A 72,089-nucleotide genomic window follows, 5' to 3' on the forward strand; every position below is an offset into this window, starting at 1 on the left:
ATTAATGAAAATACACCGAATCTAAAATTTTCAAAAATAAAAATTACATATAAATTTCCACCCTTGCTGTGCTTGATGATTCACTTCTTATTGTTCTGAACTATAGCTATACTTACACAAACAATCAATGTTAATCAAAACATACCTCACATCAAATCTAAACTAGTAAGTGCTATTAAAAACCAAGTCTTCAAATTGCAAAATATTCCGAAAACAATTTGATGGCTTCATCATTGAGCATAAAGGCTTTGAAGAGTCCCAAAATAAACACTCTCCTCGCATAGTCCCAAAATAAACACTCTCATCGCATAGTCCTCCTAAGACTAAAAAGCCTTCCTTGGCTTAGTCAATTGACTCCTTCCTTGGCTTAGTCAATTGACTAAGCCTTTCTTGGGTTAGTCAATTGTCTAGTGGGAAAAGGCTCCAAGTAGCTAAGTAGCTGGGGCATTTCTGTGCATTTGGTTATGTCAAATTTCAGTATATTTTGTGGGTCCTCTGTGGACTCTTGACTCTCCAAGTTGTCAACTTAATTTGTGAACACAATGTTCAAGTTCTCAACTTAATTTATGAACACAATTTTCGAAACTTGATTTTATGAAACATTTAGCTAAAATTTATCATGGAGGGGAAAAAATAAATAAATAAAAAAAGATAGTGCCAGCCTTAGGTAGTGGGATCGAATCTCCTGGGAGACATTTCAAGAAAAAGAAATAATGATCTCGAAAGCCCCCCCCCCCCCCCCCCCCCCCCCCCCCCCCCCCCTCTCTCTCTCTCTCTCTCGTTCTCGATAGGGTTTGCGCTGTGTGTGGTGGGTTTTGCATTTCATTTGCGAAGAGGGGTTCTTTTTCTGCTCTTCTTCGCCTCGGAACTGTAGAAAAAGAGGAGAAAAATCTGCTACAGTTCATCACACGCAAGAAGATCGCACTCCAAGAGTCCGAGCCTCGAGGCAAGGTAGAAAGAGGCAACATCAGCATATTCTGCAGGAGGTGCTGCGCTGCTCGGTCTGTCAGGTGCGTTTCAACTTTCACTTTTCTTTTTCTTTCCCTTCCTGTTCTGAGAGATCTGCCATAGCCATCGTCGTCGAGGGACCGTCTCTGAAAACGAGCGCTGGATCTTTGAAATTGAAGGTGAGACTGTTGATTTTCCAGCGAATTCTGTGTGGGGTTTCTGTTGGTGGTGGGCACGGGCACACAACGTGGCCTCGACTCTCGCTCACGTTTTGGAAAAATTCTCTACATTTTGTGCTCTCTCTCTCTCTCTCTCTCTCTCTCTCTCTCTTTTCTTTATCGATTTGTCTTTGTGTTCAACAGTACCTCAACTTCTACTATATAGTACTACCTACCAGGGCTCCATCTCAGCCCGCCCTCTTGCAGGAGGAAGCAGCACACCCTGTGAGTTGTGACTTCTTTTTCATCTTCTGTCTCGAGCTCATAATCCGAGGTATTCGTTTACTGCATCCTGCCTGGCTGCAAGCCAGCGCCCAGCTGGCTGCCGTCTCAGCTCTGAATGCTGATTTTTCCCCTCTTTGCTTGCAACAGATCAACATCCAATTCTTTTTTATTTCTTTGTATATTAGTGTGTGCGCGCGCTCGCCATGCCTGCCTGTCTTTTTGACTTGTTTGGCTCTAGATTTCATGGATTTTCAATGCATTTTTTCCATAGATTCTTAATTCTACCTTAACTAGATATGTATCTCGTCCCTCTGCAGTGAAATGCTTAGCTAGTTTTTTTCCCTGCACTACAACTAGACAAGGTCTGGTAGGAGTTGCGCAGAGCAAAGCTTTTCAATAATCGTGGAGTAAATAGCAATGTCGAGCTTTTGACTGTAGACTTAGCAGGGAAGCAATAGCACGCCGTTCATTGCAGACTTAGCACTGAAGGAATGGCAACCTTTTGCATAAATTCGACAGAATGTTTCGTTTCTTTACAGAGTCCTTTCTCACTTTCTTTTAAGGCTACTGTTTGCCCCTAATGTGACTACATTAGCCCTTTAATTAAGTACAGCACCTTAATCTGTCGTAATTCTTTGGCGCTTCTTTCTTTGCACAACCACCTTCGCCATGACCTTTTTTTTTTCCTTGAGGCTTGAGAACCCTTCTTCTTTCTATCACAAGAGACCTCTCTCTCATTAATCTTTTGTATTACAAGGCACCTGCCTGCTTTCTGCTAAGATCTACTCTCAAGGCTGCCGTTTTTGCTGGCTACTTAAACCCAGGTTTGGCTACTTTCCAACAGTTTTTTTAACTTCCAAAGCACTGGTTGAGTGCTCTGAATCTCTCAGTTTGGAATTCTTATGGTAGGGTGAGAGCCGTGGATTGCTATCTGCTTGCGTCTTGGAACCATGCTTTACCTCTAGTTTTGCTAATTCAAAGCTCGCCTAGGAGGTTTAGAGTCCATCATTAATTAATTTCTAATCTACCACAGATAAGACTGGTCCGGACTGCTTTTATATCTTCAGGGTAAGTGAACCGTGTTCCTATTTTGATCGACCTGTCTGTCATTAGGACCGGTTTAGGTTCCCTATGCCACTGAAGCTTTGTCAGCTGGATGCTATTTTCGATTTTGTTTCTACTCATTGTGTCAGTTTAGTGTATCAAAATCAGATGAAAGATTACAATTTGGACTCCCGAGGGGATGCGCAAATCCTTACTTTAACCTATTTTTTCGTGCTTATAATCTTCATGTCTCCAATCTCATATTGTTTATGCTCCTGAGAGAAAGGAGATAAAGTTGTTTGCGTTTTCGGTCTGGAAGGTCTTGCAAGTTGCAACGCTTTCTCTGCCAAAAGATCTGTTTTTAATCAGAATGCCTCTTTGTCAGAAGCCTTTCATCGTTTTCTGAAACTGAAAGTCCATTTTCTTGTTTTTTTTTTTCTAGAAACAAATCGGGCACTGTGAGCAGAGCTTGTGTTGAAGGAGAGGGCGTTTGCTACCATTTGCGAACATGAACACAGAGAACGGCATGAGCCTGGTTACAGAAGAGAGCAAGCCCTCCGGGTCTGCTACTGGGGCACCGAATAAATCTTCACGCATCCCTCACCCTCCCCTCAATGAGCGGATCCTTTCCTCCATGACTCGCCGCTCTGTGGCTGCACACCCATGGCACGATCTGGAGATCGGTGAAGCTTGTCTATACTCAACTTTACATACAGATTGCTCTCTTTGCTTTCCATGGTCTCCTCTCTACCATCTTGCCTCCTCTTCTTACTGCTTTTCTGCCTTGTTTTGGCCCTCGCAGGACCTGGAGCTCCCACTGTCTTCAACTGTGTAAGTTTTGAATCTGATATCCTACCTTTTCTTCCTCTCTGTCTGACCACCTCTCCATTGTTAAGCTTTTTTGATTTTCAGCCTAGGAATACTGCTTTGCAAAATCTAATTACTATAGCGTACGCATCATTTGCTTCTGTTACAAAAGAAAAGAGCTGGAAAGGCTTTTTATGAATCCCCGTGGTGTATCAGAAAGCTTTTCAAAGTTGAGTGTTTCAAGAGGAAATAAAATATCTGCATTTTAGGATATTGTTAAGGTATTCGGTTTAGAACAAAAAATTAACAAAAAGTTAAGTGGTTTGAGTTCTCCAAGACAGTACACAAAGGGTACAAGGACCCTCATTAGCAACCTTTGCAGATTGTTTTTTACTTTTGGTGCTTACATTGCCATAGGCACGGCCTTCGTTTTCAAAGCAAAGAAGTGAAGCGAAGGATTGTGCTGTTCTGGCTATGAGTTTGTGCCTCAGGAGCTTTTTTAATGGAAAGATTAGATTATACAAATTGAGCGATGAAGAGATGATGTATCCTATTTTTAGTTGTAAACCTTTACGACAATTCACTCGTGGTGTAAGAATTGCATCCTTATGCATGCATATAGTAAGAAGGATTATTTTTGTACTTCTACATGGAAATCTGGTCCTGAAAGACCAGAATTACTCGTGGCTAAAGTTTTCCACAAGGCGATGGCCCTTGACACTCTCTAAGTTTTTCCACAAGACAGTTTTGAATAGATAGCCGCTGAAAATGCATATAGACCCGGGATTTATTTCCCACAGGTTTTTTTTTTGGGGGCCAAGTACAAGGCTCAACTGGGTCGTGGGACCGCATGTGTAAGCTCGTATTGGGCACCATATCATGGTTTAGCACCACTTAAAACACTTAAGGTCTTTATGACAGCTCAAGACATAGACGAAACTGAAAAGAAAATGCTTACTAACACCACATTGGGGCCGGAATCCTAGGCCGATCCCCCCCCTCAATGCCAAGTATATTATTGGTACAATGTTCCATGGGCTTTTAAGCCAGATTTGCCATAATGAATTATGAAAACATAAACATCAGACCAGAGTTTGTCGGAGATGGTTTCCGTAGTCGTAGCCACCCTCTAGCAGACCTCATCGGTCGTCAGTTCCTAGAGCGATGCAAGCCTTTTCCTGGTGTTCTGGATCCACACACTGGTTTGTTGGAGATGGTGTCCGTAGTCATAGCCACCCTCCAGCAGACCTTGTCGGTTCCTAGAGCACTGCAAGCCTTTCTGTGGTGTTCTGGATCCACACACTGGTCCGTGTGCCCATACTAGCACAACCTACACCCCTCCCAACGAGATCTCGGCCGAAAGCCCAATTCTTGGCACTAGAGAACATTCCCAGGCCCAATCTTCAGCAGTAGCTAGTCGTTAGACTATTCCGGCGGCACACTAGTCTCCCTGGCTGTCACGAACGCTGCCCAAGGACTCAATCCGGCACTTTGGCCGCTCGGAACAATTTCAAAACAGAATTCAACACTGTAGATGAAGTCGACCAGCAGCAATACACCTATCAGAGTGTTCACACAAGCTGTCTGGACAGCCCCTACTGGCTGGTTGCTGATGTGGAAGCCTGCACAGAACCATATTTAGGGTTTGCAGAAAACTGATGTTTGAGGCATGGAATGGGGCGCCCTCAGCCTGTAGACCCCAAATATATGCTCGGTTTCACCAGCAGATGAAAATTCAGCCCTCCACGCGCAATTAACGATGATCAGCTGAGTAGCAGTGAAAGATGATGATTTACAGCAGCAAGATGAGATTCCTTCAACCTCCTGATCACAGATATGTGCTCAGTTTTGCAAAAGGATGCCTGTAGCACTGTAGCACCTGGTAGGAGCAAAACAATGAAGAGAGAGCCTCCACAAGGATGGGCACCTGAATGATACGTGGAAGAGAGGAGGCGTGCATGAGCTTGCCAGTCCCCACACAACCTTGTGCCACATGGGTGGGCTTGGGCGACTTACCTGGTGCCCATCCCACACCCTATGGTCATTTGGGTGCCCGGTGGGTTTGGGCCCTGGGCACTTTAATAAAGTGTCTGCCCAATTTTAAATGAGTGTGAACTTGCAAAGGTTATAACATTACATAGAAAATTTAATGAAATAAACAAAGGTTTCAGGCATTCTTACCACTTGCTCACAAGCCACAAAACACGTCAGAGTACAAGGCACCTCATGGTTCACGAGTAGGTGTCCTAGGCCCGTGAACTAGACATTCATAAAAAGCAAACATACGAATACAGATCACATGAAAACAATATCATGCATGCAAACATGTGTGCATGTGCACTTGACTTATGGACAAATCTCCCGGTCATGGAACATGTACAGCACTGGCATTTCGGGGCACGAATCTGGCACATCGGAAAGTGCAGAACTAGGACTGGGACCCAAAACACTCGGATCCACACATTGGCCACATTTGGGCACGAGAAACTGGCCACATTTGGGCATGAGAAACTGGGGAAAACCATATAAATGGCCAAATGATGACATAGAGGCTTGGACCACGTTCTTCTATTAGTGCTCGTGTGTAGGTATCATGACCGACCTTCCTTTACATCAGTGGCTGTAGAATGTGACACATGCTGAGAATGAGAATTCTCTTAATCATATGGTATATTGTTGTTATTGCAGACAATGCTGGGAGCGAGATTCTTGTCTGGCTGTACAATTTAGGTTATATGCTAATTTTGATTTTCACTGTCGTTTTCAGGTAGTTGAAATTAGTAAGGGAAGCAAAGTGAAGTATGAATTGGATAAGAAGACAGGTCTGATCAAGGTCAGGGCTTTACCTTCAGTGATGGTGAAGCAGCATCATGGTTGAATTGTTTTTGGGGTATGCTTCATAGTAGTTTTCATGTTCATCAGCTTGAGAGTTTTTTATTGCAGGTTGACAGGGTCCTATACTCGTCAGTTGTCTATCCTCACAACTATGGCTTCATTCCACGAACTCTCTGCGAAGACAACGATCCCATGGATGTATTGGTCCTCATGCAGGTAAATGGTCATTCAAATGTCCAGGCTTGGCAAGTTACCAGTTAGGAGCCATTCTAAGTTTGACAGGTTACTAGAGTTGATATGTCAGGAAGAATGTGCTGCCATTTTCTCCTCCATGTTAAAAAATTTGGCCTGTTTTTATGGCTCTTTTTAGTTTGTGATTTTACAAAAACTGAAAGCGCTCTAGGGTTATGTTTGTGTTTCCTCGGTCTTCCAATGTGGGATATCTTGCCAACAGGAGCCTGTTCTTCCAGGATGCTTTCTTCGAGCTAGAGCAATTGGGCTTATGCCCATGATTGATCAGGTATTTTACATTTCATGAGTTTGTTTCAAGACTATTGGAGAGTTTGGTGTGTAGGTGAGAAGGCAAGAAGAAGTTATCTAATTTTAACAATTGATGATGCTTGTCATCATTGGCTGGTTACATAAGGAAAGTTTAAGTGTGTAATGGAACTTTCTTAGTTTTGCATTAGTGGTGAAGTCAAGGATGTCGAGACTCAAAATGTAACAAGGAATGTTTAATATCTATATAGGAAACTGCACCTTTGTGCACACAAATTTTCGCATAAGGTGGTGCACACTTCAGACTTTGATTTCTGCCCGCTTTCACGAAGTCCAAGTTCATTGCAAGGTGTGTGAGTGGCAGAGAGCAACCGGTGGCACGCGCAGAAATACGAGAGCAGGAACCCCCCCTCCCCTCCCCCCCTCTTTTCTTGTGCCGTCCTTACCTGGTTGCTACCTCCCGACCTGCTGCTGGCCATTGTACCCTTGCCTTCTGCCTCACCTCTGCGTGCTGCCAGCCACCGTACCCCCGTTTCCCGACTTTCGTTGCCTTGGTGCTCTGACTCCATGGCAGCCACTCCATCATCCCCCACTGAGTTCACCCACCCCTTGCCATTTTTCCAAAGTGGGCCTCTTGCTCTTTGCTTCTATAGTTGCCTCCCTCGTGGCCTCTTCCCTAGTTTGCAAGATTGTAGAAAGTCGCCCTGTGTGCGAATAGATTCGGAACTTGCTCTATCATCCGGCCACAAAGCGGATTTTGGTGAGTAGAGATGTTGTCTTTATTGAGAACTCAGTTTGGCCCATGCTTTTATGTAAAAAAATAGCAAAATGTATGCTCACAGAACATCTTTGATATACTCCTACCTTTGTACAATGCTGTGACAACCAGGATTTGGAGCACAGAGTGCAGATGTGGCAGTATTGGACTAGGAGAAGGACTTGAAAGGATGCTGTCGGTTGCATGAAGGGTCTGTTGGCTGAACCAAAGGTTTGTCGGCTGTACGAGAGGAAAGGCGGCTGCAGGCGCATCAGCACTTTTGAATTGTAGACCAGTCGGCAGCACTCTATTTGTCCAAGAGCCTATAAATAGGCATGTTTGCTCCTAGTTAAGATCATTCACTCCACTAGGGAGTGGGTCCAGTGTTAGGACTATTTTGGATGATCCACCTTTTTATGGAAGGCAGCCTATGGTTGTAGAACCTAGGTACCTTTTTGTATCGTATGAATATACTGAATTTCCAGCTATCTCTCTCTCTCTCTCTCTACTCTCCCTTCTGTCTGCGTTTTTGCATCATTATGTTCTAAGTGGTGTTTAGGGCTGAAAGAAGACTCTCATATCTTCCGCGTGCTACATTGGTATCAGAGCATTAGGCTTAGCAAGGCTAAACGTTGTTTTGGTCCTATATGAAGGTGTACAAGTCCAAGGTACAGGAAAGTGCACGGATACGAAGCCCAAGGCAAGGAACACAAGATCGGGAAGAGCTCCCAGGAGGTTGGTTGGTGGTGTTCCACAAAGCCCAAAGGGGATGGCAGTCCTGTGAGCCAGGAAAGGCTTTCGAGCATGGTCCAAAGGGAGGATGATCCTCCAAGGGGTGGAGTGAGAGTGCCAGACTAAGGAGTTTACGATCGTAGACTGAGTAATTTTTCTCTGCGTGTAGTAACTTACGAGACATGTAAGCTACTGGATGACCATTCTGTTGTGACACACCGCCAATTGCGATGTTACTCGCATCGGTGATCACCTGAAATGGCTTGTCCCACGAGGCAAGTCCTAAACAAGGCGCTTTTGATAAAGCCACCTTGAGGTTCTTGTTGAATGCCTCCAATGGTCGTGGAGTCATTCGAATCCATTGCCTTTGTGTCTTCACACCCTTTAGCAGATCGGTGAGATCTATCGAGAGGTCAGAAAACTTCCCAATTGACAATCTTGGCCACTTTGGCCGGATCAAGTCGAATGCCTTTAGCACTAATTATGTGTCCCAAGTAGTGCACTTGGAACAGATAAAATTTTGACTTCTTTTCATTGACGTAGAGCTCGTTGCTTTCCAGCAACTTAAGGACTTTCTCCACATCAATGTCATGCTGCCTAACCGTAGCTGAAAAAACTAGTATGTCGTCCAAAAATATGAACACACACTTTCCAATCAAATCCCGGAAAACACGCACCATCATGCGGTTGAAAGTAAAATGGCATGGCCACAAATTCATAGTGGGCCCGTTCCGCACAGAAGGCTGTCTTGGGGATGTCCCCCTCCACAAATCTCACCTTGTGGTACCCACTCTTTAAATCGATTTTCGAGAACACCGTCGCTCCATTCAGTCTCTTGAGAATATAATCTATTCGAGGCATCGGGAATCTACTCTTAATAGTCAGCTTATTGAGTGCACGATAATCGACACACAAATGGGAAGACCCATCTTTCTTCTTGACAAATAAGATCGGTGCTGCAAATGGCGATACGCTCGGACGGATGAAGCCAGATTGCAACAATTCTTGGAGTTGCGGTCCAACTCCGATTCCATTGTCTCGGAAAGGCGATACGGAAACTTGGTCGGGGGTTTCGAGCTTGGGAGGAGGTCAATCTTGTGGTCCTCCGGTCTGGACGGGGGAGCTGGGGAGGGAGACTGTCCCAAAGAAAAATCTTATGGAACTTTTCATGGAGAGCCGAGTACTTCTCGGAAGCATTGGCCACTGTCTGGGTTGTCTGGATGTATATTATTGCACAATGTGCGCCTTTCCTGACTGCTCGCTTAGCCTGCAAGTGGCTTATGAGTGGAAAGTTTGGAATTCCTAGCTCACACTTAATGGTCACTGGGGCATTTGACACATTCTGATTGATCTGGAACATGTGCTTGTCGCACTTGACATCAGGAAGAAACTTGTGAAACCACAAAATACCCAAAAAATTATCTGCTCCTACAAGAGGGGCAACCATAAAGTCACGCACAAACTCTATGCCCTGAATCACTAACTTAGCACCTAGAGCTTCATACTTGACGCTCGTTGTCATCCCTGCGCTAAAACCCTCAACCTGTTTGTCCACCGAAGTCAGCTTGAAATGGGCACGCCTAGCAGCTTGTTCCGTGACCACATCCTCTGTGCTGCCGCTGTCAAACAAGACGACGACTCTCTGGCCACCTATGTAGCCAAAGGACTTGAGCAATTTGTTGCACTCATACTCTTGGTCATGGGCACCCTTCTGCTTATCTTCGAGCTCCCGGCTAATAATTGCTCCAGCTGAAGCATTGGGATTTGAAGAACTAGGGGCAGCCACACAGGGGTCTGTGTGGGAGCTGGGCTCACCACGGAAGCTGTGGAGGCTGCGGCGGCGGTCTTTGGAGTCTTCTTAGGACACTCCCAAGAAGTATGTTCTTTTTCATGACAAAAGAAACATCTACTCTCCTTCTTGTACTGAGAAAGCTCCTCAGCACTCAACTTGCCACCTGTCTTGCCTGCCTCCGCTTTTTGGCCTGGAGTAAGCTTAGATGCATTGTTCGAATTCTTGGAGCCAGAGGCTCCCGTGCTCTGTCTTGGGAAAGACCTCGTTTGGTTTTGGCCTTTTCCCCCCGAGGCAATAGCCTTGGGAGTAGCCGATTGGGAATTCTTGGGCTTGGCACCATTATTCTTCATTTCTGCACTCTGCGCAAGCAAGAGTGCGTCTTCGAAGGTGGCTGGCCTAAACATACGCACCTCCCACTGGATTTGCGTGTCAAGGCCATACAAAAACTGTCCTTTCTTGTCCGAATCAGATAAGCCTAATTGCAAATATAAAGAAAACTGAAGGATTGGTTGCGCGTTCTGACGTGCTCCCCTGAACTCGTCTTCGAGTCGCTTAAGGTAGTGGGGCGGTAGAAACCACTGCTTAAGGTCGCGGACGAACTCGTCCCACACATAAGCTGCCATACCTAATTTGGTGTGGGCATGAGCCCATTGAGTCCACCAAGGAACGGCCTCACCTTCCAAGTACCAACTGGCTAAGATCACTCTGTCAGTATCTGTCTTTCTAACTGCGGCAAAGTAAGCTTCAAACTAATGCAAGCATGAACAAAGAGTTGTGGGATCGAGTTTACCATTATACTTACTGAAGTTCATTTTCTCGGGAAAATGATTCGAGGGCGTTGCTGGTGCAATCTGGCGTCCAACGCTGCAAGGTAACGCTCGTGTTCCACGTGTCGCATGGCTTCGTCTTCACGTTGTCGGATCTCCAATGCACACATCTGTAACTCAAGCAAAGAGCTCGGCTGCAGTCGTGACCCGGCGAGAGGGTCCCAGTGTCGAGGATCTGGAATTTGGAATACGGAAGGAGAGGGAGGCGGAGATGAAAAACGCAACGCTGGAGAACGAGTACGCTCTTCTAGAGCCAAAATCTGCGCCTTCTGCTCTTCCAACTTGGTTGTTTGGCCTGCGATTGCTCACATCATTTGCTGGAACATTTCTGTAAAGGTAGTCGGCCAGCTCAAGTCCAGGCGGCTGTCTCAATTATTGCCCCTGACTGAAATAAACAGCATTAAATGCTGAATAAAATCAATACAGTGCTGCGCATCTTTTCCTTGATGGCTGGCCACTAGGCGCCTAATTTCTAACAGGTCTGGGCATTGTATATTTGCTGTTTGGAGACTGGGCAGCCTGTATGGGCTGCCCCATACTTGCCCTACAGCCATAAAAAGGCTGGACAACCTGTATGCTACCCCTGGCCTGCCCCTAGGGCTGTCCTACAGCCGCTCCATGGCCTATTCATGGCTGGTTGGTACAGCCAAGACCTTCCTGGCCCTCATGGGGGTTGTTTTACACTGTCCCCATGCCCACACAAGTACTTGGGGTAGCCCTATGGGCTGGCCCCTTTCCTATATGCAAACCCTAACTATCTACACAATGATCTGGCATCCAGTACCATACCAGATACACAGAATCACTGACATCATTCCAGAGGGATACTCACAGCGCGGGCTGGCACTGTTTCATGTGCAGGACGATGCACACTTGACCTTGGACTCATGTGTAGGACAATGCGCACGTGACCTCGGACGACTGGGATGGAACCTTGGCTGACTCGTCTCGGGCTGGGCTCACATGGAACTAGTTTACCATCCCAGGTCCTGAACCTTCTGTACAAATATGTCTACGTGGCATCCAAGTGTGGGATGCACGTGACATGGATAGCCATATGTGAAGCAAATGAACGCTCAAAAGGTGTAGCAAATCAGCCTATACTAGTTGAAAATCTGCTTAAATTTCAGCTCATGGATCAACTTATTGACGAGGCAATTATGGAAGATGCAATGGATGAGGAAAGGGCAGCCATACAAGAGTCCAAGGGTATGCCAAAATCATAGTCACATGGGACGCGAAACAAGGACGGGGACGGAAAAGATTGAGAATGGCCATTCCTTGTGACTATAGAGTGACATGGGATGGGAATGGGAACGGGAAGATGCTGCCATTCCCAACATTCCCGAGTCTAAAAATGCCCATTCCTTTTGACTATGGCCAAAATGGCTGGTGCAGATATTGTGGAACAATAATTTAACTACTCCTTTACCTAGCAGGACAAGTGCAGGTTCTCATCATGCATCTTATTCGTTCATGCTCTTGTTGCCAGTATATGTAATGAAGAGGAACGTGTTCTCTTTGAGGAAGCATAGGAAAATGATCATTGGATGTAAGCCATGCAAGATGAGTACGACTCAATTCTCAAAAATGACACTTAGTTCTACACCCACAATTGGGCATTGATGAAGTTAGTGGGGATATCATAGTATCTTGTCCATACTATGCATGATGGAGTTATGGTTTATTGTCTTCTGGATGATTGCCATGAGGTTATAAATTGCACTTTCTTATAAGGTGAATTTGGGCATGTTTTGGGATTCATCTAGGTGTATCTTTATGTTATATTAGTGGACATGGAAATTTCACATTGTGAAATTTTTGCCAAGTTGTGGCTAGTTGATATTGTGTTAGTTCTTTTTATCTTTAGTGGTGCATATGTCCTATCAACGACCTTTTTGTTCTAATAATTCTTTCTATTTGTTATGATTCTTGTACTAGGCTTCATTATGGCCGAGTCTACCTTGTATCTCTAGAGCTTTGATAGAAACTTAATACACAAACCTTTGTATGAATGTATGCTCTTATGTGTGTGTGTGTGTGCGTACGCACGTGTGGGGTGTGTGTGTGTGAGTGGATATATTTATACCAAGTTCTATACCCACTATTGGGCACTGATGACGCTAGTGGGGATGTCGTAGTATCTAGTCCATACTATGCATGATGGAGTTTATGGTTTATTGTCTTGTGGATGACTAACATGAGGTTATAAACCGCACTTTCTTATAAGGTGAATTTGGGACATGTTTTTGGATTTATCTAGGTATATGTATTGTCTTATGGTAAAAAGGCCGTTGCTACAATGGGTTTATAAGCTAAAGCGTAAAGCTGATGGTAGTGTTGATCGCTACAAGGCAAGGCTTGTTGCAAAGGGTTATGCTCAAGAGAAGGGCATAGATTATGATGAGACCTTTGCACCCACTTATCGTACGACTATGATCGGTAGGTGTATTATTGCATTAGCAGTGCTCATGAGAAGGGCATAGATTATGATGAGACCTTTGCATTCACTTCTCGTATGACTACGATCAGCAGGTGTATTATTGCATTAGTAGTGCATCATGGTTGGAATATACATCAACTGGATATCAAGACGGCCTTCTTAAAAGGTGACTTTGCATGAGGAGGTTTATGTATCTCAGCCTCATGGTTTTATTGAGAAGGGGCAGGAATTTAAAGTATGTATGTTAAGAAAAGCTTTATATGGCCTTGAGTAGGCTCCCAAAGCATGGTATGATAAAATAAACACACACTTGGTTGAAAATGGTTTTTACAATAGTCCAAACTAAGAGTACCCTCTATGTAAAGAGGAGTAAAGATTATTTTTTGGTCATTGTTTTATACGTTGATGACATGCCACTCATAGGTCCTAGTGAGAAGAAGGTTTCAGCCTTCAAGAGTGAATTACATAAGTATTCCTATATTGGGGGCCTCTAGCAAACCACACGAGCCTCCACAAAGTCGGCTAGTTTTCCATGGTTCTTTTGATGAAAAAGTTCTCCTCGAGTGGTCTGTGGTAGCCCACTGCACTCTATGGCGGGCTATGGCATAAATGAAATTGTTATACTCGATAATCTATGTTTTGCGAAGAAGGTAGACTTCTAAATTTCTAAGCTACTCCTCCTCATCCAAACTTTCTTTGCCCTCGCTTTTCTCATGGTCTAAAAGTAGAATGTGCCATGGTATAGTGGGCTTTGGCCATGGATCTTCCTCGAGAACAATAGTTGAAAATGCCTTGGGTATCCTGAATGATCGTTGATTTGGGTAATGACGAGGCTTACGTTACTTGCTTTTGTGGGCTTGTGGGAGATGGTAGATCTGGAAAATCAAATTGGTAGTTCTTGTGTAGACTTGCCAAACTGGTGGCCTTTGCCTCCTCTTGCCTAGTGTTTTTTATCTTGCTAGCCCTAGGAGTCTTTCTCTACCTCTGGATCCGGTCTCTAATCTCCTGACCCTTGGCCATCCTCGTCTTTGTCCTGTGCTTTACCATCTTGCTTTCCATCTTGCTCCTTGTTATCCTTATCCTCGTCTTCTTCCACGTCTTCAGAGTTTACTAAATCTTTCGGGCAACCTCTTAGAGAGAGAAAGAGTGTCCCGGCTCATTATTAGCCTATGTACACACATCACTAAAATATAAATGCTATAAATTTCCCTATAGCAATGATGTGAATATGTATAGGAATCATGTGGCTGAGTAATCCCCAAACGGCAATAATCCCAAAGCGAAAAGCTTCAAATTTCTCAAGAGAGAGCCTTCATGAACATATCTACCACATTGTCGTGTGTAGACTCTAGAGACATAAGCCATGCTATTCTCTACTATAATGAGCCACTCCTTGACATAATGATAATGCACGTCAATGTGCTTTGTGCGAGCATGAAACACTAGGTTCCTCGCAAACTGCTACTGCACATTGTCTGTCAATGAAGATAGAGGTGAGAGACTATTGTCTAACACCAAGATCTGCGAAAAGGTGTCTGAGCCATACACACTCCATAGTCAATGTAAAAGCTTCCGTGTACTGAGCTTCACAGCTCGAAATAGCCACTGTTGGCTTCTTGCTAAGCCATGATATACATGAATCACCAAGGTGAAAGTAAAAGCCACCAGTGGACCCTCGCATATTATAACATCCAGCCCAACCAAAATCACAAAAAGCATGCAACTGAACATCACCCCTCTAAGCATAGAATAAGCTAGGGAACTAAGTGCCCTTCAAGTATTTAATTACTCGCTTGGCAGTCTGCTAATGGTTATTTCTAGGAGTGTGCATAAACCTACTCAATTGGGAGACCCCAAATTAAATTTCTAGCCTCGTATTACATAGATAGATAAGGCACTCAATACCGTGTTGATAAAGTGATGCATCAAATGGTACAGAGACTAAGCCTGGCACCTGCCTCTACTGGTATAGCCACAGGCTTATAGTCTTCAAGACCAAACCATATAAGCAGCCTCTATATGTACTTTGACTACAATATCATAATACCATCATCACGCTGTATAAATTGTATGTCCAAATAATAATGCAACCAATTCAAGTCTGTTATCTCAAATGACACACCGCAAGGCACCAACCCAGCAAAGAACAGATCCGCAATACATGCCCATCAAGTGGATCTATTCATGGTGGAAGTACATCGAGCGACAAGCAACAAATTTCTTTTTGATCCCAACATTGAGATGCTTGGGAAGGATGTTGACCCTGTAGACGCCATCGCCAGCCCTAATAGGAGTGCCACTAGCAAGAGCATTATGGATGCGCCTCCCCCCCCCCCCCCCGCCCCCCCCCCGCCCCCGCCCCCGCCCCCCCCCCCCCCCCCGAGGTAATGGTGCCTACTAGTAACGGTTATGAGCATTTATCTTCGGATCAAGAGGTGGTTGGCGCTCTCAATCCTCGATTTTCCTTGTGTTTCAATGCAAGTGGTCCCCCCTCTGTTACGTCCCAAGGCTAACCAAGGTTAAGACCTTCAGGTTAGGTTAACCATAGCCTAGGAGTCTGGCATCTTAAGTGGGGGTTCTTTTGGAGGGCTTTATTTGATAACATGGGCACTAAGCTTGAGTTTTCATCAGCTTATCACTCCCAAACGGATGGCCAAAGTGAAGCTGCGAATTCAGCCGTGTTGGATTTATTGAAGTGTTATGTGGCAGATCAAAAAAGTGCATGGGAGAAGTGTTTTCCACTTGTAGAGTTTGCCTACAACAACACAGTTCATGCCTCCATGGGAAAGGCCCCGTTTGAGATTATTTATGGTAGAGTGGTCTTGCCACCCATCCTTCGTACAAAGGATGAGATTTTTGCAGTTGATGAGTATGTGCGCGTGACTTGGATTTAGCCTTTGCTGAGGTGTGGACAGCCATTGCAAGGTCACAAGACAAGCATAAGAGGACTGCTGACAAGCATAGAAGGGACACGCAAGTCAAAGAAGGTGATTGGGTATTGCTGAAATTTGAGAAAGCTAGGCTTCGAAAGAGGCCAGGACGAGAGGGATCATATCCAAAGCTTTCTACTCAATATTATGGACCCTTCAAAGTGATTTGACAAGATCAATGAAGTGTCCTACAGGCTTGCTTTACCCAGTCATTGGAAGATTCATAATGCTTTTCATGTGAGTCTTTTGCAGAAGTATGTTGGGCCAGATCCAGAAGAGTCCGTCACAGAAGATCCGCTGGAGATTGATGAGCTTGAGGAGATCCTTCAGCCAGAGCAGATTGTATTTCACAAGGAGAGAAAGTTACCACATGGAAATCTTTCCAGGAGATATCTTGTGAAATTTAAAAATTATTTACCACTTGATGCAAAGTGGGTAGACGAGGATTATTTTGCTGACTATCCTCAGCTTTTGTAGGCATATCTTGAGGCTTTTCAGTTGAGGACAATTGTTTAGAAGCTTGGGGGGATGTCACCATTTGGTCCATCTCCATTTCTAGAGCCACTCCTATGGGACTGTCACTCCATAGAGCGGCCAGATTTGTGCCATGTTCACATGGGGCCAGGCTGGTGTCCCATGTGAAAGGGCAAGTCTTTTGGTGTCACATGGATGAGAGCCAGATTCGTGCCACCTTTGTGTGACTAGTACTGCGTCACATGGACGGGAACCAGTTTTGTGCCACCCGTGTGTGACCTGCTTCGTGGTGTGGACGGGAGCTTGTTCGTGCCACCCGTGTATGGCCAGGATGGCGTCTTACCTATGGGATTGTCACTCCATAGGAAGACCATGACATATATTCATATTTTTGTCGCGCCACTTTTGTGCCCAACAGGAACTTTTTGTACAAGTTTCATGAAAGGGAGATTTCGTCCATTACATGTGCACATGCATTTATGACTGCATGCATAAATTTGTTTTCGCATGATTTGTTTGCGTGTGTTTGCCTGTTTTGCCGTGCCAGTACACTGGATGGGGACACCCCGAGTGTACCGTGGAGTGCTGCTTGCTGACACATTGGTGGGGCGTGTGAACAGGTGGTACAGTTCTTGGAGTCTATGGCTATGGGGGAGCGGGCCTCTAACTCACGTCTAGTGGGATTTAGGCGAGTGGGAGTGGGAGTGGGAGTGGCAGGACCCCTTCAGCCCGGAGAGCCCAACCACACCCTTCTTTCGTTATTTGGTGAGATTGGGTTGTAGGATCCAGATTCATGAGATTGATGCCACCTCGACAGCGGCAGACCACTGGGCATGCCAAGGCATCTCTTCCCGCCTCTCGGAGATTTTTGGAAGCGGATGTGGGACAGTTTTCGGCCTAGGAAGGTCACACTCTTCCTGTGGCAGGTAGCCTCCACAGCCTCGCTGTCGACACTTGGTTGGCCATCGGAGGAGGGCCCACATAGTGCGTGCAATGCGGTCACCCCGTGGAGTCGCAGCAGCACTGCCTTTGGGATTGCCCCAAAGCGCAACAGGTTTGGCAGAGGATCCCTCGCCTATATATGTCGGTGTGGTGTGCGATGCGTACTATCACTTGGGGGGCAGTAGTCTGAGTGACTGAGGTGGGCCCCACTCTTTTCTACGATAAGGCAGATAGTGGGCAGGCCCTCCAGCTCTCTCACTGCAGGATTGATACAGTTTCGTTCCCTGACAGTTTGGTGTCAATGAAGTGTCTTCTAGAGCAAAGGTGTCTTCTAGAGAGGTCATTGAAGGTGGTGTGCTATGTGCTGTAGTCATGTCTACACTGCACAACCCTTGTACAGCTTATGTTATGGATGCAGACAGGATGTAATGCATTTGTGGAATGTACAGTTTTTTCCTTTTTTTTTGAGATGTTTTGGATGTAGATGGGATATAATGCCTCGTGTGGAATTTGGGACTTCTGGGGAATGTCGAGTGTACTTTCAGCCATTCTGTAGTAAATGTAATCAGATTTTGCATGTCTTGCAAACAAATGATTTGTAACGAGCTCAATTTATTTAGTTTGTTCAACACTTTTCCAGGGTGAGAAAGATGACAAGATTATAGCAGTGTGTGAGGATGACCCTGAATTTCGACACTGCAAAGACATTAAGGATCTGCCCCCACACCGATTGGCTGAAATCAGACGCTTCTTTGAGGACTGTATCCTGAAGACAAGTGTCTATAAAAATAAGTTTGCGGATTCTGGAAATGTTTTGGCTGTGTATGTGGCTTGTGCATGGTATGTTTTTTTCTAAATTTTTTGCTACTCCAGACAAAAAAAATGAGAACAAGGAAGTAGCAGTGAATGACTTCCTTCCATCTGGCAAAGCGTGTGAAGCAATCCAACATTCTATGTAAGAAACCTTCTTTGTTTATAGATAGCTATGCATATGTGTTTTGATGGTCATATTTATCATACTTGTTTTCAGCTGGCACCTGAAGAGCATGTGTGCAGCTTGATCTTTCTGATGTTCGTGCAGCCACCTTCTTATGCACTTTTCATGTCGTGCTGCAGGGACCTGTATGCCTCGTACATCGTGGAAAGTCTAAGAAGATGAAAGAAAAAAAGAGGGGAGATGAAAACCAATGGTTTCTTGATTTTGCCTAAATCTTGCCACAAGTAAATGTACTTTTTTTGTGCGGGTGGCTATATACTGCAGTTACATGGTTTTGTAAGTCTTAAGTAAGAAGCCTGAGAACACTGATGGAGAGAAAGGATTGCGATTTTTGATGAACTTTGAATGTTGTAATGAGAAATCACGACAACAAAGTGAAACAAATAATGATTATTTAGTACATCATCAGTTGGGCATAATGTTAGTTACGTGATCCACTCTTTAAGTTTCCATGTGGGTTGAACGAGAGAGATTTTCCAGAAGTGAAAATGCTTGTATATTTGTATATGGATGAAGTTGAAGTTGAAGTTGCATGGAAAAATTAAGTCGATTTTTAGGCTAATGAAAAACGTATTCACCTTGAGAGAGATTATGTGAATAGGTTTGGTTGCTGGTGAGGTTAGGTTTGCCAAAACAGAATGAGGACAATTGTTGTATTTGTATTTGCACCTTTCAAGGGAATCTAGGTTGGTCATACCGGGGACTAGGTTTTCTCTCAGTATTTCTTCCATCCAGAGATGTACTTGATAGACTGACGATAGTGAGGCTATGGTGCGCACATTCTTTGCATGCACTTTTTTTCCGCCAAGAGGTGCGTAGGTATTTGTTTCCACTCACAAAACAATTGCTTTAGTTGGAAAAATTATGGCAAGCTAAATAACTTACCCATTGGTAGATTGTTGATGAGAACATGATCTACTCTTGTTTGTGGGGAGACTCTTGAGACATTCTACTCTTTCTAGGAAGACGGTACTTATGGCTCTCTTACCCCCTTGCGAGCAACAAATTCTTGTGCCTACTCTCATTTATGAGAAAGTAGGTTCATGTGTCACCCTCCTTTTTGAGAGAGTTGCGTCTGTTGAAGAGCTTCTACAACTCATGGTGTTTGCTCAAAAAGCATGTTTATGCATTTGGACACATACTTGAGTAATTGTAGTGGATGTGGTAAGTGAGGATGCTAAAGGTAGGAGGTGTCGCTCTTGAAGTGTTCAATATGTAACCTCACCTATTGCTTACTATTAATCTCTTCGTAGGTTAACGTGGTTTCACCCACCCGACCTATCATAAGGTGCTTTGTCACCCTAAATTGGTACGACAAACACCCAACAGAGTGCTCTACAAAACTCTTTCGGCAAGCGAGGAGTTTTGGGATACGATGAGCCACATTTAAACACAGGTGTGTGGAGGAATAATAGAACTCCTAGAAACAGGTCACTATGGTATTCCAGGTCCTAGATTCACCAATTGGATCTAAAAAACAATGTCATAAACTTTTTAAAAAGGACATTACCTATGAGCGAAGCTCTAGTAAAGGAGTGAGAGGAAGACATGGATTCACGAGGTCCATTCCCTAAGGAAGTGCTCAAACCATGTTGAATGATGCCACAATGTTTCAAACGTTCGGTGTCAATCCTAAGTTCAGGTTGCCATGGCCAAGCAGCCCAATAACCACACTTATGGTAATTGGGACATGTCTCTTTTTCCGTATCATAGGGACAAATATTCCACAAAACACTCAATAACAAGCATAGATAGTGCAAGCATGAATCTCACTTTCTAGGATTCCACAAAAACTTCCACCAACAAGCATAGACAGTGTAAGCAAGAATCCCACTTTTTATAAAAGCGGGATTCTGCAAAATACCCAACAAAAAGTATTAGACAGTGCAAGTAGGAATCCCACTTTCTACAAAAGGCCATTATAGAAGCTTTTTCACCAACGGAACCAAGTTCCAGTTCCTTTCCATTTGAATAAGGAACAGGGGCTAATGTCCATTACCTCAAACCCATAGATCCATAAGAGCTTTCACATAACATGCCTTTAGTACCACAATCCTATAGCCTCAAAGCATGACCAATGTAGGATAAGTACCATTGGAAATCGCACAACCCAACCCCATGGGACAAGAAATTCCAAACCTTGAAATAGAGGGTTTTTGTGTAACCACTCCCTTACGTTGCACTGCCCCGTAGACATGCTTACGATGAGGTTTGAAATGAGAAGGGGGATGACCACAAAAATAGCACATATAGGCTCAAATTTGGGTAAAACAAAGCAATCTACATCTCAAGGATGATAACCAAATTCGATATAACTTGAGATTCCATTCAGTACTTAGAGTCACGTGGTTCAACAATGTGGGCTCTTAGGTTCCCATTCATCCAATCAGATAAATCTCTCCAAAGTTGAGAATTTCCTTACAAAAGAGAACTTATCAAAACTCGTACTTCAGAGAAAAGGAGGAATGTGAAACCTGCTATGTCTTGTAGGTGATATTCTCACTTGCTTGGTTGGTACTCACTCTGAGGTAGACTTGGACCTACCAATTTGTAATAAATGTGCGTTGATCGTTCCCTAGGAGGCGGTGCCCCTAAAGGGAGCAAAATGTCACCAACAATATTGGAGAAAATGTTTCGATGACTATGATGACTAATGGAAGGCCAAATTTTACCTCCCAATGAGTCCTCCTAGCAATATGGGGTTTGGGTGAATTGGCTCTAGAACTAGCTCTTTTTTAGACCTCTTGAGAATGGTTAGGTATTACATCAAGGCCTTTGATACACTCTGAGGTTCCCTCACTGGCTGTATGATTGGCTTTGGCATAAACAATGCAATATTACCCATTGTCCATTATCTTTGAGTAATGGTTTCCCTTGAAAAAGATGTGGATTTGATGGTGATTTGTGTGTGATTTGGTGTAGAATAGCTCTCTTTTTTGTTTTTGAAAAGAATGCCTTTTGCTTAATTTTTAGCTTAATTGTTGTTTTTGTTGTTGTTATTGCGGTTTTTCATATTCTTAGGGCTTGCACATAGTTTGTTTTAGGCTTAGTTTGTATCCATTTCATCAAACAATGCAATAAAGTGCAATTTTTAGTGAATGTTAGCTCTCTTTAGTGTTAAACATAGAACTAAAATTATTCATTTTAGCTTAGTTGTGTGTTGTTGAAATTATTTGCATTAGAGTGTTGGCGAGCATTAGGAGTAGCTTAATCTTTCCAAAAAAAATTTAAACCATCAAAAAATCTTTGAATTTGATTTATTTCTCTTAATGGACTGATTTTTGTCATTAAGGGTGATTAATCTTGTTCAAGTGGTAAAAATTTTAGAAAATGTGTTAATTGGGGTCTACATTTATCATATGAGTGTGAGTAGTCAAAATTGGTATTTTTTGAGTGTTTTGATAGCATTCTAGATGCATCAAAACACCTAATCACATCAATTTTTTCATTAATTGGAGAAATTTGACTCTCTTTGGTTAATTTTACCTTAAAAGAGGAGACTACAATTAAGAGTCTAATTAATCTCCTATTTTAGATTAATTTACACATTTGTTGATGCACAAAGATTAGCATTCCGTTGCTCTATCCAATGATGTGCTCAATTGTGTGAATTAATTAAGGATTAGTCGTTAATTAGAGTCTTTGATTAGTGTAAAAGAGGGAAAGATTAGTGAAAGGATTAATTCTTGATCACTTTTTTACATAACTCATTAAGGCTAATGAGCATTCAATGAGATGCTCATGAGTTGTCAAATTGTCCATTTTGGGAGTCATTTATGAAGGGTGTAAGGAGTGTCATAAACAGGTTGACTTTTTTTTATTTCCACTTACCTTTTTAGAAAATTTTTCATCTCTCCTTAATTTTAAATTCAAAAAATATCTCCCCTAAAAAGGAAAATTTATATTTTTCACTAGATTTTAATTTTTTTTTCTGAAAAATGGTTCACATCATGAATGATTTTTGCAACTTCACGACCTAAGGATTCACGCCCTAGGAGCCCACGTCGAAAAAAAAAATGAATTTAACTTTTTCATCATGAAGTCTGCTTCACGACGTGAACCGTTAAGGATTCACGGCGTGAGACCCTTCATTTATGCAACCAAAAAAAAAAATCGAATTTAACTTTTTCGTGAAGTTCGGTTCACGACGTGAGACCCTTCGTTCATGCGACCCAAAAAAAAGAATTTAACTTTTTCGTAAAGTTTGGTTCACAACGTGAACCGTTAAAGATTCACGGCGTGAGACCGTTCGTTCATGCGACTGAAATTTTTATTACTATATAAAATTCATCAATTCTGCTTCATGGCGTGAACTGCACCCTGCTAGTGCACGACGTGAAAGGGGGTCCGTCCGCCAAAAAAAAACCCTCTAGAAAACACCCTTGTTTGGAGGCCCGTATCTCCTAAACCGTGTATTGGATAAAGGTGGTCTAGGGCTCATCTCGAAAAACTGACATTGAACTCTTCAACTTTAGACTTGGTCGTCTGAAGTCATCCGAAGTCAAAATTGATCATTTTGGCCTCTGACCAACAACCTCAAAATTCGACCCGAGAATCAAGGCAAAAAACAGCCCAAAAACCACGAAAAAGCAAAAAAACAGTGCAAAAATGGCGATGAATCATATTCGGGCTACTTTTTTGAGGGTCTAAAACGACAAAATCACGGATGACTTAGGGAAACAAAGTTTTAGTACTCCAAAACTACTACAACTCCTTCATACAGAGTTTTTCAAAATTCTTTTTGGAACACCCTAAAAAACGTGCTGTGAAACATGGAAAAAATTCTCGGATTTTTTTTTGACAGTGACGGAAAATAGGTTTTAGGACCCCCTCTTCCATCTGGGAAGTTACGAGCATACGCTTTTTCTCGAAAATTATCTCTAAGGTCATTCGCGTGCTTATACCGCCTAAGTTAATTAGGGCGAACGGACACCCAACGAAGAGAACGCCAAGCCTTTTGAGACTGTAAACGAGCTGTGAGAAAATATAAAAAGCAAAAAAAAAAAACACACGTGTGCTTGCTCATTAAGGAGCAATTACGCAATCAGACATGGCAACGATGGATGGATTGCCAGGGATCACACAAAAACTGAACTCAATGGCTGACATCTACGAGCCATTGAGATCTATGTCGCAAATGCACCTCCATTGGCCATGCTGATAACAAGCATGTCATCGGGTTTTACACCCCCTGTCACTTCGATCCCACCAGGCTTTGGTCCCTTACCTAACATTCCCACAAATCCAAAGGTACTAACCCTTTCCTGGATACCCACACCTTGGACATACTGACTAATCTAGGAAGGGGGGTAGCCCAAGGACTCAATGAGTCTCTCCCAACAAGAGCACTCACATACAGCCTCAGTGACTTTTATAGAACTATGGCTGTACAAATTTCTAAAATTATGGAAAAATATGATAGAATATTCAAATGTTTGAACATAGATGTGAAGCCTTTGAAAATCCCAACTGTTCCACTAAGGTACATGTGTTGAACCTATGGTTAGAGGGAAAAGCTAGTCGATGATTCATCACAAACGTGAAGCCTTTGGAAATCCCAATTGTCCCACCAAGGTACATGCTTAGAGGGAAAATCTAGTCGATGGTTCATCACATTGATGCCTCCGATCAAGACCAAATTCAAAACCTTAAAAACAACCTTTATCCACGGTTTTTCAAGACAAGGTGATCGGTGGAGTGCAGCAAAAGAACTCTATTCAATTGAGCGTCGACCAAATGAAACCATTAGAGATTTTATCCTTCAGATAAAACTCTTCGACTCACGATGTGAGTCGTGCATTAGGGGAGGGTGGAGTCTATAGGGGCCCTTTTATTTGGCAGTTTAAGGAATTGCTTAAAATAGTAATCATGCTTTGACCAAGGCTAGAGTGGTGGGGCATCCAGCCTAGAGGTGCCTAGAAAAAAGCCTTTTTCTTTTTTCCTTTCCAAAAAGTCGAATTGAAGATTTTACTAGATTTTACAATGGTTACTCCACTTCCCTCCTTCTTGTTGGGAGTTGAATTTCAGATTCTATTCCCTTCTCTCTCTTACTTTTTTCCCTCCCAGGTTGCAGAAAAGTGCAGATCTACTTTCTCTCTCTATACTCGCTAAAACGTCCTTTTCTGATTCTCTCACATCTCTCTCACCTATATTCACTTCCCTCACCCATGTTGCCTTCCCTCCATAATCTCCCTCCTCTCTCTCTTACTTTTTTCCATTTTAGGTTGCAAAGTGACTGCAGATCTACATTCTCTCTCTAAAACGTCCTTTTCTCATTCTCTCACATCTCCCTCACCTATGTTCCCTTCCCTCACCCATGTTGCATTCCCTTCATCATTTTCCTTCTCTTTTTCATCCTAGGTTGCAGAGAGACTGTAGATCTGCATTCTCTCTCTACATCCTCTCTCTAAAACACCATTGGAGCATTATGTCTCCTCTCCCTCAACCATATCCCTTTCCAAGAGAGGCTACATATAGAACTATAGTCTTTCTTTACAATCTCTCACTAAAACTTGTTCATTCTCTCTCTTCATCATCATCTTTGCTCACGAAAATTTTGCTTGCACGTTGACCTTGATCTGGAATATGCTACGTGTAGTGCGAGAGTGACTCAGAATGCACCCTTAGCTTTGCATCAACTCCGGATGAAAGGTCACAAAGCACTTGATTCGTGGACAGATGGCTATGTCTATCCAATGGATCCCCTCTCTGGTGCTCCACCTTTGTTTCAAAACATAACAATGCTCCTCCGATTTATTGGCAATGGTTACAATGGCTTGCTTGGTTACTGCATGTGGTTGCATTCCCTCTTCTTGGATGAGGCCCGGAAAAGAATCTAAGTGGAATCTTCATTTCACTAGCTCCAATGCAAGTACACAGAGGAAATGAAGAGCCTTAATCAGAAGGTTGTTGACCTAACAAAGCAACTAGAATCGCATAGTGGAGGGAGTCCGATGAGCGGTTCAGATCATTTGTCCACGTCACCGATAACTATGTGCATCTTCAAAACTCCACATGCAATATGAGGTGTCGTATTATTGACCACCTCACTCATCTTCCTTTAGGGTTCCAAGCAAAGAGAAGTCCAAAATAAAATTAGTGCAACAAAGAAGAGCTCTATAGAGAGGTTTCAAGGCATTATGAGTTGTGATAGGACTACACCACCTAATCGTGTGCCCAGCGGGATAAGGACTGGAAATCGGTCTTAAATATTTCTCTGAGTCGTGTCCATGTTTTCTCATTGCATTCAAGGCTTCGAATCCTTGATAAGTTATTGAAGTTTCATGTAAATTACGCTTGGAATATGGAGCCTGCAGAAAGATGGGAAGAATGTGTATGGGCTTTGGAAGTGATTCTATCAAGTGTGGGATTGCATGGTGGAGTAGTGAGTCTTACAAACGACACAAAAACCTCGGGTTCAACACAAGATAATCCCAGTAAAATCTGCATGGGTGGAGCCAAGGCAAGGCATCTCCTATCCAACCATTCAGAATCGAAAAGCCACATTGAGTTTGAAATTTGGAAGAAAATTTGTGATGTAACCACGTATAAAGGGAATGATGCAACACTTGGCATGAAACGTGCACATGTTTGGGAATCATTAGACAACATGGTAAAACTATTGGAGAAGCCTAAGCTCAACAACGATAAAATGGGGGGTGCAACAAGGAGTGGCGGTGGGCCAACAAGCTAGGGGGGATCAACAGGGAGCGGCGGGGGATTAGCAAGGAGCGGCAGAGGGGCAACAAGCCGAGGGGGATAAACAGGGAGCGGCGGAGGGGCAACAAGCAAGGGGGCATGCCACACCTTTCATGGCACGACACACCCCCCTCCCCCTGACACATACCTTGCTAAAAATGTCTCACAGGAGGAGAACCGATGATGGGTGTTGGAGGAGCAGGCAAGGCTTCTCGCACTTGAGGAGGAATGTGCATGACAAGAATGTGCTATGGAGGAAGGATGAAGGGCAGAAGCGGAGAGGAAGAACCAAGATGAAACGGTAGAGCGACAATGGATTGCGGAGGGGAGAACTGCTGTACTCGAATGTCCCAAGTGCCCCATTTTTAAAACATTGAACATTTTATTCATAATCACTTTAAATTTTTTTTAAAACATGGAACAGTACACAACTGTATTCAAAATAAGCTAGAAGAGTTTTATTTCATCATCCTGAGATACAAAAGAGGAGAGGTATATATCTTTAGGGCTTGGCCATACAAGATAAGGATGTTACAAGTTCTTTAGAAGATCTTTCATAAGATCTTTCATCTTCATAAGAGCAGGGGTTCCCTTAATAGTTTTTTTCTGTAGGTTACTCGTATAACTTGTGGGAAATTGATACCCTGGGCTAGAGAGAGGCCACAACGTCCTAGCCAGCAGGCCATGGGGGTAGTTACGTTTTGCAAATGCCCACAAGTCATCTTCCCTATTCACTAGGATGCACTTATTGGCAATGTTGGCTAAGGGGTGTTCATAGATTATACCACTCAAGGCCTTGCACTTTATCAAATCCGCATGTGCCTCTTCAGAGTAATCCATATGGAATACTCTAATTGTGGAAGGGTTGACTGTAGGGAGATAGTGCCACAAGGAGCTGTCTTGGCCTTCACTGGAAACCCGAACACTGCTCCCACATGTTGCAAATCGGTCGATAGTGAATGCGGTCTGCAAAACTTAGAGATATAAGTACAAAAAGCATGATTGCACACTAGGAGACTTGTAAGAAGTAACCATACCTCTACGTTATCATCACCCGCAATTAATTTTGGCTTATTGATGCTGATTCTTCTAGAGGTATCCTCTTTTGTTGCATTCCAAAACGGAAGTGGTTCAAATACAATCTCTAGGACATCGTGGTCTACTACCGCGCTTCCTGTATGGCAACAAGTGCCACTGCCACATTCTCCTCCTGATTGCGCTTTGCATCATATGACAGGTATTCAAAAGCGACTTGGTGAGAACATGGTCTTTAAAATCTATGGCAATGGTGGGCACTGTTGCAAAGGTTTAACCTTCATCTAGCATGGTGGTTGTGTTCACAAAAGTAGAGAGTGCCTCATCCTCTCTAAGGCCCAGGGACTTGGAAATGTCGTCTAGAAAAAGAAATTCTTTTCCATCTACCAAGATGGGGTTTAGGAGGGTCACATCAAGGTCTGGGACTGCATCTTGAACCTCCTCAGGTTCAAGCATCCGGTCATCCTCATCCACCGATTCACCTGTTTTTGGAGAAGCATCAAGGCCATAGAAGCTTCGGCCTCCTCAGTAAGGGCACGAAATGCCTTGTGGTTGAGTGCAATCTCTACGACCAGTCCAATCCCCGTTGTGCATATAAGACACCTGTTTTTCTATACTATATATATTGTAAAACCTTTGACCATGATACTAAAAAGTGTCCCACTTCAGCCATAATTGACTCAAAACCTCCATCTCCCGTGCACCAAACAGAAACAATCCAAAGGATAGAAACTACTCAGGAAGTAGTTAATTGAACACTTTAGTGTTTCGATTGTCGTGGACCTCACAAGGTGACAGACTACATAGTTTGGAATACTTCCATGCCCATAATCACTAACACTTTGCGGCCCATGTGTGAACGATGTGGCATTGATCACATGTTCCAAGATTGCCCAAGACGAGTTTCTCTTCAATACAACTTGTCTCACAAAATACAACTCTTAACATCTTAAGTCTATAAAACAGGCAATTGTCCACAGTACCCTTGAATGTGCTTACACGTTTACAAGCCAAGGCATGAGAGACGGTAAAAAAGAATGCAAAAGAAAATACCTCAACATGGGTAGAAGAACATGCTTTAAAACAGAACCCAAAATAGAAAACAAAACCTTCTAAACCCAAGAAAGACAAGGGACTACAAACTATCGAAACCAAGGTTAAATTAAAAGACAGGGAAAAGGAGCCTGTAGAGGACATAAACCCAAAAGGAGACATAAACCTAAAAGAGCCAAAAGCTATACATGATGCAGAAGCATCCACCTCAAAGACCACCACACAAACCTCAAAACCCATATGTGCAACACATGGTACAAAAGCCCAAAAGAAAATTCGATCTCATCGCATGGGCAAACATAATGAAAAATCGACAATCCAAAAAATGAAACAAGTTCTAGTACGTCACTAAGTGAGGATGAAACAAGTTCTGAATCTTCACTCAGTGCGCCACATAGACCAATCAAGAAACTAGAACCCACCCAACCACCCCAAATGGATAATAATAATCACATGACATATGCAAAACACAAAAAGCAAGCTCAGGAGAGCATGCTTAGCTTGGTTGAGTGTCTTACAAGATCACCGATTGTGATTGGGCCAAGTGCGCTAGTGTACACATTTAGTACTCTTGAAAAAGCTAAGAGCCCAAATGAGGATGAAAGTGAATGGAAATATGAAACAGAAATGGGATCTGAAGTTGAAACAAAAACTGAAACATCCATGGTTCCTTTGGAAGATTCTATCATGGTATGGTTGGATTTCCCTATAGGCATTGATGTTAAGCACAAACACGCATTGATTAGCCCTCGAGCTAGTCATAACATCATGACAATAGACACTTTGGGTGTCATTGCGACAACCTAAACTCATCCCTATAGACAATAGTCTTGTAAGAGGAGCCAAGTTATGGACAACACATTGAAGTTCCAGGTCACTTTAGCTACACTACTTAAACAATCGCGGTGGCGATATGGAATTTACATTCCATGTTATCCTAGATTCCCTTGAGTATGATGTCATCCTTGGTGGAACTTGGATAATTGAATCGTTGTATTCAATAGATAAATCCATGAAAATAGTCACCTTGAACACTCCTGCACAGCAAACATTGTACAAATTTTTTTAAGGGAGAACGAGACCATAGAGGAGCTGGAACTTCCAACAATCCATACAACGAGGACTCTGGCTGGATTGGAAATTTCAAATAAAATCACCACAACTCAAGCACAGCTTCATCCAACACAAGAACACAATCTCATGACCCTTGAGCTATGAGATTTGTTAGGTCAACCAACACTCACGATACATCCTGAAAGAATTCCCTTTATACAAGACTTGAACATGCCATGTTTGGGGTACTTTGAACATACAATGTATATTGAAACTAATCCCCTTACTTGCAATTTTTTTGTGGTTATGTGTTGGAAGCAGATTTGATCTTGGGGCATAAATGGACTATTGCTACCCAAGCACCACTTTGTTAGTGATAAAGTCATCATGATGGTCAACGACAAAAAGTTGACAATACCATACTGCAAGGAAGATGATCCAGCTTTAATGGATTTCTATGATGCTGAACACAAAAAGCTACAAGCCTCTTCCACAGAAGCCCCTCTACACAATGACCTACCATTTGCGTCTACAACCGACTCCGTTAGAGATCTACTCCTTCAACCCTATCCTCACCAACGAAGTTTGATGCGAAAAACTCGTAATTAACAGCTATTCCTGAAGAAGTTTCCACAGCTTAACCATCTATCTCTAACAAGGAACTCAAAGGAAAAGCCCCGGAGCCTATGTATCTTCATTGACAAACCTCACCAAAGGAGACAACCACATGCTCGAAGGCCTCGTCTCATCGATAGCCACTCCATAAGAGAATCTAACCTTATCATCGTCAACAATGCCCATGAGTCTCAAACCTGAAGCCTCATCACCAATCAAAGTCTAGGAGGGCCCCAAACCTTCCACATCAACCCAAAAGAAAACTCCACCAAGATGACCACAATCAAGGTATCTTAATAGTATCAAGATGTGGGTGGTAAAGCAGCTACTTGTAGCTCAAGGCTACTATGAAGGTGCCAATCAAATTTTGGTGCCTCGACAGTCAAAACCTCTTCCTCAACGCAGTACTCAGAGGCCAAAGAAAAAGAAAAGTACTCCACAACACCGTCCACACAAAAGCACATGCAAGTTCCTCAAAGAACTCCACCAAGCCAACAAGTGTGGGTACCAGAAAGATTACTGCAAGAACAAGGGTACTACCAAAGTATTAACAAAGCTTAGATTCCCAAGCGTATCACAAAGTCCCATAAGTTTGCACAAAGAAGAAAACCTCAACTCCAAGCCCATCTGCCACCTATTTATAATGTTCATCAAAGATGGGTGCATGTGCATGTGCTTCAACAATAACTATAATGGTAACCTTATCATATGGTTTGCCAAAATTAAACAATGTGAAGAAAGCCTCACCCCACTAACTTCAACCCCAACACCTTCACCTAAAATTTGACAAGAATTGAGCCCCGAAGAGCAACAACAAGCAAATCACTCAACCATTTTCGTGCATTCAGAACCTACACAAGAGCTTGTGTGTTCAAACAAAGCAGTCTTACCTACTACCTTTACAACATTTGAGCAACAAATTCAAGAATCAACCCACCCCCCACCCTGTTAGGAATTCCCAATAAAACACTAATCTCTTCATTCACTAACTAGATTTTCGTATTCCTTCTCCAGAGGAACAAAGACCATTGAACGTCACTCAACATCAAAGCCATTGACAAAGCTTGTACATGCTCTCCACAAAAAGGTCTTCAACACAATCACGAGGATGCGATCACAATCAGGAAGAGGGGATGTTAACCCAATTCTAGGGTTAACAAGATCTACCGCCATTATCTTACATCAAGGAGTCATGATAGATACACCAAAGGGTCATACATTCAAGATATGAAAACACTGTTTGCGGGCAAAATAGGTAACTAATGAGGGTTACCTAAAAAGATTCCCTCCAAAAATGCATGAAAGCTTTAAAATAGCTTAAAAACACACTTTTTAAAAAAAGCACATCTAGAATTCCATGTGTAGATTGAAAAACTACATGAATTTTGACACTTTTTTCAAGAGAGAACATGTGGTGACCTCCATAGATTTATAAACTAATAATGCTTTTGACATAAAAACAACTTGACTTTTAAATGGGATAGAAGAAGTCCCCACAACTTAAAGAAATACCAAATTTTTTAAATTAAAAATTATTTTATAAATTTCATGAATGAAATAGACCTTTTTTAATGAACTTTCTTGGAACAAAGTTTACCACTATACATAAATATACACATTATTTGACAAGGGATAAAAAAGGATTAGAATAGATAACATAATAAGCTCTATAGTTTATAAAAAACCTTACAATCAGGCTTGAATGTATTTTTAAACCCAAATAGCAAAGCCAATACAAATAATATGAAATAAAAGTTCATACAAAGATGAGATGAAACTTCTTGAAGGTTTATAGAGCAATAAACTAAAGCATGTAAAGTAGGAGAGTCATGGATAAACTAAATTATGTAAAGTAGTAGACTCAAAAATCTAAACATCTAGGACTTGATCTGGATATTCCTCTGCTTCTTTATTGGATTGGTGATCATTTTCTTCTCCTTGGGGACCAGGGAGCATCAAAGTAAGATTTTCATTTTCTATTAGAGATGCTAATTCCCCAGGCTTATCAGAGAGGGGAGGCATAGGTTCTTTTGATGCTGATTGGAACTTCTCATTAGTGTTAATGGATACTGCTCCCACCTCTTGATCTTCATTTGGCAGTTCCATAGCACCCTTTACATGCATAGGAATAAAGGCTGCTTGGATCTCATCCGACTGCAATGCAGTTTCTCTTTCTCTTAATTGCACATGTCATAGTTATACCTGAAATTTTTAAAAAATGAATATAAGGACTAACATACAATCAATAATAAGAAATTATATATTTAAATATGATTTTTTAAAGCAAAAATAAGTGTATACTAGTTCCAGAAAACAAGTCAAGTATCCAATCATCTGGCGTAGAAAATAGGTCGATCAAATGATTAATCAAGCGTTGAGGCTTTTGGTAGGGATTCACCAAGGCTTTGGACTCAGTCACATGCCTTAGTTTTCTAGTTACTATGGGAAAAGAAAGCACATTGGAGCATCTAGACTCATTGACATGTGCTTTAACACGTCTTTGCTAAATGTCATCCCAATAGCCAACCGTGATCATTTCAAAGGAACTTTTGAAACGAAAACAGGAACATGATCTACAATCAAATTTAGTGAAACATAAATTTAAAGTGTTTGAATAATAATGAAAAGAAACTAAAAACATAAGCTTTTGAAACCATACCAAACAAGAGACTCCAGACCATGTGCTTCTTTTCTTAGAGCTGCAGTTACTGATGTGCAGCTTGGCTAGTGCTATGAAAGATCATAAATCTCCACATTTTCGATGTAGTTACTACTTTAAATTTTGTAACATCTTTTGAATTTCTTGATAGGTATATGCTCTCTCATCATTCGTAGAACCACTCACATTAAAACCATATGGGATATCAGCACAATAGCAAGACTATAATCTTTCTTTGGAATGATATTATGAAGATTACTTACATCCCCACAAATCACTTTATAGGATGGTGCTTTACTTTCGTGTCTAGGAAGAAAAAACTGTTCTAGTTCATCTCCTTTAGTTGGAGTAGCATTTCATAGAGGGAATCTTGCTTTCTCTTGATGAGCTCTTTCAAGGTGCACAAGAAAGTTTTGTGGACACTCTGATTCTTCTTGAAAGAATGACTTTTTGCCTTTTTTAGTTGGAGGCTTTTGTTGTTAGTAGAAAGTTAATATACAAGAATATAATATTTAGTGGCTGGTTTCTTAAGACATAACAATAATACTAGCATACCATCACATTTGAATCTTTAATACAAAAACAAAAGAATATTACCCAATCTCTGAAGGACAAAACTGCCTGAGAGCTAGACTAGGGATACTCTGCACGTACGTTCGTCCTCCCAAGTGGTGCAATTTAATTTTTTTATCATGACCTCTTGCATCTTCATATAAACTTTATGGCTATAAGACACAAATAAAGACAATATAAATACTTCATTTACATCAAGAAGATAAAAAATGAATAACTAAAAACTTTACTTATTTTTGTAGCTCCAAAGACATTTCATCAAGTGATAACTCCTTTGAAATGACACATGATAAGATAGAAACTAGCAGTGTGATCCTTCACTCCTTGAAGTGCTCGCCATGGATTAAGCTTCATATCTTTTGCAAGGTCTTCAATTGATGTGTCCACCTTCTTACCATGACTTTTACAAGGCACTAGATTCATTTAACCCTTTAGGGGTCTTCTGCCCTTTCAAAGCTTTATTCTCCCACATTGAAAAGATTTTATTCTGAAGATCCCAAATCTGTCCTATACGAAAAGCAAGCTGAAATATAGGATCATACTTTTTGAATCCATAAGAGAGCTCCTCTTTCTCCACAAGAATCCCAACCTCCAAAAGACACTGTCTTCGTAATATTCCATCAACCTTTTGGTGTCATGCCACATACTCCTCAAACTCATGGTGAAAAAACCTGATTTTCTCAATCTGGGACATCTTTGCACGGTAGTCATTATCATTATTATGATCCCATGCAAGAAGTTTTTCCTCTTCAACTATGAGAGCAGCATAGATTTTGCAATCTACAGTGCTGTAGTAAGGACTATTTGGATTTTCCTATAATAGTTCCCTCCTAGCTTCAGCAGAGTGTGAGTCCCCACCAATTACATCACCAATGACATAATAGTTATAATTCTGACATTCTGGCATTTTAAAGCTATTGTTATTGGGACAATCTTGGGGGTCTACCAAAACAATAAATGGGACCACTGTGGCATGGGGATTTACCTTCATTTTCTTCTTAAGATTATTGACATGTACTGTGTGAGGTTCTCTTATATCTCCATTGATCTTTTACCAGATGGTGTATCAATAGGTGGTCGATGTATCTTTTCCATTGGCAAGTTTAAAATCCTACCATCATTGAGCACAAGTTTTTGCTATTTAATTATCTCCCTTATTTTATTTTGTTGAGTTGGGAGTGCACCTGTGCCAAGCTCACCACTAGGAGTGATGATGTCAAGCTCCTCGTTGTCATCTGAAGATACAAAATCCTCCTCGCTTGACAAATTGATGTTTCTATGAGATGTCCTCTCATCTCGAGAGCTTGTAGACATAGAAGTCCTTTTAATTTCTCTCTGTTTTCCTCCTTTCCCATGAGAGTCAAGTGCAGAAGACCTTGGAGGCTCTTGAGGGGTGATCTCTAAGCTAGCAACATTAGAGGCTGCAATAGTCGGAGTCAAGAAAGGTCCTAAGCTCACTAACAAATTATCATTTTTTTCTAATGCACAAGTTAGTTGCACAGGACCACAAAGGCCCACTTGAAGATTATTTTGGCTCACTAAAAACTCTCTAATGTTGTTCGTATCATCAACAATAAAACAAACATCATCTCTCTCTTCCCCTGTATAATCCACCTTTAAGACTTTGCCACAAGACTTTTGACCTCTGAGAAGATTACCCTTGCCAGAGTGCCTAGCAATGATGAAAAAAAGACCACCATCGATCCCAGAAAGGCTCCACTCATGTTGAAGATAAGCAAGAGTTTTAATTGATGTACCTGGTGAGAGTTGAGGTCTATCTTTTGGTGCATTTATAAAACCATGAGTTCTTCCTGGGAGTACATAATAAGTTGTTGTCTTTGTCCTAGTCCTCACTGGAACAGACATAGGATCATCCTCCTTCTGATTCTCTTCTTCATCTAGCAACACCCCTATACTTTGCCTCTATACTCAATAAGATAATTGTCAACAGAGCTGTTTCTTTACCTCATAGTAGCACTCCCAAAAGAAAACATAAGTCCACAAGTAAATCTACTATCTGAGACTCATGAGACACTACGAGCCGCCCAATCAGCATTTGTATACCCATGTAGATGTCTCTCTCTACCAATCTCATAGGAAAGTCTATAATCAATAATGGACTTTATGTATCTGAGAATCCATCTAACCACATCTAAGAGTGGATTCTTAGGGGACTATATAAATCAACTCACAAGTCTAATAGTATATTTCAAATTTGAGCCTGGTAATGGTCATGTAGATCAAGTTACCCACTATGTGCTTATACATATTGGGGTCCTCCAAAAGCTCACATGTATCTTAATGTTTGGATCTAATGGCACTGAATAGGCTTATAATCTATCATACCATACTTGGACAACATGTCCAAAACATAATCCCTCTGTAATAAAAAATTACCATCACATGATCTCACCACCCCTATACCAAGAAAATAACACAGCTCATCCAAATCTTTCATCTCAAACATGTACTTCAAAAACATCCTAATATCATGTATGTCAGCATCTCTATCACTAATGTGATAATTAAGTCATCCATATCAATCACTAACATTAGATGGATATCATGTATGTCTTTTTCACTTAAAGTAAAAAATAAGCATTGAGTATGTGAAATCCAATGGTAACAAGATACTTCTCGGTCTTGTTTGACCATGCTCTAGGTACCTGCTTCAAGCCATACAAGGCTTTGCATAACTTACACACAAAATCTAGATGTGCATCATTCTCATAACCTAGTGGCTTGTATTATGTAAACTTCTTCTTGTAAATTACCATGCAAGAACACATTCTTTACATCTATATTATGCAAAGACAAACCCTTCGCCTACACCACAACAATGACATCTCTCACGGTTTGCCATTCTCCTAACTGTGGGCAGACTGAATGTCTCCTCATAGTCAATGACATATGCCTACGCATAACCCTTGGCAACCAGTGTCTTATACCTATTCATAGATCCATCTGAGTTATGCTTGACCTTGTACACCCACTTACATCCAATTGCCATCTTATCCTTGGGAAAAGGCACTAATTCTCATGTCCCATTTGTATCCATTGTGTCGCATCTCCTCATCTGTGGCATCTTTCCATTTTTGATTTCCAAATGCTTGCTAAAAACAAGGGATCTATATCTTGTATTTCTTTAACCATGTAAGCATAGCAATAAGCTATATATCCATCATATCTTAACCTATCAATAGGGTATCTAACCCAAACAAACCTTCATACACCGTGATCACTGCTAGGTGTCCTCGAAATAGCCTTGGTTCTCAATGCACTACTAGGAGTAACCCACTAATAGAATGCCAAGCTCCTCATTAAGGTTGTGCTCAAAGCCACTAGAGTCACCATCCACATAAGAGTTTGCCAACAGATCATGCTTAAAAAGTTGATCTACACTTTCCTTGCCTTTATGTGATACATGTGTACCACGAGATGATGCATTCCTTGCATTTATCCTCAACCTGCCTAACCCTAGATCCATTGCTAGAGGACTCTCTAGGTCTATGATTAGTGCTCTTTATGTTTTGGAAAACATCATTACTTCTTATATCTAGATCTTTAGTTGCCTTCAATGGTGCATACAAGCTTCTCATCTCAACAAAGATAACATCTTTGCTTACCACATCTCATAAGTGGTAGGATTATAGCATCTATAACCTTTTTGCTCCTTGAAGCACAACTAATGAAGATGCATTTCTCTGTCGTTGGATCCAACTTCTTTCTCACTTCATCAAGAACATGCACATATGCAATACATCCAAACATTTTCAAGTGAGATACATTTGGTTTTATGCATGTAACTTTTTTTCAAGTGTCATGCCATGATGAACAACTATTGTTGGGGAAGTCATCTTCAGTTTACTACTCTTCTTCAATCCAAAAATCAATGCATGAGAAACTTCTACAATGTGCTTGTTTTTCCTTTTTGTAACCCCATTTTGTTGTGCGGACTGTACCAACATGTGAATTGCCTCTTGATTCTCTACTTTCTCAAGAAATCACTGAACTCACTGGAGAAATATTCTCCCCCCACCATTGATTTGTACTGTAGCAGCCAAACACGCATTTAAGAATGAACACAAGTGTTGGATACGGGTGAGTCTACACTCCCTGAATCTTATAGGGCATCCCCCACATATCATAACATTCCAACTATACTAGTCTCCTTGCTCACCAATGGTTCTATAGCATTCTCAAAGAGGCATCTGATTTGCATACTTTTTCCTTCTCAACCAGGACATTAAATCTTTGAAATCACTTTTCTCCTTCATGAAGTAACCCACACTTCCTAGTGTGATCAATAAATGTAACATAGTACATGCAACCTGTAATTGTTTGTAGTCTTGAAGCCGTACATTTCCAAGACTCAAAGCAACCTTAAAGGCTATCCTACATACCAAATCAGAGCCAAGGCTATATTCAAATTTTTCGTGCAAACAAGTGCATCTTGCTCTCCACTGCTAATGTCAAAATAGCGTCTTCGTAATGTCTTTAACTTTTGCAATCCAAACTTTGCTAGACATTCTTGCTTGTAACAGTTTGTTTTAACTGCATCCCTTAATTGTCTATCTGCACACAAGAATGCTTTTCGCTTCAACCCATGGTAGGTCTTACCTCGATATATTGGAGATGGTCAACTGCTCAGTGGTATCCAAGGTATCATGTTCATCATTTACTACCATCATTTGTTGCTTGTTGTGGTGTGGAGGCTTTACTTGGAGAAGCAAAGTAAGGACTCCTTCTTGTGCTCGTACCTTCATATGATGTGAAAGATAAGCCTGGTGATTGCCCATGGCTTGGAGTTTCCACTTCTCGATCTCTATTTTCAATTTTTTAAACCCTAGGAGACAAGGAATAGGATGAGAATGAGAGACTCTTTGAATGTGATGATGCGGTGGTAGGATGAGCTCCCACCCACTTGTGTAGGGAAAATGACCAACGGAATGTCTCTCCTCATGTCTTTCTCCTTATCTAACAAATGAGAAATGAGAACCTAATAGCCCATGTGGCCATCATATAGAAAGTCATTAAACTCAATACATAATTAGCACATAGTCCAAGGCATTATACCTTTTTGCCTAATTGATATGCTTGATCCTTTTTCCAACTATTGCTCATTTGAGACATACAGGTGGAAGCGTGTACTATTCATGTTCTAATACACAACATGGGTCCACCATAACTTGTCAAATCATCAATGATGCACAAGACTTTTTAATACAATATGGACTCAAATTTTTTTCCCCACATGAAAGTTTCTTTGATAAATATATATATATGATTCAAAGGAAAATCATAGTTTTAGCCTATTAGGGAAGAAAAACTTTAAAGAGAAGTAAAAAGGATATAAGTTGTGGTTTCTCTGAAGTGTTGTGCTTCCCTCAACTATGATAAATAGGATTGAGAATCATTGAGCATGCATGCCATGGTCTCTTCTTTACTTCTAACCATTCAATGTAGACATAATTTGTTCTATTTCATGATTGCTTTTATCCATAGTTGTGCTAGATGTGTTGAAATATGAAATTAAATTCTTGATTCTTCTTGTAAAGTTGAGAATGATCTAACTCCATAAAGTTGTGTTTGCTTTCAAAGAACTTCAGGTTGTATAGCATAGACGTCATTAGCAAGAGATTTAGAAAACCCCAAATTGTAATGCTTATCAAAGAAAAGATGATAATACTAGGGTGTGGTCATTGAAGAACATATAAGACTTGCACTCGAGTTTGATTCCTCTGTTGTCAATGGATGAAAAAGAATTACACCTTCACTTACTATCATATAGTACATTTTCAAGGAGATCTTACTTACATATTGACTTAATTTGACTTTGTCACTTCTAATCTTCCATTTTAGCACTTTGATGAACTATGCATATTCTTGAAAATCCTTAACTAAAAAGTTATATTCATTCACAAGGCTACTTAGGAGAATAAAACTCTCCTTTTTTTTAAAAGCAAACCATGATTAAAAAATAAAAACATGGATCATTCAATCAATCCAATATTCAAGCAAATTTATAAAAGGAAATTGTAGCACTAGCATCTTAGTTTTAAGGACACAAACACAAGGATTTCCTTCATAGTAGTAGCCTTAAGCTACTAAGAGCTTGCGAGGCTCAAGTTGTGGGTGAATCTTTAGTTCTTGGGGCTCCCTCTTGGTGTGCTTTTGCTCATGGAATAGTTTCTAGAGAGACAATGATTGCCAAGTTTTTTTCTTATTCATCATAGATTCCTTAGATAGCTAAGGTGTTCTTGGGTAGTATCCACTCCTACTTATTGGAGGGGACCTCGGAGGGTTCCTTGAGCTTGATGGTTGGGAGGTTGCCTTGTCTCTATTCGATGATGTTTTGGATCACCATATTAGTTTGAGGTGGCCGTCAACACAGTGAGGCAAGAGGAGTGTTAAGTTTGAGAAGTTACTTGAGATGATGGCATGTGTTTGGAAGACAAGGCTTGGGGTGTTAAAAGGCTATCATTGTCCACACTAATGGTACTATAATGATCTTGTTGGGGAGATTACGTGTTCTAGATCTCTTTCACCAACAACTGATTACAACTAGGCTGTAATCCCCTTATGAGGATGACACTCTCTTCCATTGTGCCTTGGTGTCACATAAATAAAAAGGCTTAGTTCTAATGAAAAACTCAACTCTAAAATAACTCACAGTTATGGATTGATTTATTATTTACCATGTGGTTATGGTAGAGGTGGGTGGAATGAGGTCCATGATTGTGTGTGAAGACATTAAGTTGCTCTAGTGTCATATAACTATGTGTTACCCTTGTTTCTCCTCCATTTACTATGGATCTAACAAAGTATGTCTTGGATAAGAGGCCCATAGAAACATTTCAGTTTACTATCCTTCCACCTCAACTCCATCTAGAGTCTCTACCTTTACTTCTCCTTGAGGAGACTTAGGCCTCTATACTTTTATTATTCTTGACATTCTATGTCACTTTCCTTCATGAATTTATCTTTGAGTTGGTTGTTAAAATTATTGATGTGCCATAGTTTTTTAACCAACATTCTCTGTAAGCAAAACATAATCTTCTCAGTTGCTCTAAGGTAACACCAATCTCTCTGTTAAGGGGTTTCCTTAAAGATCATGGCTCACTACAATTTAGAGTCTTGGAACCAAGTATTCCTTTATCATAGCTATGTCAAACAAGCTGCAAGTGTAAGCTCGATGAATGGTGCATTAACAGTTCATAACCCCCTTGTAGGTGTGACCCATAGAGTAGAGTATAACTTTTACTCCTCCCAATCACTTATGGATGCCTCGACTATCTTGATGAGGATGGCACATAATGTTTTATTTATGCTCTTAGATTGGCCATTTTCTTATGGGTAGTAAGTTGTTGATTTTATGTGCAACACCATAAGGAATTCACTTCTCACTTCATTTATGAAATGTGTCACTATTTATAGTGGGTAGGTAAAATGAGTAAACACGTGTTTATAAAGGAAGTTGGTTATTTATGAAATATGTCACTATTTCTAAAGTAAAATGAGTAAACACATGTTTATAAAGGAAGTTAGTTGTTGATCGTGTCAGATTTTTATGTAATGTAGCTTTGGTATCAATCCACTTGGTAAAGTTGATGGTGTGCCTAAGTACTCTAATCACTCCCAACTTGCTAGCTTTAGGTTGGTGTGCCTAATCACTCCCAACTTGCTAGCTTTAAGTTGGTGTGCCTTATCACTTGGTAAAGTCGATGGTGTGCCTAATCACTCCCAACTTGCTAGCTTTAAGTTGGTATCAGGGCTTACCACCAACCCTTAGCTATTTATGAACTACGAAACATTTCCTTTCATTAAGGCTTCTTTATTGACATCTATGACATATATGTGTAGTAATTATCCATGCGGGACCGAACATTTGGTATGCCAATAATGCTCACTGCCAAAACAAGAAGGGGCTTGTACAAGAATCTAATGCTTATGTGAATACTTTCTCTTTAGGTTTTGATGGCAATTGAGCAGCCGGTGGCTTTACGGTGGCTTTTGGCTCATCTTCAATGATTTTATGATTCGGCTCCAAATATATTGTTTCATATGAAATATTCCAAGGATTTCTATGTAATATGATGTACTGGGTGTGAGAATTAGTGAAGTGTTCGTAAATACCATGTGTATGATTTGTAAATACATTGGTATGGATTATAGTGCTCAATGTATATAAAATTGATTGCGAGTTATAAAATTATAGTGGGCCTTATATCTACATGGCATGATAATTCTAGTAAAATAAGATGCGAGGCATGTGGAGAGCATGTGGAGGAGTGTGGAAGTATGCATAATAGAGAAGAATCCTTATCTTTTGGACTAAGGAAACTTTTGACGTGTACTTGAGGGGCCTTTGTGTGGGCTCAAGGTGGGGTAGAAATTCAATGAATCTTTGAATTAAGAAATCAAGGAAACACATGTCAATACAAGCTAAGAAGGATAAGTGATATTGACATCTTTACTTAGGCAAAATGCTTTTTCTATCTCTTAACATTCTTGAGAAGAGGGTGAGAAATATCCTAAAATATTCCTCACTTATAAAGCATATTAGGATATTAGCATACTAAGCTATAGAGTTTTCTTAGATTATAGAGCTATTCTCACTATTGTAGCTTGTTTCTTTCCTATTTGATGTGTGGTTTGGTTACTATTAATGGAATTATAGAGTTTTCTTAGATTATAGAGTTGCCCTCACTCTTGTAGCTTATTGCTTTCCTACTTGATGTGTGATTTGATTATATTATTAATGGAATCATTACCTTGGGTCTTGATGGTGATGTTTTACCTTAGTAAGCTTGCCTAGATCATATGAGGAATTACCGTTATCTTGGGAGGAAACACATGTCAACACTACCTAAGAAGGACAAGTGATAATGATATTTGTACTTAGGCAAAATGCTGCTTCTATCTCTTAATGCAATTCTTGAGAAGAGGGCAAGAAATATCATACACTCTTACTCACTTGTAAGGCATATTAGCATATTAAGCTATAGAGTTAGATTATAGAGCTACCCTCACTATTGTCGCTTATTGTTTTCCTACTCGATGTGTGATTTGATTATTATTAATGGAATTATAGCTGCCTTGGATCTTGATGGTGATGTTCTAAATTAGTAAGCTTGCCTAGGCCATATAATGATGCAACTCATGCTTGAGTTACTGTCTACTCATTACATCTTCTTTTATGTGTAAAATTGAGCATTGTCCCTCACTTCTCATTGTACTTCAACAATTGTGCGCACCCAACAAGGTTACAAATGAGGAGTCCTAGCATTTAGATTGGTGAGAGTGCAATAACCATCTAGTGATGCACCCTATAGTACAATTCTTATTCACAAAATATATAAATACTGAATGGTCAACAAAGAAAACAAATTTGGTTACTAGGAGATAATATATGTACTCCTTTACAATGTATACCATGGCTAATTACATTAAGTTGATGGTTAGAAAAAGTCACATGGAAGTCCATGTTGTTCTCTCTTGGCTATGCCACACATCTACGATAGTGAAGGTTGACGCATCGACATACACATGGAAAATTAATCGTAGTTATGGGGATCTTGATTGAGGGATCTTAAGATGGATGTGCTTTATAATACCTTCTTTAGCTTTTCATGTTTCCATTAGCATTCTCTATCCACTTAAATATAATTAGTAGCCTATATAAGGGTCTGTCATATATTAGTAGCCTATATAAGGGTCTGTCATGTATAGTACATACAAGAAGATGAATCTTCTATAACACCCTAAATGACCCCTGAATCTCTACACCCCTTGGTGGTGACACATATTTTATTGTCCTCTATGGAAACACCATTCTTTGAGATAATGTGTCTAAGGATGGCTCCATGTTTAACCTAGAATTAACATTTGCTAATTCTAAAACCTTAAGAGTTATAAGCCCTACAAATTTACCCTAAGCAGTCCATGTCTAAGGATGGCTCCATGTTTAACCTAGAATTAACATTTGCTAATTCTAAAACCTTAAGAGTTATAAGCCTTACAAATTTACCCTAAGCAGTCTAAAAATTATCTTGCTAAAATTTACCTATCCATTAATCTCACTTTATGAGGGATTAACTTATTCCTTTCCTAATTCTAATGTAATCACAATAATTGACTTCATATCTAGTTTAGCTTTTACTTATGAATTCTGCTTCTAATTCTCATTTTAAGTAATCAAAGCTTAATTAAGAGAGTATAATCTAATAAGATTAATAATTAAGAATTCTACCTATAAATTAATTAGCACTTAATAATTTGTTATAGTTAAACACAATTAAAATAACCAAATGAGCTTAGTTGAGATGAAAATATTGGAGAAGAAAGTTAAGAGCACATCATTTGCTGGTGGGAGATTTGATATGAAAATACTTTAATGGCATACTTAATTACCTATGATTTATATTTCTAATTCTTATTTTGAGTAACCGAATATACATTAAGAGAGTATAATATAATAAGCTTACTAGTTAAGAATTTTGCTTATAATATAAATTAAGAGAGTATAATATAATAAGCTTACTAGTTAAGAATTCTGCTTATAGCTTTATTAGCAAAGCGATTAATGTGAAAGCTTGTATCTCATCTTCTTTGATCAATAGTAATTTGAGGGGCATGTATCTAGGTCTATTGACCTTGACCCCATAGAGGAATGTCGGGAGCAATTGTGCTAGGGTTGGGCTCACACGACTGACAAGTTCCCATAAACACTTGGCAATAAGGAAATTTTTTACTATGAAACTCCAGAGAAAGTAATTTGACCTACCTAACTTGTCTTCTTTTGAAAGAATACCAACCAAATCATTGGATGAAATTGTTGGCCATACCTAACTACTGTTGAATCTAAGAAAGAGAGATTATAAAATAGCTTAAAATGAAGTCACCAGATGATGATGTGATCGATCTACTAAAAATTTGTTGAAAATCTAGAGTTGAATCGAATGATTGAAATTTGCATTTGAATCAGATAATTTAAGTCGTGGAATGGACAATTGTTGAAGTAGAATCGAGCAATCAAATTGTAGTAGAATCGAATGAGAGTGAAGTCTTGGATCGGACGATTATTATTGAAATCGAATCAACCAATCAAACTATAGTAGAATCAAACGATTAAAGTCTTGGATCGAACGATTATTGATGCAGGAGTGATTGAATTGCAACAGTAGAATCAGACGATTAAAGTCATGGATGTAGGAGTGATTGAATTGCAGCAGTAGAACCAAACGATTAAAGTCATGGATCAGGCGATTGTTGAAGTAGAATCGAACAATAGACTCAAATGATTAAAGTCCTGGATTGGACGATTGTTAAAGTTGAATCGAGAAATAGAATTGTAGTAGAATCGGATGATAAAGAAGTCAAGTGATTTGATTGAAGAAGTTAAATTGACAGATCAAAGAAGTTGAATCGCCATTCGAAAGATTGAATCTGACAATTGAAAAAGATCGATCGATTTGATGAAAGTGAATCGGGTGATTGAAGAAGTTGGATCACTAATTGGACTAGTCCTAAATCCCACGATTGAATCGTGCGGCTGAATCCCACATTTGTGCAAGAATTGGATGATCGTAAAAATTGGATCCCGATCAAAGTGGACTTGAATCGCACGATTGAATCGTATTGAATTCCATGATTTATGTAGGAATCGGGCGATTATAAAAGTTGGATTACTGATTGAACTGGACCTGGTGCCTTATCTACCACATGGAAGCCACATGTCAGCTCATGGTAAAGTGGTAAGTTGACGGTGCAATTGACAAAGACTTGTGGAGTCAAACATTGACATTGTTTGAGATGGATGTGTTGAAAACGATGTCTCCTACAGCAAGCCAACTTGTCTTCTTCTGCTGGAAAGAAACTACTAATGAAAGCTTAAAATTTTTTTGGTAATGCTTTGAGGTAGCTTTGTAGAAGTAGCTTGTGAGATGAAGCCGCAGCCTCGTGTGTTGTCTGAGCTAGGGTTGCAGCACAAGATAAGCTCATGAAAAGCTTTAGGAGTACAACATAGCAAAGTTATGTGCTGTAGAAAATCTTACAGCAGTGAACCTCAAAAAAGAGAAAGGAACCTCGTTGGGTTTGACTCTTTTCTTTATACTTTTCCGGTGTAACCATTTTCTTATTGCGTGTTGTTGGCATGCTTGAGGTGGGACTACTATCGCCCATGCTACGTAGATTAGGTTAAGGGAAAAAAACAAGTATAGATTTGGTTAGTTTTTTAAAATTTTACTAATCAAAGCTAATAAAAAGCTATAATTGACATTAACAGCTTAATTACTTTTCTATTACACTGTGGAGCATAGTTGCTTTTTGACGAGTGTCACATCTGTTTTTTAGCATTTTGGCTATAAAATGCTTGTAAATTTTTAAAATGCCGTAAAAAATTACACTAAATTTGTCCAAAGGTCTCTTTGATTTTGCCTCCTTTGCCCTTTTTATTTTTGAATGAATCCTTGTCTTCGTCGAAAGCCCTTGTACCTTTGCTCATTGTAGGCTTTTTGCAAGCCTTCCTTTTTCTTGTAATACATCCTTTTGATTTGATGAAGCTTTATAATTCTCCAAAAATCATTTGAGTAACCTTCCTTGCTCCAAAAAGCTTCAAATAAATTTTTACCTTCAAATTTTTTTTTTTGGGTCCAAAAATTATTCTCCCTTGAGCGGCCCCCAAGCTCTGATACCACTATCAGGAGAAGAATTACTCAAACTTAAACACAAAAATTAAAAGAACATAGACTTTGCACAAATTGAAGGCCAAAACCTTATGTAAAAAATTCAACAAAATAGCATAAACCATGAAAGCTTGAAAATAAAAAAGAAGTCACCATCGACACATGGTTGGGTTCAATCTCCCATGGGTGAGTGTGGCCCATCATACTAATTGCTTTTACAAAATGATATTCCAAAAATAAAGCCTAATAGCTTTTTGAGTCTTTGAGAATACAAGCTTAATAGCTTTTTGAGTCTTTGAGCATACAAGCTCCTTCCAAAAATATAGCAAGCCTAATCATGGAGTCTTGGGCCTACCAAGAGCATAAAAATACTATTTGGTATGTACAAAGGTTTAAGACTAAGGCCTTCCAAAACTATAAATGCCAAATATTAAAACCTAAGAGGTGATCACATGTCTTCTAAGATATCTCATTGTGGTCCAACACATGTTCCACGTGGACTAACCATAGCCCACCACTCAAAAATCGCCTACACCAAAATAATATTAGCACACAACTGATTAAACAAATTAATCTTGAATATATCATACCAGCGTACACAACTGATTAAACATATTAGTCCTGGAAAATGATTTAAATAAAAGGTACATCCCATACACAAATACTGACCCGATCTACATACATCATGTATGGAATTAAAATAATGGCATCACCCACATGTTGAGATGTCAAGCTCAACATGAGCTGACACTCACACGAGGCACCTGCATGACCGTTCGACATTTACATCACTAGCAGGTTTGATAGCTGGCACCGATCCGTCCGGACCTCAAAAGAAGCACCATATAAATAGTGTCTCCACTTTTTCAGTGCATGAACTATCGCTAGTAACAAGCTTAGTAGTTACGCTGCGCACGATCTAACTTTTTACTCTCAAATGCAATTGGGCGTCCCCTTTGCATAAGTACGGCCCCAATGGCCTCATTACTAGCGTTTGTTTCCAAGACAAACGGCTCATTTGGATCAACAATAGTCAAAACAGGTGCAGCTGCTACTACGGTCACCTTGAATAACCAAAAACTCAAAATGCCCGAAAAACGGGTCCTAAATGCTGTCTTCGCAACATCTTCTGCTTTAATTCTAACCCGATGATACCCTGATCTCAGGTCTACTTTTGTAAAGTATCTCGATCCATAGAGTTGATCAAACAACTGATCCATGCGTGGCATCAGATACTTGTTCTTAATCGTTGTCTGATTAAGAGTCCTATAGTCTATGCACATCCGCATAGATCCGTCTTTCTTCTTTACCAGAAGAATAGGCGATGCCCATGGACTTGAACTAGGCCGAATAAAGCCTTTGTTTAAATATTCTGTCAATTGTTTTTCCACTTCCTGTGCCTCGGAGTGGTTTAATCTATAAGCAGGTTTGCTTATAGGCTTTGATCCTGGCATTACTTCGATGCCATGGTCTACTTCTCTAGATAGTGGGTAAGCCATCTGGCAAATCATCAAGAAAAACATCCTGAAATTCCTCTAATAAATTCATTAAAGTATCTATGTACTTTTTCTTTAATGTCTCTTTCGCCTTGGATTTTTTCTTGTTTGAATCGCATGCATGCCAAACAGGGTTTGAATCGGATGTCTCTTTCGCCTTGGATTTTTTCTTGTTTAAATCGCATGCATGCCAAACAGGATTTTCAAACAGTGGGTCTCATCCAAAGCTATTTTGTTTTCCTTGTTTGTCTACAAAAACATCATCTACAGTTTCATCTACGAAAACAGAATTTAAAAGAGGGTAACAAGCATATACCTCTGCTATCTGGCCTCTGCGGACTGCTGTGTGCACATCACCATGGAGGAAATAAGTGGTGTGGCAAGGACAGTACGGTTAGGGTAATGACTCTACCTCCATGCTCAAAACGTAGGGTATTTGTAGGTAAAGACTAGGGCCCAAGCCATACAGCCACTCCCTGCCTAGATATATGTCTGCTTTGGCAAAGTGCATGACCTGAAAGTCAAGTGGAGCCTCGTAGTCCTGTATAGATAATGGGACCCCCAATACTATGGTATTCCATAACGTTTTGTCATACCCGTTGGCTAGGCCAACAGTATATTCATGATCGCTCTGGGTCTCAGTCAACCCCAACTTCTTGGCTACGAGTAGTTCAAGAAGTTGTGGCTAGCTCCATCATCCATAAAAACTGACTCTACGGCCACCTATGGTGCCATACATGCGCACCATGTCATGCGGACCATGTCATGCGGACCTACAATAGGCTGCCACATTGCTGGTGTCACCGAACAAGCGTGATGCTCATCACAATGACACACTGTCACCTCTTTGAACTCTGTGGAACTGAGAGGGAGTCTCTGCACTGTATGCAATTGCCTATAGGATTTACCATCTCTTTTGGGCTCGTTGCCGCTCGTGCTGGCTTTAAGCTTTGGACACTCAGCCTTTGTGTGCCCTACATCGTTGCAATTAAAGCAGCAATTTTCCTTTCGTGCTTTAATATATTCCTCTTTTTTTGGACTTCCTCTTTTCTTCCTGGATAGTCGTGGTTTTTTAGATCAATGACCACCCTGTCCTCCCTGGTCCATCCTATCCCCCTGCTTATCACTGCGAAACCCTTTTCTTTTAAGGCCTGACCTCCTCTTCTCACTACCCTCGGCCCTACTCGACGAACCACCACACGTGCACTACGGCGCTTGATGTCATCAACTATCTGCGCATACTTAATTGCCTCTGCTAAGTCTTTAGGCTGTAAGCGGTCTACATTGATATGGAAGCAATAAAGCTGTTTACGCCTTTTAGAGTGCCACACTTCCACACACGCATACAAACACACCAGAACACCAGACCCAAGAGCATGAACAAGACTTAAATTTCAGAATAGACCTTCATCTCTACAGAGTTGGATATCCAAGATATCCTCAGAACCAGCTTTATCTAGCACCCACTCGCAATCAGCCCACTCCAGCTCCTGGTCGCTCCCAATCCGTTCACTCTTGCTTCTTTGCAGAGCTGACCTCTTCGTTCTCTACTTTGTACCTCAGCTGAAGACCACTCTCTCTCTCTTCAGAGGCGGTCACTTGTACAGCGAACTCCTTTCGCTTCTCTACCTATAGGCGGCCTACTTCATAAATTGGCACCACAGCACTAGCTGGCCCACTGTTAAAAACCCGACAACCCCTCTATCTTTGTTGCCAACCCAACATCCAGCCCAAACAAAGATCCTGCTCGCGTGCTACCAGCCCCCGCCGGCTTCACAGCGACCCAACTCTCTCTCTGCCTCTCGCCTGTGCATAGCCCTCCTTTTACATCTCAAAGGCGGCCAACTTCACACGTCAACCCCTCTATCTATCATCACCAATAGCGGCTCCCTTTGTCATTCGCAGTCCCTCAGTTGCCGCCAGCCTCTAGTCATGTCCGCAGCCAATTCTCTCTCTCCGGTATCGCCAAACACCGCCAGCTCCAAGACGACTCCCTTGCTTTCAACGCTCTCTCCTCTGCGTTCCCAGTCACAGCACCACTTAGCTCCCTCTGCTGTTCGCTACCAGCCACCGTAGCCACCGTTGGCAGCTACACCTCAAAAGCGGCTTCTTCCAGTCGTTGCCGCCCCCAGTCGACGTTAACACCTGCAAGCGACCCAGAGCCAAATCCAAGGCCATGCCTCCTATTCTCCCTTGCTCACATCAGAGGCGGCCCCTCTCCTTCCACTCGCCTGCGACGGCGGTCCCCTCCTGTCCCCCTTCTCTGGAAGCAAAAAGCAACGAGCTAAGGCCACCTTCCAGTTGGCGCTCGCTGTATTTGGAAATCACGTGCTCGCCATGCTGCTGTGCAGCCCATTTGGTTGGTCGATATTTCCACCTTTTTATAAAATCACATAATATTTATTAGAGCCCTTGTGTACTAAGATCTCTTTTGCTCCATGCACACCTTGCCACCTTCTCCTCCCATTTCACACCATATTCAAGGCAACGTTGGCCCCTTCAATTTTTAATTGCTCCCCATGCTTCTACACCTTCAAATACAACCTGCTAGTGGCCATTTCCATTTTTTGAGATGCGCACACATACGGAGTGACCAAATGGCTGATACCATCTTCAGCAGACTACGCTTTGGACAAGCCTGTGCTTCCAGGATTTCATCATTTTCCTTGCACATATGCTTCCATCAAAGCCTAAAGCCTGATTGCCGCATCCATGATGCCCACATTGAGTCAGTGGGTGCTCCCATGACTCTACCACAATACAAAACATCACTCATGTACACATGTACAAGTTGAGTTTGAGGTTCTCACAAAACTTCACACATATTTAGCAATCCCCTTTTTTCTGCTGAGACATTCATGTCCAGCAGCTGCACAAACAGCAACCATTTATCCTCCTGGATCAAACAGAAATCTTGGTGCACATATCTTCCAATCTTTCAAGCATTTCCCTCTGTCAAATAACCATTGATACACCTTGTCATAATCTTCCACTTTCAGCAACCCCCTGGGTTCTTCATATATGGCCTCATCAATATATACTGTTGCATTTCCTCCTTCACACCAGCTCACATAATCTTGTGATGGAAACATCCATTCCTCACCTCTACTCCCCTCTGACACTCTGAGTCCCACTCATAATCATATACCAATTTAACAAACACCTGATCTTCAACTCCCACCTCATGATCATCCAATTTGCAACCTACATCATTGGCTTCCAACTCTCCCTCTGGACAAACTGCCAAACCAAGGCTATAGCCAAACCACTCATCCATATGCTGAGCATCAACATGTGGTGTGTCCACCATAAACCCATTTCCATTCAACCCATCAACATCAAACGCAGCAACTTCATACACTGTAGACTCATCATTGTCACTTCCCTGTAGTTTCTCCAGCTTCAAGACCATTGGTGATCCTTCAAGATTCTCCACATCTTGCACAGGCATCTCTACCAAGTCCAAGCTCCCTAAACTCCCAGGCAAAGCATCTTGGTCCCCCTAACCAACAACAATAGCCTCACATGCATCCTCACTACTCACAACCGACTCATTCTCTTGGGCATGACAAAGAACACACACCTTATGATCAGCAACCGCACATGCAAAAACTATCACATCATCATCCAAAATAGCATCCAACTCATCATCAGTCACACCATCACTCCCTTCCTGCACAACTGGTATGCAAGTAATCTTCTCCAAGGAAGCCAACTCCAACAGATCATCCAATGCATTATCAAGAACACAGTTCAGCTCATCATCCTCATTCTCACAAGCTATAATATCCAACTCATCACCCAGATCATCAACTTGTACCTTATCCATAGTATCTTCATTAGTAACACCTTGATCATCACTCTACCTTGACTGGCTGAAGTACTGGCACCTGCAAGTCATTACTCTTTTCTAAATCAAAGAGATCATCCAAGTCATATCCATACTCAAACACATCAGGTTCTTCAGCGTTAGCATCACTTTCACAATCCACAGCATCATCAATTATTCCATCCTTCTCCTCCTCATCTTCTGAAAGCTCTTCAGGGCTGATTCCAGAAACCTCATCCTTCTTCATTTCCAACAACAGGTTAATCTGTCCCATATCCTGCTCTACAAATGTGACCTTCTAGGCTTCACAAACATTGGGCTGAATTGCATCCTTCACCTGCATATTAGGGCCAATCACCCTATCACTCATTCCCAAAGACAATTGATATACACCACCATTAGCTTTGGCTGGTCTCTCACATTGCTGACTGATATGACCCCACTCACCATAATTCCAGCATTGCACATCACTCGGATACCTTCTCCCTCTTCCAATATCTGCTGAATTTCCTTCAGAACCAGATGATGCATCAGTCTTCCTTCCCATAACACCTATGCCTCTTCCTCTTCCTGCAGACTTTATCCAATTCAAGCTTAAAGACTTCATGAGCTCCACTGCTTCATGAACCTCTCTCTTCAATGAATCCTCCTGTTTAGGAACAACAGCAGCTTCTCTTCCAGGATGCATACTCTCAATCCCTGGTATCTTCACAAACCTCTTTGGCTCTTCTTGTATTCCCAACTGTCTCAAACGCTTCACCTTCCACTCCTTCTCACGAGCAACTCTGACAGCCTCCTCAAAGCTATCCAGGTTCTTCAGCTCCACCTTCAGACGGAGGGTTGGATCCAGACCAGCCACCACAAACCGGTCTCTCTTAATCATCTGCTCTGCGGGGGTACTTCAGGAATCAAAGCCTCACACCATAGACTCCACAGTCTACCAAACTCTATCAGATACTTATCCACATCCTGACTATCCTTCTGCTGAATGTTACACAACTCCTTCCACACCTCATTCGGACTCTTCACATGGACAAATTGTGCCAAAAATGCAGCTCTGACTACACGGTACTCAGGATCCTGTCGATGAGCATTCCTGTGTGTAGTCACAAACGTATGTAGCCATGCTTTTGCATCACCCTGCAAGCAATAAGTCAAAATCTGAGAAAGAATCTCCAGGGTTGCCCTGTCTTTCATCAAAGCTATAAACTCCATCTTCTCCAGAAACCTGGTTGCATTCTCCTGTGGCAATCCCCACCAATACTCTAGAAAATCCTGAGCCATCTTCCCAAATCTTGCTTCACATAAACCTCTGTTCTCTTTCACAAACCGAAGGAAATTTCTTCCTCTGTGGAGGCACCAAAAAGTGATGACACGGAAGCGGTAAAGCTGTTTACGCCTTTATAGAGTGGAGGCACCAAAAAGTGATGACACGGAAGCGATAAAGCTGTTTACGCCTTTATAGAGTGCCACACTTCCACACACGCATACAAACACACCAGAACACCAGACCCAAGAGCATGAACAAGACTTATATTTCAGAACAGACCTTCATCTCTACAGAGTTGGATATCCAGGATATCCTCAGAACCAGCTTTATCTAGCACCCACTCGCAATCAGCCCACTCCAGCTCTTGGTTGCTCCCAATCCGTTCACTCTTGCTTCTCTGCAGGCTGACCTCTTCGTTCTCTACTCTGTACCTCAGCTGAAGACCACTCTCTCTCTCTTCAGAGGCGGTCTTTTGTACAGCGAACTCCTCTTGCTTCTCTACCTGCTGTAGGCGGCCTACTTCACCAATCGGCACCACAACACCAGCTGGTCCACTGTCAAAAACCCAACAACCCCTCTATCTTTGTTGCCAACCCAACATCCAGCCCAAACAAAGATCCTGCTCGCGTGCTACCAGCCCCCGCCGGCTTCACAGCGACCCAACTCTCTCTCTGCCTCTCGCCTGTGCATAGCCCTCCTTTTACATCTCAAAGGCGGCCAGCTTCACACGTCAGCCCCTCTATCTATCATCACCAGTCACTAGCCACCAAACACGTCCTAGGTGGCTCCCTTTGTCATTCACAGTCCCTCAGTTGCCGCCAGCCTCCAGTCATGTCCGTAGCCAATTCTCTATCTCTGGTATTGCCAAACACCGCCAGCTCCAAGGCGGTTCCCTTACTTTCAACGCTCTCTCCTCTGCGTTCCCAGTCACAGCACCACTTAGCTCCCTCTACTGTTCGCTATACCAGCCACTGTAGCCACCGTTGGCAGTTGCACCTCAAAAGCGGCTCCTTCCAGTCGTTGCCGTCCCCCCAGTCGACGTTAACACCTGCAGGCGACCCAGAGCCAAATCCAAGGCCACGCCTCCTATTCTCCCTTGCTCACATCAGAGGCGGCCCCTCTCCTTCTTGTCGCCTGCGGCGGCAATCCCCTCTCTGTCCCCCTTCTTTGGCAGCAAAAAGCAACGAGCTAAGGCCACCTTCCAGTTGGCGCTCACTGTATTTGGAAATCACGTGCTCACCATGCTGCTGCTGCCCATTTGGTTGGTCGATATTTCCACCTTTTTATAAAATCACATAATATTTATTAGAGCCCTTGTGTACTAAGGTCTCTTTTGCTCCATGCACACCTTGCCACCTTCTCCTCCCATTTCACACGATATTCAAGGCAACATTGGCCCCTTCAATTTTTAATTGCTCCCCATGCTTCTACACCTTCAAATACAACCTGCTAGTGGCCATTTCCATTTTTTGAGACGCGCACACATACATCTTCAGCAAACTACGCTCCGGACAAGCCTGTGCTTCCAAGATTTCATCATTTTCCCTGCACATATGCTTCCATCAAAGCCTAAAGCCTGATTGCCGCATCCATGATGCCCACACTGAGTCAATGGGTGCTCCCATGACTCTACCACAATACGAAACATCACTCATGTACACATGTACAAGTTGAGTTTGAGGTTCTCACAAAACTTCACACAACGTACTCAAGGTAATCATCTTTGAGGCCTCTTTTAAAGCCTCGCAATGTCTGGAATGCATCGATCCCCTTTAGCTTGGGTACTATCTCCCTATAGTCTGAGATGTACTGAGTCAGGGATTTGTTCTCCATAACTCCCAGCTTCTCTCCACCTCATTAATAGGTAAAAAACTCTTTTCGAAACATCGTTTCAAACTCCGTCCAAGTGGCAAGACGAGTTGTCAAACTCATCCAAAACCACCACTTGTACGCTTTGCCGGTTAATGAGAGGCTAGCCTCTATCGCAGCGCATGCAAGCCTGACCACTTCGCTAGAAACATGTTGATCGAGTCCTTGTTTCTCTCCTCCTCGCCACCAAAACTAAGCGGCTTCAAGTCTTTCAATAATGACGAAGCTGTCTATACGGACGGCCCCGCAGGCGCATCGGGGCCTGTACTCTTGCACCACTGGCGAGGCTGTGCTCACCCGTGCCGTTGCAAGAGCTCGTCTATCATGAGGAGTCGGAGTACTAGCCGAGGCAGCTATCAGTGCGTCTAACCGTGTGGAGATGCTCTATAGCATCGTGACTAAGTCAGCCTGGACTTTACCCATATTGTTCAGTTTTGCATTAAGATATTTAAAAAGTCCACTAGAGATCTTCGTCTCTGTAAGGACGTCGACAGGGTCCAATAGGTCATAATCGTCGTCGTCATATTCCAAGAGGTCATAATCGTCGTCATATTCCAAGAGGTCCTCCTCAGTCCCCTCGGCGACGTCGGTGTTCATGTCATCTGGCTCATCGGCCAGAAAGGGGTCATCTGCTCTACTGCGGTCGCTGCGGGCTCACTGGGTCCTAAGGCGGGGTCAACAGACAAGGAGGGCGCTGGCGGATCATGTGTGATCAATGAGCGCACTCCAGACCGAGAACAAGAGACCTAAAAACCCTAGAGAAGTAGAAGGCGGTGGGAACACACTACACCTAGCAGACATATTTTAATTCTTGCACAAATAAAAATGCAAGAACTCAAAAACTACAAAAAAAAACGCTAATAAAATGAGCAGTGGAGAGAGAATAGTCACCCCCCTTATGGTCGTCGACTACCGATTTGTGTTGCGTTGTGAGCCTCTACAAGCGTCGCTACTCCGGGACGCTCCGATCCGAGAGAAAGGTGTAGAGCTTGGGTGTGTGCAAGGGAGAGAGAGAGAGAGAGAGAGAGAGAGAGAGAGAGAGAGAGAGAGAGAGAGAGAGAGAGAGAGAGAGAGAGAGAGAGAGAGAGAGAGGAGACCCTTCCTTCCAGCTATGGCCAACTTCTTCTTCTGTGTACAACTTCTTGCTGTAGAAGATGATGAAGACCCTTGGGATAAGGTTATCCTCCCAAATTTGATTGAGAGCCAATCATAAACGGCTGGGCCCGCTTCGCACGCCACTCGCGATCCCGACGCCAAGCTATGATACCAATGTAAGATCACCGTAGCACCACCACAGGCGCTACCACAGGAGGGGATGGCCTCTGGCTCACCACCCAGCCACAGAGGAAGAATGAGGATTGCCCCTCATCCCCCAGGCTATAGTGTGTGGCCTGCCGTCCACACTAGCCTGGCTGCCCATGACTCCGCATGGGCGTCCTCTCCCACTGAACCCCGGATGGCCACATCGTCGTACGGCGCTCCGGCCGAGGCATTGACGCTAAAGCCCCGTTCGGTCTGCCGCCGTCGATCACAGGCGTTACAGCCTACATGACATAAGTACCCCTAATTATAGAGGATGATTGATTAAAGGGCTTCGTTAAATAGCCCTAATTTTGTACAGTTGTGTAATCCATGAACGGAGGGCAACTCAAAGCGTTCCCACTGGAAGCAGCAATAGTGGTCAGCTCATGAATGCTTCCCAACATACGTGTCGAAATGGTAACCAAGGTTGATAGTTTTATGCCCAGTTTTCCCAACGTATGTCCTCGAAAATGCTGAACTTTAGGGCTACATACAGCTCGCCTAGTACATCGCTTTCACACAGGTAACCCTCATCCTCGTGACCCTCTCTTTCAACCCCAACCTTCTCCTTCAAGCCTTTGTATGTTGCTGCCTCCTGTCTCTAACCTGTAGCCATTTTCAGGAATGACCTGTATGTTGCCGCCTCCTGTCTCTAACCTATAGTCATTTTCAGGAATGACCTGTAGCCATTTTCAGGAATGACCTATAGCCGTTTTCAGGAATGACCTGCAGCCGTTTTCAGGAATGACCTCTATGTTGCCACCTCCTGTCTCTAACCTGTAGCCATTTTCAGGAAAAAAAACTTCTCTGTCTCTGACCTATAGCCGTTTACTGAGAACCTGCCATTTTTTGTAGGAAAAATTATCTCAACACACACACACACACTCTCTCTCTCTCTCTCAGACACACACACACTCTCTCTTTCTCTCTCAGACACACACACACACAGCCTGTAGGACACACACACACACACACACGTCTCTCTCTCTTTCTCTCTCTCTGTCTCTCTCACACAGAGACACATACACAGCCCGCAACATTCCACACGTGGCTTTGTAGCCGTTTACCCTCTAGAGCCCATTGCATCTCTATTTGTATCCCTCAAAAACTCCCAAACCCTCTCGTTTTGTCTGTGGTGTGCCCTCACACAGAGATGTCATATGGTGCCATGTTAATGCCAACCTCCTCCTCCACATCAACACCAACCTCTCGTTTTGTCTGTGTTGCATCCTAACACAGAGACACATACATAGCCCGCAACATTCCACGCATGGGTTTGCAGCCGTTTGCCCTCTCTGAAGCCCACTGCATCTGTGTTTGTATCCCTCGAAAACTCCCAAACCCTCTCGTTTTGTATGTGTTGCGCTCTTAATCACCCATATATGCTGTTGTTAGCTCATCAATGCGCTTAATCTGAGCTCAACCACCAATGTGCTTAATTTATCAACACGGAGCACTATTTTTTTCTGCTATGAGTGCATGCACCAAGGTGATGTACCAAGCGGGTTTTGCGCGTGCAGTGTATGTGAGGGCAGGTGTGTGCGTGCATGTAGTGTGCTAAGCGCAGGGTCTACAACTTGCATGCAACGCACGGGAGACAAAACATACCTGCATTGTGCGGAGCTCGATGCGACCCGGAAGCGTCGAACAGCAAGGCGACGTGATGGCGACCCTGGAACAACAGGCGAGGTGATGCGAAAAGTGGACTGGACTGGACCGGGTGAACTTAGAGATGGAGCATAGGTGTGACGCAAGCGTGAAGTTCACGCTTGCAACGCGGACGCACCTCCGTATTTTGAAAACGAACCATCTCCGGATTTCGAAAATGTAAGATTCCTACCCAGCCTCTCAAGATCTCCAACATCTTCCCCTGTAATCAAATCCCTCTTGAGAAATATAAAAGATCTTGTTTCTACCAGTTTTGGCCTAGAGAGAGAAAATCTTCTAGAGAGTGGTAATTCAGTTTTTAAATATTTTTGGATAGAAAAATATCTTATCTTATTAAAATAAGTTCCCCTGAAGAAACAGAAGTTCAAAAAGATTTTCAGAAGGTGCATTAGAAATTAAGTATAATCTGTTCAAAAGGCATTATCCTAGGGGTCCAGATTTTCAAAAATTTTTAAATTAAGGTTCCTATGGACCAATAAGATTCATCCAAATGTAGCGAGGAGATAAATAGAAGAATAAAAGAAAAATCCCCCAAAAATGAGTAAATACTCACATAAGATGAAGAGTTGACTAAGGACAAGGTCAATAGTTAAAAAAGAGAGATATTTAGATGAAATGATGCATTTTTGACACCTCAGTATGGGGGAATTTCCCTCATGAAAGAGGCGCCTATTTCACATGTGTGGGAAAGTTTTAAACTCCCAAATAATGAGATATTTTTATCTCTTCTCTCTCCTATTTCAACTAGATCCAAAAAGTGAACTAAGCTAATCCAAAAATGGTCAAAAATTGACCAAACTGATCTGGAAAATTCTAGAATTAGTTGGCTTGGTTAGAAGCTCACTTTTTCCTATAAATAGAAGCCTTCCCCTTTGTTGAAGCTTAATAGTATTTTTGCACTGTTACCCTACTTCTCCCAAGAGCCAGAAAACTGTGAATTTACTCATAATTCATTAGTTTTTTGACCTTCCCTCTTCTAAAGATTGGTGGCCACTCTTGTTTCAAACAAGAGTAGAACCCTCAAACCATCAAGCCAAAGAAAAGCCCTCAAATTCTTTCGTAAGTTGAAGATTCTTCTCTTTTCTATTCATTTTATGTTTTTTTAATGATTTTTGTCTTCTCTAAATTGAATATGATGGTATGCCTTATTGAAAAAAGGCATTCCCCTCTCTTTTTTTGTAAATCCAACCATTCTTATCCTAGATGAATGATTAATGGATAAAATCAAGTTTTTCATAATGTTTCTCTTTGATAAAGTAGAAAATGTTTACATTAGAATGATTTAAATACTCTTGGTGAACTTCTAATTAATTTTAGAGAGTTGAAAATTGAAAAATGGTTAGCCATACAAAGGAGGTTATGGTGAAAATTTTTTAAAATTGTGAAAAATAAGTTTTACTTTTTTATTCAAAAAGAGTAATTCCCCTCGTATATGTATTCTTAAAGTGTTATTTTTCATCATAGATATAGAAAAATGCATACTAAAAATATTTTATTAAAACAATATTACTTTCTTTAGAATTAAATTCTATATATAGAAGGAAGCATATTGAAATTTTTATTTTGATTATAAAAGTGTTATTTTCATCATAAATATTTTTTATGCATAAAATAAATTCTTTTATATTAAAAGAGTGATTTTCATCATAAATAATTTGTATGCATAAAAGATATTTTTTTAATATTAAAAGTGTGATTTTCATCATAAATGATTTTTATGCATAAATGGATGCATAAAAGAAATTCTTTTATATTAAAAGAGTGATTTTCATCACATAAATGATTTGTATGCATAAACATATGCATAAAAGATATTTTTTTATATTAAAAGTGTGATTTTCATCATAAATGATTTTTATGCATAAATGGATGCATAAAAGAAATTCTTTTATATTAAAAGAGTGATTTTCATCATAAATGATTTGTATGCATAAACATATGCATAAAAGATATTTTTATTTATATTAAAAGTGTGATTTCATTATAAATGGATGCATAAAAGAAATTCTTTTATATTAAAAGAGTGATTTTCATCATAAATGATTTGTATGCATAAACATATGCATAGAAGATATATATATTTATATTAAAAGTGTGATTTTCATCATAAATGATTTTTATGCATAAATGGATGCATAAAAGAAATTCTTTCATATTAAAAGAGTGATTTTCATCATCAATGATTTTTATGATGATAAAAGTGTGACTTTCATTAGAATTAGATTTTATGCATAAATAGATGCATATAGAATGATTATATTTAAATAAGGGTTCTCTTAATCCTCTATTTAATTTTCGTAAAAATTAGAAAAATGAATAAGTAGATAATCTGTGAGAAGAAATGCTATCGTTTCATATTCACTAAGATGGTAAAATGAGAAAATTCAATTAAACTATCGAAGTCGGCGATCGAGATAAATGATTATTTTATTCCTCATAAGAAATTCATGTTTTAGAAATCTGTAAGCAAATATTCGTCAAACAAAATTTAGAAAAAGAGAACTTGAAATAGTACCTTTCGAGAAAGATAATTTAGGAAGAACCTTTCCAGACCCAAACTCTGATTCAGACTATTGACCCCAAGACCTAATTCCTTTGTCAGTTTCAATCAATGACGATGTGTCCAGTTCAGGAAAAATGTACTTAAATCCCCCATCGAATCTGAAACTAAGTTAAGACTTTTGATTTTGATCTGAGGATCAAGTTAACAAAATTCGAGGAATTCTGTTTGGAATTCAGACCTGGATCTAGAAGTATTGGGATACGGATTTAAGATTTATTCATGGTAATCAAACAAAATCAAAATTGTAAACTTGCATAGAAACCCTATTTTCTTAAAGGACTATCTTACGCCAGAATGCTGGAGGGAGCATTTGGCATATGTGTTTAACTAAGGGAAGTTTGATTGCAATAGCTAGCGGGGAGTGTTCGAGGGACATCTCACACGGCAAAAACTTGCCTAGGTCTTGACCAACCTGGGTATAGTGAAAAATGGTGTGCTTCCGGTACGATGGGCGAGGGCCGACGAAACAGTCCCTGAGTGAAGTGCCAGGACACCTAAGGAGGATACTGGAGGGTTCTGACCAAGCGATGCACGGGCTCGCGGTGCTTAGGACACCCATGCATATGTCGTGGAAGATATATATATGTATGTTGACAAAGTGGTTATTGTAATCTATTACTGGATCTCGTTGCTGACCAACTGGTCCCAATGGAGAGTCCAGAGTGGTACTATTTTTGTGAAACAAGGGATTGAATGAAAATTTTGAATTATGAAATCTGTGATCATATCTGTTTTGTCAACGGATTATTTTTATATTAAAGTTTTAAAGAGGAGTGTGTGTGTATCTGTTTTCTAAAACTAAAGTTAAGAAAGGCAATTCAATTATGGGTGGGTGAGTACTTGTTTGGTTCTACCGATTCCAGTGTGGCAGGGTGGTGGCTAACCCATGGGCCGGATGGGGTTAGGCTGGAATCAGTGGAGTTTTAATAATCAAATTAAAAAATCTTAAGATTACGCTAGGATTCGAGTAGCTAGTTAATTCCCTGATAAATTTCTCAACTGAGTGGATCAACGGTTGTGCCTAATCTTGATTTTAGGAAAAAAGCGTTGAAATTACTCAAATGATCAAATTATATCACCAATAGTTTCCTTCTATCTGGTTTATTCAGGTGAAGGATAGTTTAGAATTGATCTCGTTAGAAAAATTCGTTAAGAAAATTCAAAAAGGTGAAATCGTCTCCGCTTTCTGGGCATGGAAAATTTTCCCGGTTTTGGTTTTTGGGCGGAGTGACCACCAGCCTAGTCTCGTGCCCGGACATTCGTGGGCGAGGCACCGAGTGAGAAACCGTGGCCCGCGCATGAGGGGGCTGCTTCTGCTGTCAGCTACCGGGAGTCCCCGATGCGCGGAGGGGGCAGAGGGATCTCACAGTTAGTATTAGAGCGCTGTTGTAAATTTAAGTAACATCAGCAGAAATTGCCTAAATTTTTAATAGAAATCTAGGAAAGAAATGTTTTTCACTTGTTAATACTATGTGAATGAACTTCAAAAATTGAAAACTTATCAATTGAATTGGAAATTTATAGATGGACACCCCGAACCTATCTGGAATTCCTAGACTCTCTCAGACTCAGGATATGATAGCTTTTGCATTTGATCACCTCATCAACTCTGCTACTACGACTCGAATGAGCAGAGTGAGAACTCGCTCGCCATTTTGAGAGTCTTTACTTTCCTGATCCTCTTGAGCAACGTCGGTATATGTGGTTCTATGGAGGACGGTGTATTAACATTAGTACCAGTCAGCGTTAGAGGCTCAGGCAAAATATTTCCTTGTCCATGATTCTGATAAGACTAGGGCTTGTTTAGCATGTTCAACTCTGTGATCATTCACCTAGGAACTTCAGAACTTCATACTGATTTTTTAGACTTCTTAGCTGCTTTATCCCAAGAAATAGAATTACAGCACCTCTTTGTGTAATGAATCGTGTGTACCATGGTATTTCTTGTTCATAGTTTTGCTTCTTTATACGATTACGACTGAGGCAGTGATTCTGGAGCCGAGCTGCTCTATGTACATATTGCAACTTTTATATAAATATAGAAATATTTTCTGGAGAAAAAATTCCCTGTTGTATAAGTGATTGTTTACGGACGATCTGATAAAGAAAAATCTGTTATCGAACATATGTCATACATCTCCAATAAGATCATTGTCTTGTTTAAGAAATTATTTTTCGAACCTCTTAAGTCTTAGGATCTTGTGGATAATATCAAAATAAAAATTTAATAATATATAAATTTCTCGCAGAATCATGAGACGAGGAAACCGTGGCCGTCAGCCAGACCCTCTCTCTGAAGATGACGAGCTTGATCCTGATGTCGCAAGGCTCTTCATAGGACTCAGCCAGGACCCTCAAAGGAGAAGGGGAGAACCTGGGCGAGGCTGTGGAAGCCATGGAAGAATATTTTGACGTCACAGGCTACAATAAGCGGAGCAAAATGGCTTTTGCCCGGCTGAAAATAGTGGAAACAGCCAGGGTAGCATGGAGGAACCACTGTGACACCAACCGTCTGGACGAAAATCTGGACAGAAATACTCAGTCTTAGAACGATCTAAAAACCTATCTAAGAAAGAGATTTTGTCCCCCTGGATTTTTGAAAATCAAAATGAACGAATTCTTAGAGCTAAAGCAGGAGAGCAAAACCATCAAGGAATATCACCAGGCCTTTGCTCTTCTACTCAAATATTCACCACCTCTAGATGAAGACCCTTGGACACACTGGTCAAAAATGCCAAGCCAGTGTCCATGGCTGAAGCAGTAAGAATGGCAAAAGATTTTGCCAAATCCTTTGTTGTAGTAAAGGTCCCGTCAAAGCCTGCACCCCCTAACTTTAAAAGATTCCAAGCCCATGGAAGTACTTCGGTTTCCATGCGAAAGAAGAGCTGCTTTCACGTGTGCATCACTGCTACATAGTCAAATTCTTGGGCTACTCCGACGAGAAAGGTAAGAAAGGGTGAACTATTAATCGGAATAATTAGCACTAATGAGCTTTTCCTTCATTGATGATGATCAGACATTTGACGGGATATAAGTGGATGGAAAGATTACAGGTGAGCGGATTCTGGTACATGCCCGACAAGAGCCTATATAGCCGGTTGCATGTTGACTCGCAGAGGCCGACGGGGCGGCTAAACTCGGCAGCGCGGCTACGCATAGTGTTCCAGGTGGCATACGCGCTGGATTATCTGGCTTTCCTACCAGCACTGGCCGTAATGCTACCGGGCGATTTAGCTCCGTAATATACCGTGCATCCATCACAGATACCATCAGCTCTGCAGGAGATGAGAGCTGAATTTCGTCCCACTGTCCATTGAAATTAATGCAACACTGGTAGTCTTCTCTGTAAAGTCTGTGTAGACCGCATTGCTTATAAGCAAAATGTATCTATATCTATATCTATATCTAAAGGAGACTATTTTGACATTTTGGTAAATTCATTAAAATGTGCACATGGCATATTCTAATGAATTTACCAAAATAGCTTCTTTATTAATGGGTAAAAAGCTTGCAATTGACCATAGTCGAGGGGAAAGGGCGGCTCTGCTAGACCAGACTACTTTAATGAGCCGAAGACGTGTTCTCTCTCTCTCTCTCTCTTTCTTTGCGCTACCTTTTTAAGCATGTGAATTCACAAATTTTGTGATTATTATTAAGCTTTACATGTTGAATACTCTGGGTGTATTTTTTTCTTTTCCAAAAGAAGGTGATTGTGGTGGTTAGGGTAGAGGCTAGCCTAGAAATCAATGTTACATGTAAGCAGAAGTCACGGCTACTAATAGCACTCATGGAGGCGCGATGGAAAGCTTTGAGTATATACAGGTGCACCATGCAGTCAATGATTTGTGAGTATATATGAGTGCACCATGCAGGCATCCTCTCTCTCTCTCTCTCTCTCTCTCTCTCTCTCTCTGCACATTGCAGATCGACCCTAGATTACACTCTTTGCATGCCCAAAATTGGGGGCACCAAACAGCACATACTTATTAATATTATTAAATAATATAATAAAACATGAAAAAACAAATTCTAAAATTTCCATTATATAATTTTTTTTAAAAAAAAAATTAAACATTTGTTCATGGCTCTAGATAAAAATTTAAAGTGGAACCCTTTTTTTCGAGGGGAGGAATTGAAGGCTTAAGTAATCTAGTTGTACAATTTTAATTATTAGACTTTTCTTGGAGATTTAAAAAATAATTGGCATAAGGGCCTTACAATTGCCTAGAATATAACTGTCTACTATAATAATAATAATAATAAAAACAATCAAATGGTGATGAGCACCACAAAGACTTATAAAAGATGAGTCCCACCCTTCAACCTTATGTTTTTATGCATGTAAGAATATCTCTTGCCCTTCGGAGACGGGTCATGCCACTTGTGGATATAATCGTTCGTCTCGAAGCACCAAACATTTGGAAGAATGAGAGGTATGAACCTATACTAACCACCCTTATATTGGGTGCCTTCATGCATAGAAAATGCTCCAAATTTAGTTTTCTTCTAGAAAACTAGAAAACAAAAATGAGTTACACAGTGGGTGATACGGAAATTTAAATGATTTAATCCATTTAAAACGAGAGCATATGTCCTTGTATAGCAACAACTTGCGAAACAACCAAAATAGCATAGATATAGCATAGAGATGTGAATATAGTGATGTAGGGTGGCTTATAAACATAGCATATACTCTTCCTTGCTTTCTAGTGTAGGCTCCTCTCTCTCTCTCTCTCTCTCTCTCTCTCTCTCTCTCTCACACACACACACACACACACACACACACACACACACAAAGCCCTCTCCCTCCCTTGTAGCATCCCATTGTCTCTCTCTCTCTCTCTCTCACACACACACACACACACACACACACACACACACACACACACACAAAGCCCTCTCCCTCCCTTGTAGCATCCCATTGTCTCTCAACCCTCTACTTCTCGCCCTCATGCAAACCTCCATAGTGCAACCCTCTCTCCCTCCCTCTCCCATCGTAGCAAGACTAAAATCCATCTCTATTCACAACAGTGAGGTTTTGTAGAATAAGAATTTTCTATGTCATTTTCATGTTGAAATCTTCCTTATAGGATTGCATAGCTATGATTTTCAAAAACAAAAGGAACCTTTATGATTAGTCCATAAACACCAATGTGTTACATAAATTAGTTACATAAACATAAAGATATTTGGCCTTTTTAAGTGGGTTAAGTGCCCTAAGCCACTTGCATGCTTTGCCTGGATTTTGAATCTACCCAAGTGGTATTAAATTCATTACCAACTCTTGCAATTAAAAAAAACAATGTTGAAAAGCCCAAAAAATGAAAAAAGAGAAAGTATGAAGGAACAATATCCATTTTAACATTTACATCAACATTCATATCAGAATCATTGGAACTATGATTCAAGCACTTCAGCTCAAAGAGAAAAATACCTAGTAAATTAAATTTTCTTTCTCTTTTGCTTGGCACTGTGAGAACCTTGCCCCCTCCATGCACCGAAATCCGGGGAGCTAGCAACGGAAGTAGCAACCTTACGCGTAGGGCAGAGTTTCCCACTCGGGGCCTCGCCCACCACCATGAATGTCCGGACAAGAGAATAATCCCTCAGTTCTTCCAAAACCGAACCCGGAAATAACTTCCCTTGTCCAGAAAGCATAGGCGATTCCTCCAGGAGACTTATTCTAACGTAGTCAAGGACCTTAACTTCCCTTTTTCAATCTGATCGAACCCGTGGATCACATGGTTGGATTAAGGGAGGAACTTGCACTTGGATCATAGAGACCAGCGCTTTTATCCTCGTCAAAGAGGCACAGCCGTTGATTCTTTTCCTTAGAACAAGGATTATCCATGATTTACTTCAACTATCGTAACTTGAACAAAATTGAATTTTAACTATAGGGATCCATCAACCCAACCTAACCCCATCCAATCCCATGGGTTAGCTAACTGTCCAACCACTGTATTGATAGTATCCATTATAAAAATTTGGTTATGTTTTGTCCTCGGGTACCAGAGTTCCCAAGCCCCTAGGCCGACGCTTCAAGCAAAATTCAAGGTAGTCACACCACACACACCCAATATGAAATTGCCTTTTTCACAGATTTAGCTGTCTTTAAAGCAGTCTTAAAATGAAACCATAGTATTTCGAATCATAATCCTTCAAAATATCCAGATCCAATTTTTAACTTTTTCACTTTCCAACCATAAAATCCAATTTCAGTCATTCCTTCCTCAGTGTACCTATGGCATCATCGGAACGCTCACTACGTGCTCACTCTGGGGCCTTTTCAATAGTTCCTAACCCATAGTACCTAGGAGTTTAATCACATAAAAACTATATAGACTCTCAGTTGGAGTTCAGCAAGATCAACCAGCAAGATCAACCAACAAGATCCATGTAAAAGAGCCATGAACTCATCTGTTGAAGGCCAGCAAAGCCAATCAAGCAGGTCCATGCCCGTTTTCAGAAAACAGCTCTCTCCAACTCATTTTCTTCCTAAACGCACGCATGGGTATCCTGGGTGACCCGGAGCCCGAGCATCGTATGGTCAGCACCCTCTAGGTTCCTTAGCAGGTGACCTAGCGCTTCACTCATAGGCTGCTTCATTGGTCCCTCATCCACCATACCGAAAGCTCACCATTTTAATCAAATCGAGGCTGGTCAAGACCTCGGCCGACCTTGCCACGTGAGACATCCTTCATTGACTCTCCGTTAATTGTTGCAACTTTTTCACTTAGGTCCCCATGACCTCATTCACAAGATGGTCAAAATGCTTCCCCAGCATTTTCGACATAAAACAATCTTTAAAAACAGGTTTCATCTACAAATCATAGTTCCAAACAAAATTCCCATCTTTCCTCATCATCCCACATCCTTTCAGATTATTCCTATCATCTCTCATCATTCCACATCATTTCTCATCATCCCATTCTACGTCATTTCTCATTATTCCACGTCATTTCTTATTATCCCATATTTTCTACATTAACTCACATCCAATCACATCATTCCTATATCAACTCACATCCATTCACATCATTCCTACATCCACTCACATCCATTCTCATTCATTCACATCATTCTTGCATCCACTCACATCCATTCTCATTCATTCACATCCATTCTTGCATCCACTCACATCCATTCTCATTCATTCACATCATTATTACATCCATTCACATCTATTCTCATCATTCCTACATTCATTTACAATCATTCATGTTCATTCTCATTATTCCTACATTCATTCACATCCATTCTCATCATTCCTACATTTATTCACATCCATTCACATCCATTCTTATCATTCCTACATTCATTCACATCCATTCTCATCATTTCTACATTCATTCACATCCATTCTCATCATTCCAACATTCATTCACATCGTTTCTATATCCATTCACATCCATTCAATATTTTCACATTCTTCCTCAAATTTTTCAAAATAAAATACGCTCAATATTCTTCTTTTTGAATAGAAGATTCATGGAATTTATAAAATCAATTATACCCATATTTTCTCTTTTAGTATAAACACTAATCCATTTATCTAACTAAATAATTTTCATAATTCTCATAAATTGAATGATTCTATAAAATTTGTGCATAACCTTCTTTATTTTTTTGACTATTGAATAATGCTCAAAACTCCACTTTTAGCATAAAAATATCTATGCCTAGAATATGATGGGAATTTCTCTTTTTACTTTATTAATTTTATACATAAAAATAAGATTTCTTTTTTCTGGAAAGTTTTGCCATAGCTTCTTTGCAATTTCTGCGAATGTTTAATTTTCTAAACTTGATTAAATATTCACAACTGAAATATGATAGGAACTCCTCTTTTAAGCTAAAATTTTATTATGCATACATAGCATAATTATGATTAATCCTCTTGATTTAAAACATCCATTCATCATTTGTATATGAGAATTCTTATAAAATGTTAACATAACACTCTTTCAACTTTAAAATGAGTTTATAGGATTTGTCTAAGTCATAAACAAGCTTAAAGAATTTAACCATCATTTTTAACTAGATTAAAAATCATAAAAATATATAATCTTTTTCTCTAGCTTGTCAAGCCTAGAGTTTTGATTAGGATAAAGAGATTATCATTGAGAATCATCCTTCTACCAAGGATCTAACCATAAAGATGATTAATCTTTCCAAAAGAGAAATTTATTAACAAAAAATACTATAATTAAGCATAAAAATTAGCATTAATCTAATTAAACATTATGAATCATTGGAGAGCTGATTTCAAGAGAAAACCATTCCATTGAAAGTTTCTCAAGCATTAGAGGGATTGAGAAGAAGAAAATCATTGAGAAGAATAGAAAAAACCATTAAATTAGGGTTTACCTTTGATTTTGGCTTGATTCTTTGGATAGAAGTGAAGCCCACAAGCAAGTCCTTGGCCACCAAGAGGGGGAGGGTAATCTTGAAGAGAGGATGGAGAATAGAGAAGCTCCAAAGCTCTCAAAAGAAGAGGCAAAATAGAGGGATAATAGAAATTACACTAGAATGAAGATAATACTGGCATCAAAAATAAAAATACAAAGGAATGAGAGTCTATTTATAGGTGAGAGAGGCCACCAACCAAGTCCAACTGGGATCTAGAGGCTTCCAGCTTCAATTTGATCCATTTTGGACAAGTTTTGGACCAGTTCAGCTCACTTTATGATCCAGTTTGCAGGAGGAGAGAGGAGAGATGAAATATCTTGATCTTTTTGAATTAAAAATGTCTAGTAATGATGAGAAAAAAGGTGCCTACTTGATGGGGCTCTCCCTCCTTACTGAGGTGTCAAAAATCCATAATTTTACCAAAATATCTATTTTTTTCTTAATAAACCCAATCCTTGGTCCACTCTTCATCTTATGTGATCATTTACTCATTTTTGGGAGATTTTCTTTTATTCTTTGTATTTTTCTCATCCCAACACTTGGATTAATCCTATTGGCCCTTTGGAACCTTATTTGGACCTTAATCAATTTTTTTTGAAAATGTAGACCCTTAGGCTAAGGTCTCTAATACACATATTCAATTAATTCCTAATGCACATTGGAAAATTCTTTTTGAACTTCTGTTTCAGGGAAATTCATCTTAGATATTAGGATAATTTTTGTATCCAAAAATATCTCAATTTTGTACTATCTCTCTCTATGATATTTTTTCTCTCTAGGTCAAAATCAAGGGAAAACAATATTTTCTTGCATTCAGAATTAGGGGATGATTATAGAGACTGAAGGGAAGGTTATTACATCTTTACATCTCAAAAGCTAGGAGTGAGGAATCTTACATCCTACCCCACTTGAAAAATGCGAGATGTCCTCATCTCGCACAGCTGGAGGATAATCTCTTTCATCTCTTTCATCTCTTTCATCTTGCACAGCTGGAGGATAATCTCTTTCATCTCTTTCCTCTTCGATTACTTCTAGCGTTACTGCCTTGGAAGTAGATGGCCGATTTGGGAATATCTCTCTTTGACTTCCCCTATTCTGAGGTTGAGGTCTTGCATTACTTTGCATTGAAGCTGAGGGTTGGTTAGGGGGTCTACCTCTGGGGTTTTCTTGATTTTGACAGGAAGAACCCTGATTACTCTGGAAGGAAGGAGCTGGCATCTGGAATCTTGGTCCTTGACTTCCTTGTCCTGAAAACCTTGATCCAAAAGGAGTTGGGCAATCCATACTACGATGACCGTATCCTTGGCAGTTAAAGCATTTAACTTCTTTGTTCAAGGGTGGAACTTCTGAAGTTGAATTCCAGGGGATTATGTTCCGAAAAAAAGACCTTTCTTCCATTCTAGAATTTCCCGTATCCTGAGTTCGACCTTGTTGTCTCTTAGGAGGTGGAAAGTTGGAATCACCTTCTAGAGCTAGGAATCTTTTGAAAGATGATGGTGTTGGCTTCGACGAGACCTTGACATCAAAGGCCTTGGCGAAATCCTTCACCATCCGCACTGCTTCAGCCATATAAACTGGCTTAGCATTCTTCACCAAGGTATCCAAGGGTTCATTCATTCCCCGAATGAACCTAACCAACCAACTGTTCTTCATCCAGCAGTGTGGCAAGTATTTGAGAAGAAGAGCAAATGCCTTGTGATATTCCTCCGTGGTTCGGCTTTCCTGGGTTAGCTCTAGGAACTCATTTATCTTAGTTTCTAGGAAGTTGGGAGGACAGAAACTCTTCCTGAGGTAAGCTTTGAGATCATTCCACGTTTGGGTGTTTCGATCCAAATGGTTTGTCTCACAGTGGTTCCTCCACGCTACCCTGGCTGTTTCTAAGATCTTTAGCCTGGCAAGAGCCACCTTACTCTTTTCGTTGTACCTTGAGACATTGAAGTATTCCTCCATAGCTTCAATCCACTTCTCTACTATTTCTCCCAAGTGCTCCCCTTCACCTTTGAAACGTCTAGGTTGAGATCTATGAAGAGCTTTACGAACATTTGGATCGAGCTCTTCCTCATCGAGTAAGTCATTGTTTTAATCATTGTCATCCATTTATATATATGCCAATTGTGAGCTTGTACTATGGCAGGTGGTCACTCGGGACGTTACCGATCGGGGATACAGTCCTATATTACTTTGCCGGTATTGGGACCATGGCTAGAGTATGCAGGATACTACAATGACATTGCATCAGCATGGAGAGCGACGAGGTGTGCCTTAGTTCATGTCTATAACCACTTGCCTCTATGCACGATGATTTGGGTCACCAATTTTCAAGGGTGAGGTCAGTGAGTATGCTCTCGACGGGAGCAACAGATGGATGTGGGGGCACCGTCTCCACACATTCCTCAACAATATCCTCTACTCCTCCTAGTACCCACGAGCCAAAACAGTCAAGTGCCTCGTCATGGCCACCTAGTGTTCCAAGGGAGCCCCAATATCGACATGCCATACCACATATATCCCGTGTGGGTTCTTTTAAAGTGCCGTCATCTTGGGAAACATGGCCTGAACTTACGAGGCCGCACCTGCATCTACACCATTTGGTAGATCTCCCTACCTTATACTACCTTCCTTCTTCTATCATCACCCGCAACATTCGTACTTATGTATTTCACTAGCTTGTAATGAAAGAAATATATTGTTTTAGACATTATTGTTGTACACTCAAATTATGTCAATGGTATTGTTTTTAGCTTCTTCTGTGAGACTATTTAGGTAATTAAATTGACAATTGAGAGAGATGGAGCAATTGCAAAGAGATCTCAATGACACGAGAGAGAGAGAATGAGTGAAAGAGAGTTTGAGCGAGACCTTAAAATAATTACATTTGTGCTTAAAATAGTAAATTTATGCTTAAAATAGTAATTTTTATTTTTTAGAAGTTATAAATACAGCAGAGATTGCCATGTTCCAATACTCTTCTTCTAGGCACATATCTCACCCGACCCTCCCCTTATATCTTCATATTGCAAAATAGGCTCTTTGTAAACTCTTTTATCATGGCTTCATCCACCAATCCCTCTAATACTACTACGTTTCAAGCATCCCACCCCACCCTCCCCTTATATCTTCATATTGCAATAGGCTTTTTGTAAACTCTTTTATCATCCAACAATCCCTCTAATACTACTACGTTTGCAAAGCATCTTAAGTAAAGCTCTTCAAACTTTCATGCACCTCAAAGAATAGGAACCTAGATCGGATACTTATGGACACATGGACAACAACATCTAAAGTGCAAGAGCTCTACAAGAAGCTAACAATAGAGAAAGCGATAGACCTTGCTAGCAAGAAGATGCTAGAGATGAAAGCATCAACAGCCATTGGGATATAGAGAGCTTTTGGATTGAAGAGGCAAAGGAGATTCCTCTTCGAGTTGAAGTTGCTACCTTCATTATAAATTTAGAGTAAACAAAGAAGGTGAAGATGATAGTTGAGGCCCAAAATGCTTTCATATAGTGTTGCATGTGTTCAACATAGTCGCAAGTGTTTGTCATAATATGCTACAATATTGCTTATCTTATTTGAAATATAATAGAAGTTGCATCTCTCTATGGTGTCTTTGTGAAGAAGTAGCAAATGATAGTTGTGTGTTCAACATCTTGGCCAGAGTTTGTCATGTCATGTTGTGATCTATAAATAAGCTTTGGAATATAATGCAAGTTTTAGACTATAATATGGTGTTGTCTAAATGCATTGCAATGATAGTGGCCCATGGAAGTAAAGAACATTATGTACACACATCTTTTCATATATTGTTGTGTGTGTTCAAGTACCCATAGGTGTTTGTC

At 41.0% G+C, this 72,089-nt stretch overlaps 1 protein-coding gene across 5 annotated transcripts; it reads left to right on the plus strand.

The window, feature by feature from the left end:
• Positions 1–792: 792 nt before the first annotated feature.
• LOC147629277 (soluble inorganic pyrophosphatase 1-like) lies at positions 793–18,868 on the plus strand. 5 transcript variants are annotated; one of them, XM_086812534.1, is made up of 9 exons: positions 793–1,010; positions 2,878–3,118; positions 3,238–3,266; positions 6,010–6,075; positions 6,186–6,293; positions 6,532–6,597; positions 18,113–18,233; positions 18,346–18,427; positions 18,589–18,868. In XM_086812534.1, exons 2-9 carry the CDS (start codon positions 2,944–2,946, stop codon positions 18,629–18,631), a joined length of 690 nt encoding a protein of 229 aa, XP_086668660.1. In that variant the 5' UTR covers positions 793–1,010; positions 2,878–2,943; the 3' UTR covers positions 18,632–18,868. The 5 variants fall into 5 exon arrangements, with proteins under 5 accessions (XP_086668660.1, XP_086668663.1, XP_086668659.1 ...); XM_086812537.1 differs by lacking the exon at positions 793–1,010 and adding an exon at positions 1,105–1,127; XM_086812533.1 differs by lacking the exon at positions 793–1,010 and adding an exon at positions 1,294–1,440.
• The last annotated feature ends 53,221 nt before the right edge of the window (positions 18,869–72,089 follow it).

The sequence above is a fragment of the Cibotium barometz genome, chromosome 18, assembly GCF_041138505.1.
Source record: "Cibotium barometz isolate CiBa-2024 chromosome 18, ASM4113850v1, whole genome shotgun sequence".
Taxonomy (NCBI): Eukaryota; Viridiplantae; Streptophyta; class Polypodiopsida; order Cyatheales; family Cibotiaceae; genus Cibotium; species Cibotium barometz.

Coding starts and splice junctions, on each gene's coding strand:
- LOC147629277 (XM_086812534.1), top strand. CDS start 2,944: ATGAACACAGAGAACGGCATGAGCCTGGTTACAGAAGAGAGCAAGCCC. Junction 3,267..6,009: donor CTCCCACTGTCTTCAACTGT/GTAAGTTTTGAA, acceptor TGTCGTTTTCAG/GTAGTTGAAATTAGTAAGGG. Junction 6,598..18,112: donor TTATGCCCATGATTGATCAG/GTATTTTACATT, acceptor ACACTTTTCCAG/GGTGAGAAAGATGACAAGAT.